At 41.1% G+C, this 72,089-nt stretch overlaps 1 protein-coding gene across 1 annotated transcript; it reads left to right on the forward strand.

The window, feature by feature from the left end:
- The first annotated feature begins 1,965 nt into the window (after positions 1 to 1,965).
- LOC127583018 (BMP and activin membrane-bound inhibitor homolog) lies at positions 1,966 to 41,317 on the forward strand. The gene is made up of 3 exons (XM_052038710.1): positions 1,966 to 2,369; positions 27,670 to 27,954; positions 40,154 to 41,317. The coding sequence occupies exons 1-3, from the start codon at positions 2,294 to 2,296 to the stop codon at positions 40,570 to 40,572; spliced, it is 780 nt and encodes a 259-aa protein (XP_051894670.1). The 5' UTR covers positions 1,966 to 2,293; the 3' UTR covers positions 40,573 to 41,317.
- Positions 41,318 to 72,089: the final 30,772 nt, after the last annotated feature.

Here is a 72,089-nt window from a genome sequence, read left to right on the forward strand (position 1 = left end):
ATTGTGCATGTAGCAATTTTAAAAAATGGACATCCTGTTAAAGGAAAGTCCATTGACCCCACAATATAATAATTTTTCACAACAGTTTCAAAGTGGGTGAAGTGGTTTCCCTCATGAGTCAGTATAGAGTTCTATAGCTTTACACAAACAGATTAGAACCTATGGTTTTTCCTTTTTCAGTTTTCTCATCCTTATCCTGTTTGAAGGGACTAGTTAGACAACCTCTCAGGGATCAGCTAATTCCAATTCTCATTTGTTGCCAACCTGTTTCATCATGGGCACCATTACATTTGAGTGTGAATCCTATTTTCAATTTGATATCCCTTCCATTGTTGGGGTATGGGGGAGGGGCAGCACAAGGGCTGACTTTGTAGAACTTTGTTTTTGAATTGGTTGAAGTTTACACTGAAAGGCATTTGGCCAGGCAAATGGGACTAGCTCAGTTAGGCAACTTGGTCGGCATCGACAAGTTGGGCTGAAGGGCCTGTTTTCCATGCTGTATACCTCTATGACTCTATCATTTGTGATTGATCTCAAACCAAAGGCTTTGTCTTCCTGTTCACACAATAGAGGGGACATATTTAAATAAAAACAAAGCAGAAAACACTGGAACCCCTGGCAAAATGTTAACTCTGCTTGTCTTTCCACTGATACTGCCTGACCTATTGGGTTTTTCCAGTATTTTCTGTTTTTATTTCAGATTTTCAGCATCTACAGTGTTTCTTTTATTTTCAGTGGTGATACATTGGCCAAGGGCCTTCAGTTAAATATGTCTCATTGCTGTCTTGCTTATATAACTGCCCCACTCAAATTAAAAAAAACTGCTGGAAGTGCTCAGCAGGACGAGCAGCATCAGTGGGGTGGGGGGGGAGGGGAGAATGCCTTATTTCAAGGATCTTTAGAAGTTAAAGATGAACAAGGTCACCACATGGAGAAAGGGGAGAGGGGAAAACTGAGGAAAAAGGAAGGTCTCAAGTGTAAGAGAGAGGAAATGCTTAACAAGGCAATGATATCAGGTATAGAACATAGGACACTACAGCACAGTACAGGCCCTTTGGCCCACAATGTTGTGCCAACATTTTATCCTGCTCTAAGGCCTATCGAACCCTTCTCTCCTACATAGCTCCCTATTTTTCTATCACCCATGTGTCTATCTAAGAGTCTCTTAAATGTCCCCAATGTATCTGCCCCCACAACCTCTGCAGGCAGTGCGTTCCACGCATCCACCACTCTGTGTAAAAAACTTACCCCTGACATCCCCCTTATACCTTCCTCCAATCACCTTAAAATTATATCCCCTCATGTTAGCCATTGTTGCCCTGGGAAAAAGTCTCTGACTGTCCACTCGATCTATGCCTCTTATCATCTTGTACACCTCTATCAAGTCACCTCTCATCCTCCTCCTCTCCAAAGAGAAAAGCCCTAGCTCGCTCAACCTATAAGATGGTGTAATGGTACAAGAAACCAGAGATGTTTCTGGAGGTAATAAACAAGATGCTGGAGGAACTTAGCGGGTCAGGCAGCATCTGTGTTGCGACCCTTCATCTGGATGGAGGAAAATTTCTTGAAAGTGGGGATACCTTGAAAAGACTTCACAGTGGAGTAGCGAAATGGAGACACAGGAGACTGTAGATGCTAGAATCAGAGGAAAACTTCTTCAAAGTGGGCATACCTTGAAGAGACTTTGTAGTACAGTAATAAAATGGAGATACAAGAGGCAGCAGATGTTGGAATCAAAGAGGTGTTGTAGGCATCACTTTCCCATTTGTCACTACCCCTCAGAATAATGCGTTGTCTTTGGAAGGGCTTTAGGGCCTCTTGAGGGTTGTGGAAAGCTCCTGATCAGCTGCCAACTCTACTCTGGGTCATGAACGCCGATATGTCAAGTTATCAGCTGCGCCGGGCTGTGAAGACAGAGGGCAGCAGCGAGCTTCAGTGTGAAAGCAGGAAGTTTCGGAGCGAGTCCACTCGCTGATGTTGCACAAGGACCGGGAAGATGGGCTATTTCTAGGTGAACTTCTCCCGACATCATCATTGTCATCACCCGTGGATCTGCTTTACTCACAATTTGCTTGTGACTGTTCTGGCGTGGCAATTAGCCAGACTTTCGCCGAAAGGAACAAAGAGATAATAGAGAGAGAGAGGGAAAAAAGTCGAGTGCTTTGGAGGAGGGGGAAAAAGTTCAAAATAAAAGTGGAGCCAGTGTTTACATGGGTTTCTTGCTGGGGACTGCGACGCTGCTCCGACGGGACAAAAGTGCAGTGAACTTGGGGGATATTGACAAACTTAGTCAATGGATCGACATCCAACCTTGATGGCTGTGTGGCTGCAGTTGGAATTGTGTGTCATCACCATCCTGTTTACCAAAGGCAAGTAGCGTACTGTCAAATAACAACCGGGGTAACATTGTAGAGAACAAACTTAGGGGACAAATAAGGGAGTCAACTTTTCTAATCTTTCTAAAGTTTAAAAAATAAGTTTCTGAATAGTTCTTGATTTATTTTTTTCCCCGATATTTGAATTTTTTAAATCGAAATTACTTCCAGATTGACTGTGGGAAGAGAATGCACATTGTTTGAGCAAACAGTGCTTATTTCCCATATTGTAAAATCTCCCTAACTGTACGCGAAGCTCTTTAGCTCCACTTTATCGTTGCCTGTACAAGGCTTGCGGTGTTATCTCGGGGTCCAGTGATTAAGGAGCAGAGGACGGAATGAGTTGTGACAGGGCTTCACAGTGGAAACTCACTAATGAATGTTGAGTGAGTTTCCTGGAGTGTGTAGCCAAAGAGAGACGATTAGATTATTGACCAAGAGGAGCTTGGGTTGACACTAATTGCATGAGAATATTTGTCAAAGGTTCTTGGGGCAAATTAGAACAAAAGACCCTTTTCAAAATCCTGGCGAAATATTTTATCCCTTTTTAAAAGTTCTGTTCCAAGTGTTGCTTTTTTGATGATTTTTACCCATTCAAACATGAAAGTGAAATCCACCTCTTGAAAATTTCATAATTTAGTTTATTAACTTCAACCGATTCTAAAGGAAATTTGAAAAGTCCTAATTTGTTACAGATGAAAGTCTCGGTAATTTAGGCTCCTTCCAGTGACCCAGCCAAGCCAGCCGGGCTGACAATGATCTGATGAAAGGGGTTGTTTAGGGGTCATTCATTGTTACAAACATTGTTTCAAGTTTACAAATTGTGTGGACAAAATTGGAATGAAGACATTAAACGTTAATGTTTCCTATTTCGGCTACTTCTACAGGGAATCCTCCTTATAATCGCCAATAACAGCCCAGCAATTACATGCTGCGATATTTGTGCACTAATGCTTAACACATTTATATGAAATTACTTTCTCCATATTAGTGGGAACACGGGGATGTTTATTTTTAAATAGCCCTGTTAAAATAGCAAAGTAACTTCAGAGGAACTTGTTGAGCCTTTGAGAACTAATAACACATAATGTAACCTTAATGTTAATAGCTAAATAGCAAGTAATTATTCTCTGTAAACCCCCTCGCTTCATGGGCAGGCACCTCCCTATCTTTATTGCCTTCCTGCCCTATAGACCTGAAACAAACCCTCATACCCACTCTTCCAAAGGGGTCCTTCTTTGAGTTACCACCAAGGCCTTAACCAACTAAAAAAATGTTGGCTCTTCCTGCACTTTTGGCTCCCATGCTCTTGAATTTTTTTCCCTATACCATCAGTTCCGCAACTTCTTAAAGCTTACATTTCTCGTTGGTGTCTGATCACACTCCAGTGGAGTGACATGGGCCATTTCCCTGTGTCAATGTGAGCAGTTGTTGTGCTTGTTGTACCAACACCTGCTGATGGCACTTGCCACATGCATGGAATAATCTGGTTGAAAATGAATTTGAGAATCCTGGTTGAAGACTCATTAAGGAAGCCAGATTCCCTTCCCAGAAAGGCATGAGGAAACCAGAGATGTTTTACTGTACAATCCACCAGTTTCCTATCGCTATCTCTTACCTGCAATCTACCTATCACCACCTTGTGCCCACCCCGCCTCCCCTCTTTTGTCCACCGATCACTGCTCTGTTTTCCCTCCTATATATTGGGCTTCCCCTTTTCCTATCTTCAGTCCTGAAGAAGGATTCTGACCTGAAAAGTTAACCGCCTGCTTTTCTCCACGGATACTTCCTGGCCTGCTGAGTTTCTCCAGCAGCATCGTGTTTTTTCATCTGGATTCCAGCATCTGCAGTCCCTTGTTTCTTTAGTTTCCTGGTTACTGTTACTGATAACAACTTTTTATTGTAGATTTATTTAATTACTTACATTTAAATTCCTCAGCTACCATAGTCAGATTCTTACTCATGTCTTTGGATCAATTGTCTAGGCCTCTGGATGTTCGTTAAGTAGATGAACTATCATGCATTGACACGAACCCTGAGACATCTCCATGTCTCCCCCATACCTTTAAATAGGGCTGTTTAATTCAGAGCAACAACATTAAAAGGTGTGCTCCATTTCAGTACAGGAACAGCAGGCCATACTGCTGCCTCACAACTCCAGGGTAATTGAATTAAAATGTTATCCCTTTTTCTCTTTTCACATTTTATTCAATACTGGCAAAAATACCACAGTTAATTTTCCTTAAAAAAACTTGGACTTCCTGAAAAAAAGATGAAAATTGAGTGTCAGTATTTCAAGAGGTAGTTTGATACCTTGTGTTGAACACTTGACTCCCAACCAGAAAGCTGCTGATCCTGACTCCCAGAACTATTAGGATTTCTCTATGCTTGTGTGGTCTGGCAACTGTGAAAATAATAGTCTTGCTTCACAATGGCCCGTATTGTCCAGTTCCTGAAGCACACCCCCAGTCTCTGACTGCATTGGGAATTACAAAGGTTTAAAGCCATCCTCATGTCGTGAAAGGGGCTCTCATTCTATGCAGTGGCCAACACGGGCTTGAAAGTTAACCTGCGGCCCATTCAACTGTTGCAACGTTCTGTACAGCTGAGTGCTGGGACCAGAGTATAAAGTGCCCATTAAGAAACAACAGTTTGTCAGCAAACTGGATTCTCATCAGGAACCATTTATCTGCACAGATTTTGGTCTGCCCATTTACCTCTGTGCAATATTCCCCTGCCTTCCTTCCCCACCTCCCCTACTGTTCCACAAGTATTTCCAAGATGGCTGGTAGAGCTGCTGCCTCACAGCTCCAGTGGCCCACTTTCGATCCTGACCTCTGGTGCTGTCTGTGTAGAGTGTACGTATTCTCCCTGTGGCCACAGGGGCTTCCCCCAGGTGTTCTGCCTTCTTCCCACATCCCAAAGATGTGTGGGTTGGTGGGTTAATTGCTCCTTGCTTGTAGGTGAGTGGTAGAATCTGGAGGAAATGTTGGAGAATAAAAATGGGATTAAGTCTAGGATTTGTGCCTGATGGTGCCTGATGGTCAGTGTGGGCTCATTGGACTTTTTCTACACGGTATGACTATGACTCTCTGACTCTAATTCACAAACTGTAATATTCCACACAAGATTCGATTGATGTGACCTGCTTGTGATTAACCATAATACTTGTAAGTAATTATATAACAACAATAAAAATAAATATTATATTATAATAATAGTACTTTTATGGTTGGAAGTATACAAGATTATGAGGGGACTAGATAAGGCAGATAGTCAAAATCTTTTTCTATCGTTGGGGTATCAAAAACAAGAAGGCATAGGTTTGAGGTGAGAGGAAGGAGTCTTAAAGAGGATTTGAAGGGAAAGTTTTTTCACAGAGAGTGGTTGATATCTGGAACTCACTGCCAGAGGAGGTGGTGGAGTCAGATACATTTAGGAGGTATTTAGGCAGATACTTAAATTGGCAAGGCATAGAAGGATAGATTGTTCTCATTCCTAATTATAGATTTTATCCAGTTTTTTCAAAGATGTTTAAGCAACATTTACCACTTTAACTAACAGTCCATTGCTCATCCCTGCAGGACAGCTGATCCTCCTACTCACTGGTCTCACTTGAGGTTGATTAATATTGTGCGCCTGCCTCCCTGTTCTGTTGCCACAGTCCAAGATAAAGAATCTGATTGTGATCACATTATCAGCATTTTAAAAGTTGGCCTCACTTTCTTTTTGAGATTGACCACACATTGAGGTCTCAGCCTCAACCATGGTGGGGCATGGAAGGAACTGGGGAGGTGAAGTGGGATGACGTAAGGGTATCATGGCCACATTATATAGGCGGCAAGGGCGCTCATATACACACCTGATGGTAGAGGAACACAGAGCTACATCATAAAAAATTGTATACCTATCCCTTAGCGGAATATAGCATAAGATAGTAACAGAGCACCAAATGTTGTTTGGAAAGTAATATTGTAGGAAGTAATAGAGCACCAGATTATTATGTACTCGTGTATCAGTGTGAAAGGGTAGCAGTGAATGAGGGTAATAGTTTAGTTGGCACTGTGCATAAAACCCAAAGGACAAAACTAGAACAAAATATAAACCAGCTGTACACTAACTGTACTCTCTGTGCCAGAAAGTGCAATTAACAAGGAAATATTGGGATTAAAATATTTCCATGTTTAAAGCTCTTATGTGGGGGAGTTCAGTGGAAAATAACTTTAATTTGCCCTCATCTCATTAACTTGCTTATGGAAATAAATGTCAAGTTTGCACACTCAGGGTGGAATTTCTCTTTTAATAAACAGGAGGATGTTTTTCTTCATAATTATTAAACCACTTATCAAATTGCAGCATTATACACTTCTGAAATGGATGATTTATGAGAAAGAGATCTAACTAGTGAGCCACAATCTATGATGGAATAAAAACACTGTGTGAGTATTTCCTCAGAACTATTCCTGCTCTGTACTGGAATAGTGTCAAGTACCAGTGAGGAATCTCCCGGCCATAGTCCTAACATCAGGTGCACTCCACATTCTCCAGTTACTCCTATGAAGTTCTGAAAATAGGCACTACCAGTGTAAAGACTGTCAAGCAGAGGAAGAAGCCCTAGATTTTGTCCTGAGTCTGAGCTTGAGGGGTCTGTGGTGAGGATCTCATACCTGGTTCAAGTGCAGTTGTGCCAGAGAGAGATGACCAACGATATGACCGCTGGTCGGCATCCAGTGATTTCTGCTGTGCTATGGATTTTTGGTGGGCTCCTTTAGTTGAGCACCTACCAAATCTCACTGTGTAGATTAATTCATGAGCATTTTACTACTTGGGTGAAGAGTTGATGACCAAGGAGCTATGCTCATATAAGTGTCTGAACATTCAGGGGAGGAGGAAAACACTAAAAATAAAAAGTCATATTGGTACTTCAAGGCAGAGGACCAAGAGCCGATGTGTTCCAGAACTGCCCCCACAATTTCTCTGCTTGTTGGAGCTCCTGATCTTTGTAACTATCCAACAGGAATGGTATGTGAAAAACTTATGCACCTGGAGATGGCAAACTTAGATGACACCCCCACAGATTGGAGAGACCTGCGCGATAGAAAGATGAGTACTCACACACCCTTTCAGGACATTCTAAGCACTTTACAGGCACTGAAATACTCTACATGTAGTCACTGTTGTAATGTAGGAAATATGGTAGCCACTGTGTGCATAGCAAGATCCCAGAAGAAACTGAAGGATAATAACCTGGGAGATGACAGCCTCTCCAAAAGAACAGCACTCACTCGCTATCACATGGGCTATTGACCTAGATTTTGTACTCCTGTCTCGGAGTTGAGGCAGAATCTGATCCCACACCATTCTGAGTGCCATCCACTGAACCACAGTAGACATCAGGAGTCAGTTGTAGCAAATGTACAGTTCTGTAGCTTTGGTGCTTACTGTCGATTCGTCAAGCAGTATTTTGTTCCCATTGTTTGATTCTGACCCAAATCAGACTGGTGATATGGGGATAGTCATTTAACTGCTCTGGGTTCTCTGTTGTATAGGAGACTGACCAAGGGATGTCTGGAGTCCATTTAGCTTGCTCCTGGCAACATTTCCCCAGCTTTATTGCCAAGTTACTAGATTGAGCAGGAAGTTTGGAATGCTTCGTTGTTCAAATGTCAGGAGAATCTGTTAAAGATACTAACCTGGACCCCATTAGGATCTTTTGAGTGAGATGACCTAAACTCTCTTTACTCAGGATGCTTGGGGCTGTCAGAAAGAGAGCTGATATCCATCGAGGATGGAATTATACTCCAGTCCCAGAGGTGAAAGGCAAGTGACCTGATTACATTGGCCCACCCATTACCCTTTATAAACATACTGGGAATAGAAAACATCTTTCAAAGGGCTTTACCGAATAACACAGGAATGTTCATTGCTCAGTCTCAGGATTGTGCCTTTATGACTTTACGTGATGAGATATGCGGGAGTATAAGATTCAAAATTATATTTTTTGCAGAGCTGAACCAAGTGATAATTGTTGTGATAAAATAATCTTTGGCGTTTCTAAAGGAACTGCAAAATGCCACACAGAACTAAGCCTCAGCTCACATGGATTAAATGTCCTCTGTTGACATGGTTGAATGTTGACCACTCAATTAGAAAATCCATCACTGGCTGTTTCGCTTTGTGATGTTGTCAATGGCTTTCTGGTGGAATTGGGTTGGAATGACTGCCTGAAGTGCTTGTAAACTGCTTCATCATGTCACGACAGTTCGGTCAATAAGATAATTAGTTAATCATTGAATCCATTTCTGGGTTCCATTCATTTCGTGGCACTCTCCTGCATATTTGGATGTGTGATGGTTAGAGTTAACTACACGGTGGTGAAAATGCCAGAATTTGCACCGCCCAGTGCATGCAGGATTGCTTAACTTAAACATCATCACAAACGGCTTATCCCTAATTTTAAGATAATGTTGTATTCTAGATTTCCTCATAAGAGGAAAAGCCTTCCACAATCTAGAGTCTTAGAGAGTATTACAGCACAGAAACAGACTCTTTAGCCCATCTAGTCCACGCCGACCTGATCTTCAGCCAAGTCCCATTGACCTGTACCCGGACCATATCCCTCCAAACCCCTCCCATCCACGTACCTATCCAAACCTCTCTTAAATGTTACAGTTGAACCCGCATCTACCACTTCTGCTGGCAGCTCATTCCAGACTTGCACCGCCTCTGAGTGAAGAAGTTTCCCCTCAGATTCCTGTTATATAAGATAAGATCTTTATTGGTCACTTGTACATCGAAACACAGAGTGCAATGCATCTTTTTGCATAGAGTGTTCTGGGGGCAGCCCACAAGGGTTGCCACACTTCCGGCGCCAACGTAGCATGCCCACAACTTCCTAATCTATACGTCTTTGGAATGTGGGGAAACCGGAGCACCCGGAGGAAACCCATGCAGACACAGGGAGAACGTACAAACTCCTTACAGACAGTGGCCGGAATTGAACCCGGATCACTGGCGCTGTAATAGCATTACACTAACCGGTACACAACCGTGCCTGCCCTTAACACAACCGTGCCTGCCCTTTTCACCTTTTACCCTAAACCTGTGTCCTCTAGTTCTAGTCTCACCCAACCTTATGGGAAAAAGCCCACATGCATTCACCCTATGTATAGCTCTCATAATTTTGTATACCTCTATAATAGATAATAATAATCTTCCCTGTGCCATAATCTACTTTATTATAATAATAATCTAACCTAATAATCCCTTGAACCATTTTAAGCACCACAGTGCTTAAGACCTTACACTAAGGTTTGATATGGAGGAGACTGTAAAGCTAAAGTACAAAACCTTTTCCTCATAATTTAACCCATTAAGCACTGACATTATTCAATTCATTCTGTGTAGTATGGCCTCCAGTGCTGATGTAGCCTTCTGAAGCACCAGGAAGAATTGTTGCCCCAGCTGGGATCTTGGTTAGACCTGGCATCAGACCTGGATCTCTCCAGGACCCCTTGGGTAACTTACAGATGGTGCATTGCTAACTTGGCTATCAGGAGCTAAAGGTGTATGGATAAGGCTCCAGCTTGTCAGACAGTACAGCTGAAGTCAGCATGAGATACTTTAGGAACTTCAGAAGATTTCTGTAGCTGTCACTTTCCGTTTCTGTAAGAAACATTCGACAAGAAGCAGGAAATAACATTCCCAGGGCTTCTTTCAAATATAAAAGTGGTTTTCCTTTGAGAAACAGTTACTCTGCAGGAACGTCAGATTACAGGAAGTTGGACAGTTTTTACAGTGATTCCTCTCCCCATCTTGTGGTGCCCTTGATTACACTCCCTAATGAAGAATGGCTGTGTGAGCAGTGCGGTGATGATTAGAATGAAGTCATGCTGTGTGATATTGGTAACAGATGCATTAATGCATTGGTACGAAATTCCACTATTTTAACAAAGGCATTTTAAATCAGTTAACACTTCTATTAAGCAGCAGACAGCAGAATTTCATGTCAACTGGTTAACCCATTGGTGACTGATACCGCAACACAAATTCAAATGCAAAATTCATGCGTAGGTTTTCTTTAAAACAATGGCAGTAAAAGGTTGATCAGAGCTAACTAGCCTTTAGAAGGAGAAACAGTAAGTATAAAGAACCTCTGTAGTGAGATGTCAAATTCAATGAATGTTTATGGTCTATGCCTTTGCCAAGGATTTGTTAGAAAATGTGGTGAAAATCAAAAGAGAAAATAATCTAATTTCTATGTTCCTTTATATAGCTCCTTATTTATCTCATTTGCTCAGTGAAGTGCTTGCATTCTGCGGATTGGATGAGAACATATGTGTTCCTATTTCTAGTTTCCATGTAATTGGTCAATTTTTAAGTCAATCATTGGAAATCTCTCATCCCTTCAGTTAGTCCCCTGCATCTTGCCGTAAGAGAAGAATAGAGTGAAGGAGGGAAGCCAACAGAAAGATACAGGCTGTCTCAAACAAGTGGGCATAATGCATGAAAAATTCTTTTGGCTGTCATCATGAGAATTTTTCTGCTGCACTGTTTACAGGGAACGTGGTCAGGCTCAAAATGGGAACTGCCCAGGATGGTTCTGAGGTGAGTGATTATCACTCACAAGATTCATCTCTCCAGTTACCTTTTCTGCGTTGGGATCCCAGTAAAATTACTGGGAAACTTTTATCCAGTGTTTATAACAGCACCAGTTCTGTTACTGGCAATGGCTACACCAGGAATTACTGATCATCCTTGTTACTTGAGGGCAATAGGGGGCTCAATAGGGGTTACTGTGGGGCAAGAATCGCTTGCTGGCCGTATAGTGTAGAGATGCTCGGATCCCTTCCTGGAAGATGTGTGTGTAGCAACTGGGCTTTTCCCACAATACAACGCAACCAACAAATTTATCTATTCCACCGTTGGGCATGGATTTATTGAATTTAACTTGCTGTGGCCGCTAATAAACTCTCAGCCTCTGGGTAGCTAACCATAGCCCTCAGGCCTTTGTGTGGTCAGTTATGCCTCTCTGTGGCGGAAGTCATTGCATTTCTTGCATGCAGTGTTCCTTTTGAGTGAGGAGCTGGCTCTCAGCTCCTCCTTCTTCTCCTCCTCATTCCTGTCCCCACAGATGACATCATTCTCTTTAAATGCAAGTATTTCCATTTTAAAAGCAGGAATCTGAGCTGCAGACTTGGGAAAATCCTTCTTGCTTTTTTGAAGAATCAACTAAATTCAGCATATAAAGAAAGCAGCAGGGAATCCTTAACATCTGTTGGGAGGTGCATGTCCGTTTCATCTTTTATTAATGTGTCGTGTAAAGTATTGCTGCAGCCAGGATATTTGTAAATGCTTTAACCCAAGAAGTGCCTTGATGATTGGTGAATTTTTGGTTGGCGAGCTGTAAGGCAGCCAATTTGAGGGTTATAAACAGTTATCCAAACACCATCAGCCCGTTACTACAGCTGCACATTTTGGAAATGCTTCACTGCACCCCAAAGATAAAAATGAAAGCCTAGATTTTAACCTAATATGTTTAGCAATAAGAGCACAGAAAATGCTGGAAACACTCAGCAGGTCAGGAAACACCTGTGGAAAAAGAAGCAGAGTTGGAGACCATTTGTCAGGCTGTTCCAATGAAAGGTCTCTGTTCTGAAACGTTTACCACCCTTTCTCTCTCCACAGATGCTGCCTGACCTGCCGAGTGTTTCAAGCATTTTTGATTTCAGATTTCTAAATCTGCAAGTTTTTTTTTGATACTAGTACAGGTTGAGATTGGGCACACAATTTACACCTTGTGTTGTCTTAGAGTCCATTGAAACCAGTGCAAAATCAGCCAGAGACCCCATGGTTCTTGCTGGTTGTGTTTGATTAAAAATTTATGATTGTGGTCCATGCTGTTGTTGTGGCAATAGAATTGGCATCATTGCCCATAATGTGATGAAGGCAAAAAAAAAATCATTCAGAGTTGTCCATCCCTAATCTTATCCAATGACCCCTTATTGAAGATTCATGTTACATAGACATTATGGAGGCTATTGGCCCTATTATGTCCAATTAGCCTCATTTCCTCACTCTTCAAGTTTACTTCCCTCAGGGACCTCTCCAATTTTCTTTTGCTATCGTTGATGACCTCTGTTTCCACCTTCATTGAGAGAAAGCTGCAGGTCATTACCACTTGTTGGATGAAAATGTCCTTCCTCACATCCCAATCTCTTGCTCAAAACCTTAAATATGTGTCCCCTAGTCCTCACACAGTCAGCCAATGGGAGCAGCTTTTCTTTATCTACCTTTTCAAAACCTCTCATAATTTTGTGCACCACATGGAATCTCTGTCAACTTCCTTCATTCCTAGGAGAGCAACCCAGGTTCTCCAGTGTACTTTGTAGCTTAGATCCCTCATCCCCTGGAAGCTCCTGTACTGTCTCAAGGACCTTCACCTCCTTCCTAAAGTGTTGTGAGCAGAATTGGATGCACTCCTTTTGTTGTGGCCTAACCAGATTTTTAAGAAACTTCAGCAAAACTTCCCTACTTTTATACTCAATTCATGAAGTCTAGTATCCCTTACACTTTATTAATGATTCCCTCAATATCTTCTACCACTTCGGAAATCGATGCACATACATTCCAAGTCCCTCTGTTCCTGCACAATCTGTAGAACTGTGCCATAATTGCCACTTCTCATCCCTTCTGCCAAAATTCATCATTTGGCATTTCTCCATATTAAACTCCATCTGCCACTTGCCTGCCCGATTGCAACTAATTACATCATCATCAGTACTTGTTATAAATGGCAAATTTTGAAATTTTACTCTGTATTCCAATATCCAAGTCATTTCCAAGTGTTGACTCACTACTACTTCCCATCCTCCACTCTGAGAAACCATTTACCATGACTTGCTGTTTTCTGTCGAAATTTTTATCCAAGCCTCTTCCGCCAGATGTCCTGCCCATTGTGATGGGCCGGGCACATCTGGGTGCATTTTACATAGGGCAGCTGCTGTTTCTTTGGCATTATGAAGATAATAATGTCATCAACATGTGCAGTGCTCATTTTGCATTGAAGCAATAATGTGCAGCCTTTGTTTTAATTCACAGTAAAACAAGGAACAAACCCCTCGGCTCAGTACCGGAATTAAAAGGTCCTCAATGAGAGATCCATGTCTTGGCCATAGACTGCCACAATAGTTTCTCAGTACCCTACTTTTGCCTGCAGGCATCACTGACAAAGATCACAGCAAGATAGATGGCACAGTGGTGCAGCTAGTTGTGCTGCTGTCTTATGGCTCCTGTGTCCTGGGATTAATCATGACCTTTGGTGCTGTCTGTATGGAGTTTATACATTCTCTTTGTGGCCGTGTGGCTTTCCTCTGGGTGCTCTGGTTTCTGCCCACATCCCAAACACATGCAAGTTGGTAAGTTAATTGGCTGCTGTAAATTGCCCCTTGTGTGTAGGTGAAGGGTCGAATCTGAGGGGTGCAGGGGGAGTTGGAATTGATGGGAATGTGGGAAGAATAGGTCACAGGAAAAAAAATTAATGGAGCGGTATTTGTGAGCCAGCAGAGGTTTGATGGGCCAAATGGCCTCCTTCTCTGTCGTAAGGAAATCCGAAAATATCTGGGTATTGTGGAACTCTGCAAGATACCATAATCAGTAGTCCTTTAGTCACTCTGCATTTCCCAATAGCTCAATGCTATTCATGACACAGGGACCATCAGGCCTGGGGTATCTTCCTACACACTGAAGAGGACCCACCTTCCCATCCCCATTTTCCCCAACCTCCAGTCTTTATATTACTGTACTGTGTACTGCGGCTGTTGTGGAGAATGTACTGGAGGGACTTGACTCATGTGCCTGCAGTCAGCGTAGGAATGACGAGACAGCTGCAAGCTCAGCAGGCAGCTGGCATGGGGAAATAAATGCACAGCCGGAGTTTTAACCAATGAATGCGGGTGACAACCTCCCTAATGACTACTGCGTGTGGAACATTGGAGTATCTATATCATCTGCTGTTTCCTCACATCACAACAGTGACTCCGTTTTAGCAGGGATTCTCTTGCCCTGATGACTGTCCTGCTGTTGTGATCAGATGTCAATGGCAGGGAAAGCAAAAAGCACGGGTGACCCAGCAACAAGTAGTAGGATTAAGGATGTGCCCATATGTGATAATACGTAGGTTTTACATGTATGCCTTCAAAAGTAATTAAATTTACATTCACAGTGCATAAGAACAGCAGAAAGTAGGAACAGGAGTAGGCTACCTGGCCCCTCAAACCTGTCCCACCATTAAATATACCATGGCTGATCTACACTGGCCTCATCTCTTCTGTGCCAGTTCCCCATGGATTCAATTCCCTGATCTTTTAAAACATGTATCTACCTCCACCTTATATACATATATTGATTGACCCTCCACAAACCTTTAGGTTAGAGAATTCCAGAGACGCACCACTCTCTGCAAAAAGAAATTTCTACATACCTCGGTTTTAAATGACTGGCCCCTTTTCTTGTAGCTATTGCCCCTTGTTTAAGACTCTCCCACTGGTGCAGCAGGATTGTTTTAATGACTGACTTAAACCTTACCCTTCATTTAACCTGTGTGCCTGATGACACTAAAAAATTCCTTTCTGCATCCCTTAAAATACTGACACAAAGTAAATATAAAGTAAATGAACTCATTAGAAGATTAAAGTAATCTCTTAAAATAATGTTTTCAAAAAAATTACAGTTATATTAAAAGGAATATTGGAAGGTTGAGATGTGATATATCATATCTTAAATTTGTTAGGGAACATGTATAATGAAACCTCATTGAAAATTGCCAGTGAAAAACATTACTGCAAATTTGAAATACCATTTTCTGTAAACAACAGGGGATAAAATGTTCCAACAATTATCTCTCAAATGGCTCCGATAACAACCAGAATTTTTTGTTGAAAGAGGTTCAAACCAGCTCCTCTTCTTCCAACTTCTTCTTATCAATATTAGTCATTAAAAAAAATAGAAGTGTTGGAGCTGTGCAGGAGGTCAATAACTATTTGGAAAAGGCTTAGCATGATAATTTATAATTGATCATAACCAAAATTTTATCTGGTCCTCACTTACACAGAATTCATGTGAACTGCCAGCATTTTCTGTTCTTATCTCCAACAACTTTTGCTTTCCCTTCATTTTAGTTCGAAAGGGATGGAAATGTTGGAACCAACCCTTTCAAATTTGGTAAATTGGTAAATTGGTTTATTATTGTCTCATGTACTGAGGTACAATGAAAAACTTTGTTTTGCATGCCATCCATACAGATCATTTCATCAGATCAGTACATTGAGGTAGTACAAGGGAAAAACAATAACAGAATGAAGAATAAAGTGTTACAGTTGCAGAGAAAGTGGAGTGCAGGCAGACAATAAGATGCAAACTGATCCAACTGATTTCCCATTCTATGAGTATTGAACATAGGCTGTTTTAATTCAATGCGAATTCTATCTCAGCTTCTTTGTGAAAATTGAACTTTGAAGATAAATCTTTAACAGTTCGTTAGAGCGATCTGCTGATTGGGGAGGGGTGCGGGGTTTCCTCCTTTGGTTGAGTGTCAGTGAGAGAGGACTTCACCAAACTGGCAGTTGGCTGTACGAGATTTATCTGTGGAAATTCAGGTGCTATGGAATAAAAGGAGGTTTACAGCATCTGAGCAGGAAGGCTAGGTGCTTTCCTCAAAAAGAGGTGCCTGTCTGTGGTTCACCTTATTTGAACTGGTTTAGCTCCAGTGAGAAGGCTTTGACCATCCAATACAAGAATGGATGGTCAAAGCCTTCTCACCCAGGAGATGAGGTGTGACAAAAGCAACATATTCTCTCAAACAAAATAAAGGTAAAATAATTCTTTGCTTCAAGAATATCTTGCAAATATTATGTTTGTTTTTATCTCCGATACTGAGTTGAAGAAGGGTTAAAATAAGTGGGTTTTTCTAATATAATAAAATTAAAAGAGAAACAGTCCTGTCATCTCACAAGCTCTGGATATAAAATAAAAACATAATTTGAAGTGAGTTTTGAGTATCCGTTCCCTCTTGTAAAAATGAGTCTCAGGAAATTCCATTTAGATTACATAGAATTACACAGAATGTACATGCAGAAACAGGTCCAACTAGTACAAGCTGGTATTTACACTATACATGAACCTTCCCTCATCTTACTTCATCTACCTATCTCAGCATATCCTTCTATTCCTTTCTTCCTCATATGCCTTTAACTTCCTCCTAAATGCCTCAATTACTCCATGTGGTACCAAGTTCCGCATTCTAGTGCACATGAATGTCTTTTATTCCTCTTTTTCACTTGATGTTCTGTTTTATTTGTATATTCCAGTATCCCATTGAGAAGTCCATTCCTCACATCTCTTCCAACTGAAAATCATATTTTACGTCCTTAACCAGCACCAGAACACACAGATAAGGTTTAGTAATTCCAGCCATTTAGTTTTTTAACTGAAAACTTTCGAAAAACTACATGCTCTTTCTTCTTGACTCTTACTACCCATTTTCCGAATGGGTTGAGCCATGCAAATTTCTCAAGGTGGTGGACATCACAATATTTATTGAATTGCCTCTTTAGCTGAAGGCCACCTAGCAGTACAAAAGGTGAAAGGAGATGCTATAACACCAGTAACCCAATGGTGATTGGCAGTGCTGTGAGAAAAGGGCCTAATATGGAAGTAATAAGCTCTCCCACTATGATTGGAACATCTTGTGCTTCCAGGCTTGCCTGTGAGCCTTGGCCTGGCTGGTGACCACAGAAGATGGTGAAGGCCAAGTACCTGAATATATTTAAGAAGGAGGTAGATGGATTTCTAGACATAAGAGACATCAAGGGATGTGGAGAGAGAACAGGAACATGCATAGAGGGTGAGGATCAAGCACTGAATGGTGGAGCAGGCTTGGAGGTCAAAATGGCCTATTCCTGCTCCTCTTTCCGATGTTTCCATATTTCTATTTGACTACACTGGCAGTGGCTCAGCTGAGTGGATGTAGACATGAACTTCCCAGCTATCCAGGGGAATGCTGAATCTCTTGAGACCTTGCTTGACCTTGTCACTGTGTTGGAGTTCGGGCAATGCCCTGTGTTGCAAGCAACTCCTGGGATGACCATTTGGAAACCCTTCAGCAGGTGGCCTCGAGGATTGTTTTCCGCACTTCTCAGCCAGTGCAATCCACACTGGCTTTTATCAGGGTCTCTCGGGACCTCGTTGTTGATGTCCTATTGGCCCCAAGAAATTCAGTACATAGGGCAGAAATCTCTCTGTGCTTATTTTACATAAATCTCTAATGTATATCAGTTTCCTTTATCTAACATTTTAACGGAGGTTAATTCTCTTCCGTGTTTTGTAATAGATATTGGATGCTAACCTTTCTCATGATCAAGAAATTCCAAGTACAGGACTTTTATTTTGACTGCGCACCCCATGAATCTAGGCAAGAAAGATTCACAGAAGTCAGGACAATAGTGGGCACATCATCTGAAGGTATTTCCAGCTCCCGTGCAAATGTGGTGCCCTCCACTGAGCCTGCAGTCCTTGGCATCACCAGTCTTTGAGGTCACCTTGGGTTTGACTCTGTGTCACCAGTCTGTGAGCTTTCAATCCATCAGTGATCATTTCCAAGTAAATTCTAATGGTGACTTTTGTCCTTTAACATAAATGGCACATTTATATATAAATGTTTCTTGGTTTTGGATTACTTTCTATCTTTGGACAAAGTGAGATTCTTTATCTAAAGTTGTTTCTCATCCTGCATTTATTTTACAGTCTTCCTCCTGTAACTTCACTTCATTGAAAGGAAGGCTGGCTGCACCAGCTCTGGACCGATCCCAGTGTTTGCCAGGACCTCAGTCTTTGAGGACCTCCTTTGGCATCCTTCAACTGTCCTCCCTGCTACAATTTGTGTGCTTTTAAAAGTCCAATATCATGCCATGCAATTTCTACTTCTTCATTTACGCTTTATTTTCTTGTGCTCCACAATTGCATGATATATTTTCATCTGATATAAAGGAGGCTGTTCAGCCCATCAAGTCTATTCCAGCTCTCAGAGCATTTTTCTCAATCCCATTCTCTCTCTTTTTACCCTATACCTTATTCTCTCTCGTATCGAACATTGAACAGCACAGCAGAGGAACAGGCCCTTGGGCCTACAATGTCTGTGCCAAACATGATGCCAAACTAAAGTAAATCTCTTCTGCTGCCACATGCTCCATATCTCCCCATTCCCTGAATATTCATGTGTCGATCTGAAAGCCTCTTAAACGCCACTCTCGTATCTGCTTCCACCACTACCCCTGGCCTGCTCCAGGTATCGACCATTCTCTGTGCAACCTGTGTAAAAAAACTTGCCTGCACATCTCCTTTAAACTTTCTTGCCTCACCTTAAATATTTGTCATCTAGTATGACCATCAACTTCGCCTGATTCCCCAACTGCCCACCTACAATGCCTTATTAACCTACCAGCCAGCATGTCTTTGGGATGTAGGAGAAAACTGGAACATTTGGGGGTGGAGGGGTTGGGGAAGCTCATGCAGTCACAGGGAGAAGCTGCAAATTCTACACAAACAGCATAGAGACATTGTGCCTCTCATTAACTTTTCTGACACATTGCATCAATTGTAAAGATTTTCATCTTTACAAGGCAGTTGAGTTCATGGTTGTACTTTACTGAGAGCATTCAATGTGCTCTAAGTGATCAAGTCTGTAGTAGGGAGCACATTTTCTTTTCTACAGCAATCACAGTCCTGCTGGGGTGCCAACTCTCAGATACTTCCCTTGGATAAATGGTCCGTTCTCACAATGTGACTGTGTTCCTTAACACAAAGCTCAAGAGGAATTCTGAGATCTAGTGTTAGCCAGAAAGGATCATCATGGAGGAAGGGTTAAAAATGAAGGAAAGGAGAACACAGCTATAAATACATTGTCAATGGATTTGTAAAGCGTGCTTCAACTGCCATTAATCTTGATTAATTCTTTGAACATGCTTTCATAAGAGTCAAGCCATGTGATTTGTTGTGGACAACAGAGCTCCATCAGATTTAGTCACAGATGGGGATCCAAGGGTATGGAAAACATTGCTGCTGTTTTAACATCTTTAAACTTGAATGATACTACAGAAAGAGAAAGTACAAAGACAACGAAATTCTGAACATATATGAAACAAAACCATAGCCGCAACAGTTTAACAGATCAAGGAGGACCAAAGTGATATATTGCTTATCAGGTGGTTCTTTTTACATTACTGAACCGTTGGTCGACCCTCTCTGCACACTGATCTCTCAATCCCTTTATCATATTTACTTCTCCAAGCTCTGATCTGCAGTGCCCTTTTAGTCCTGATCCACGACTGGTTTGGACCCTGAAAGTATAGAAAGGAAGTGTGTATCCACTAGTCAATGGAACCTGAACCCTTAGGCATCAGGCAGTACTGAATTTTAAGTGACAGGCATCTATCCACACCTTAAAGGGACCAGTGGACTGGTTCTTGATTAGGGCAGAGGCTGGATTATGTGGAAGATCAGGAGCTTCATGGATATATTCTGTGTAATCTCTTAGATTGGTTTCAGCTGCTAATGGGAGTCAGAGAGAAAGGTTGCAGAGTAAATACCTCCCGTTGTCCCTGTTTTTACCTTGTTTTTTTTGGCCATAAAAGATTATGGCCTGAAGGTTCATGTGTTTAGTGTTTCATTTTGGAGCTCTTCACAAATGAAATTTGTGCTTTCCGGTGTGAAAAGCAATTGCAATCATTTCCAGGTTGAATGACATGCTGAAGAAATTCTAAGTGCACTATTTGTTTTGACTGTGTGCTCCATGATGTTAGGAAGCAAGGTTCACCGAAGGCAATCTCACACTTTAGCAGCCAGGTTGAAAGAGTGTACATTGCATGAACTGTGCCAATAGCATGTTTCCCCCATCAACATGCACCTAACCATGTCGTTCCCCTTTGTAACTCTCCTTTGTAATGTTGTGAAGGAATTGAGGTGCCAAGATGCTGAGACATGCCTGTCATTCAGCACTATCAGAACAACAAGTGTCTCATCAAACTTCTTGAGGCACTTCAGTGTGATTGGAAGGGTGCCACCCTAATCAGGCCCCATCAGGCACTGGAAATCCGACTCCCTTTGGTTTCTTTGAAACCAACTACTTCCTCGTGGTCCCATGGAGCCCTAGCCCTCCCCCATTTACTGTGCCCCAGTACCCTAGTTTATGACCACTGGCCAACCTTCTCCATATACTGATCTCTCAAACCCCTTTAGCGTACTTATCTCTCCAATTTCTGATCCACAGTCCCCCCTCGTCCTGATCTATGACCACTTCAGACCTTGAAAGTATAGAAAGAAGGTACGTTTCCACTAGTCAATGGAACCTGAAGCCTCAGGCATCAGGCACTGCTGAATTTTAAGTGGCATTCCCATGGTTAAAACGGTTCCTGACATGCCAAGTAACAACAGATTAACTTGTCCCTCTGGGCACTGAAGAATTTCTAGGGCTGCATGTCTGAAGGGCTGAGATGGTGATAAGGAATTGTCTAGCTACCAAGAGTGTCTGGAATACTTGATGCTGGATTGCTTGCGTGTCTTTCATATGATATCAGAAAATTGTGACTTTTTTCAGATTTTCAAAATAATACTTTGCAGAAGAATTTGAGAAATGTACATAAACAAATCTGATGTAGATATTCATGGACTAAAAGGAGATCAAAATCAGTAACTTTCCTCATTTTTGATTGTTGTATTGCATTCCCCCAAGGTTTATCATGCAGGGCTCCACAACATTTCATGAACACACCATCTGCTATGAATGTTCAAAGACAGGCTAGTTGAGGCTGGATGCCCTCTCTGTGCAATGCTCTTATCGGAACAAGTTTCATAATAACAAGATAATTTCAGGGCACCAGCAACAGTCATAACACCAACAGAAATGAAAAGCCACACACATCTGTATGCAATGAATTTTTATTTCTTTATTTTGATATGTGTTATCAAAGTGGTAAATCAAAGCCAATTAAATTAGAGGCTGAGTAAGTGTTCTTTTCTCTAGTAAGATGACAAATAGTTTGTTTCCCTTCATGGAAACTGAAATTATATCATGGGCTATATTTTCTGCATTTATCCAGATCTCTGATCCACCAGTGTTAACCCATTTAGTTTAGTAGCTTTGATGCTTGTACAATGAGAAATACTTTATGTAGCTCGCCAAGTGCTCATGTAGCAGCACACTAGGGTGCAATGTTAATAATGTTCATAACAATCCCTCTGAGTAGAATTCATTGTTCAATACAGATATTAACCAACTTATTTCATTTCTGAATAATAACATGAGTAGGAGTAGCCCATTTGGCTCTTGAACCTGTAACCCCTTCATTATACTTAGAATAATACAGAAGGAAGCCAATCAGCCCATCAGATCCATGCTACCTATCCCATTAGTCCCACCCATTTCATCCCCAAATTTCCCTGCACTTTACAACTTATTCTATCTCACAAATGCTCATTAACTCCCCTTTGATTCTTTTTGCCATTAAGCTATACTGAGGGCTAATTTAGAGTAACACTTCTTTGTGACATGTGAATAAACGGAATACCCGAAGGAAACCCACATAGAGAACATGCAAACTCCACACCAAGAGCATTGGAAGCCAGGATCGAATCCAGGTCACTAGAGCTATGAGGCAGCAGTTCTAATAACTGTGCCACCATACCACTAAGATCGTGGCTGATCTGATTTTGGCTTCAGTTCCAGTCTCCTGCCTGAATCCCATCACATGTGCAGAGATACAATTTGCCATGTGGATCCCTCCCAGCATATTTCCTGACACACCAAATAATGGCCCCCACCTCTAGCTAACTGAGGCCACTTGTAATGTCCCCAGATGGTGGATCCTCTGACACCCTATAGTTCCAAATAGATGACTGACCAAACCTTAGATTTTCCGACTTCAAGTCATTCAACTGATATAACAGGGAACCCCCTGGCTTTACTGGAACTTGAGCTCCCTTTTCACCCCCTCTGTAATCTAGGCAGAACACAATTCTCCTCCCAATTGGGGTTATTAATTAGCTTGTGCACCACTGCCAATATTACTGCTCCCTGGCTGCCAGATGGTGCCTAATGGGAGGAAGAAGTCTTGGTCCATTTTCCCTTTCTGACAAAGCAGCACAATGTGTCTATCCAGCTCCTTATTGCAGTAACAAAACTGCCCCCTCCCCCCGTCCCGTCCCGTACACTGTCAAGGGCAGTGAAATTAGTGCTGACCCCATCCCAACAAAAGAATAGATCAAAATAAGCCATGTGGAAGAACAGCTGCAAGGTACATGAGACCACATTGTGGCAATGTATGTAGAACACTGGTCATTAGTTAGGTTTTTAAAAAATCAGTGCAAGGCAGAATGTTCAAAGGGCAGCCAAATTGAGTGTAACCTTTAATTGAAGCTCAGTAAAGCAATATGTAATCATATACTTAAGTGGTTCAGCATGAATTCATTTGGAAGGGTCAACAATTTGATAAAAGAGGTTCATGATTTATAATTGACCTGAAGGCTAGGTGTGAGGTGAAGTGGTCTGAGACGATCTCTGGAAATCACTCACCTGAGTTGTGTGATGTTATTCACAGAGATACAAAGCCAAAACCACTTTCCTTTAAAGTAAATAATGCGGTATGACTGGGTTATTGGTTAAAGCAAATCACTAAATAAGCTATTTGAAACTTAATTGTTTAAATCTGTTACACATTTCAGCACAGGTGTAAAGCTGTAATTTTTCACAATAGTAAATTTGCACGTTCAGTATTTTCCAAACTATTTAAGGAACTACTTAGGATTCCAAAGCTCCAGCCATAAATGTACTGACACTTTTTGTTTAAATATAAGGTGGCAGACTAAGATTCAGCAACAGATCTGAAACACATATGTTCTAACATTGCTGAATATTGTCTCTGGCCTGGTTCCCAACCCATTCAGATATAGAAATGCACAGCAATTATAAAAATACTGAAACTGTCAAACTTATATTAAAATATATTCAGATTTCTACTTGAACTATTTGGCACTGTATTCCAAACTGTCTGGATTATGAACAAGTGATTATTCCATCCCGAACACTGAAGAGGTTGCTTATTAGTCCTCATAGATTTGAGGAAATTAAAGATGTTGCAAAGGGATATCCGAATTTAGTTAGAATAACATTGGAATTGCAGTGTGGAACAAGTCACTTTAGCTGGTCTACTTTGGCATTTGCGCTTTGGGTAAACTTTCCTCCAGCTAACCTCCTTGTCATAACCACCTACTCCTTCTGCCCTTCATGTTTATCGAGCTTCCCCTAAAATGCATTCTTATATTCAGGGAAGGGCATGATCCAGTGTGCTACTGCACCATGGAGAGCAGAAAAGACCCAAGGTCCAATCTCTGCTGGCTGAGCTGATCCTTGCCCTGATGGATAGTGGGAGCGTTAATGTTGTGCTGAGTAGTCTTGTTTACTGTTTACTGAGTTCTGGATTCACATAGCTATTCTTATAGAAAAATGCATGCATTGACAGTGGGTGAGGATAGGATGAAGTTTGGTTGGGAGCTCCTTATGATCATGTAACCTGTCAACATCCACAATGACGACCTTTTGGCTGCATCATCAGAAATCCAACATGAATCACTGACTTCGGGGATAGCCACTTGGCTACACAGTCCTTCCTAGTTCAATAATGATGTTACTAGTTAATTTGCATTGTGAGTGACTGCCCTTTGCATCTTAATTCATTGTCCATGAACATAACCTTCTTGCTTTGAAGCTGAAAAGTTTAGGGAATTGGAGACAGAGAACCAATATAATTGGCATGCCCGCAAATTTTGGCAGTTTTTGTCTGGTAGTATCCCTTGGAACCTGCACTGTGTGTCAGCTTTATGCTGTTGTTATAAATGATTAGACGGAAGAAATAGGGAATATATAGCCAAGTTTGTTGATATTACACGTTTAGGTGGCATAATAAGTGATGTGGATGGTAGCAGAATGTGGCAAAGGGCCTTCGATAGATTAAGTGAGTGGAGAAAAATGTGGGAGATTGAGAACAAAATGGGAAAGAAAAATCAGAATATTTTCTGAATGATGGGAGTCCAGAAGCTATGAAGAAGCGGAATACTTAAGGATTGAACTACAGATATTGGTAAAAAATACTGGATAGACTCAGGTTAAAGTAGCCAATTGAATTTTGGTCATTATCTTAATGGTGCTGTGATACAACGGGATGCCAGTTCGATTGAAGCTGTACACCATCTGGAATACTGCATGTGAAGAATAAGAGGATGACTAGAGTGAGGGTAGGACTGATCAGGGATAAAAGAGGAAACGTGCCTGGAGTCGGAAGAGGTAGGGGACGTCCTTAATGAATACTTTGCTTCAGTATTCACCAGTGAGAGAGACCTTGACGTTTGTGAGGATGGCATATGACAGGCTGATACACTAGGACATGTTGATGTGAGGAAAGAGGATGTGCTGAAACTATTGAAAAACATTAGGATAGATAAGTCACCGGGGCCGGATGGGATATATCGAAGGTTATTACGGGAAGCGAGGGAAGAGATTGCTGCGGCTTTGGCGACGATCTTTACGTTCTCACTGGCCACAGGGTAGTGCCAGATGATTGGAGGGTGGCAAATATTGTTCCTTTGTTTACGAAAGGGAGTAGGGATAACCCTGGGAATTACAGACCAGTGAGTCTTACTTCAGTGGTGGGCAAATTACTGGAGAAGATTCTTAGAGACAGGACTTATGGGCATTTAGAGAAGCTTAGGCTGATTAAGGACAGTCAGCATGGCTTTGTGAGGGGCAGGTCGTGCCTCATGAGCCTGATTGAATTCTTTGAGGATGTGACAAAGCACATTGATGAAGGTAGAGCAATGGATGTGGTGTACATGGATTTTAGTAAGGCGTTTGATAAGGTTCCTCATGGAAGGCTTATTCAGAAAGTCAGGAGGCATAGGATCCAGGGAAACGTGGCTGTGTGGATTCAGAATTGGCTCGCCCATAGAAGACAGAGGGTGGTGGTAGATGGAGCATATTCTGCCTGGAGGTCGGTGGCCAGTGGTGTTCCACAGGGACCTGTTCTGGGACCCCTGCTCTTTGTGATTTTTATAAATAGCTTGGATGAGGATGTGGAAGGGTGGGTTAGTAAGTTCGCTGATGATACAAAGGTTGGTGGATAGTGTAGAAGGATGCTGTAGATTACAACAGGATATTAATAGAATGCAGAGCTGGGCTGAGAAGTGGCAGATGGAGTTCAACCCAGATAAGTGTGAAGTGATACACTTTGGGAGATCGAATTTGAAGGCAGAATACAAGGTTAATGGCAGGACTCTTAGCAGTGTGGAAGAACAAAGGGATCTCGGGGTCCACGTCCATAGATCCCTCAAGATAGCCACGCGGGTCGATAGGGTTGTTAAGAAGGTGTATGGAGCGTTGGCCTTCATTAGTCAGGGTACTGAGTTCAAAAGCTGCGAGGTGATGTTGCAGCTCTATAGAACTCTGGTTAGATCACACTTGGAGTATTGTGTTCAGTTCTGGTCGCCTCATTATAGGAAGGATGTGGAAGCTTTCGAGAGGGTGCAGAGGAGATTTACCAGGATGTTGCCTGGATTGGAGAGCATGTCTTATGAGGATAGGTTGAGCGAGCTAGGGCTTTTCTCTGTGGAGAGAAGGAGGATGAGAGGTGACTTGATAGAGGTGTACAAGATGATAAGAGGCATAGATCGAGTGGACAGTCAGAGACTTTTTCCCAGTGCGACAATGGCTAACATGAGGGGACATAATTTTAAGGTGATTGGAGGAAAGTATAAGGGGGATGTCAGGCGTAAGTTTTTTACACAGAGAGTGGTGGGTGCGTGGAATGCACTGTTGGCAGAGGTTGTGGGGGCAGATACATTAGGGACATTTAAGAGACTCTTAGAAAGACACATGAATGATAGAAAAATAGGGGGCTATGTGGGAGGGAAGGGTTAGATAGATCTTAGAGCAGGATAAAATGTCAGCACAACATTGTGGGCCGAAGGGCCTGTACTGTGCTGTAGTGTTCAATGTTCTATGTTCTAGTTCTAGATACTGCATGTCAGGAAAGTGTTGGCCTTGGAGGTGAGCACAGACTCACCAGAATAAAACTAGAATTACAAGGACAAGTTGTAGAGTTTGGGTTTTCATCCTCTGGAATATAAAATCTTAAACAGTGATCTGATTGAGATTTCTGAGGCGATTAAAGGATTTAATAGGCTGGATAGGGACAAACTATTTCCTTATTAAATCTCACTCAGTTAAGGAGACAGGTCCTTAAAATTAGAGCTGGACTATTCAGGGTGATGTCATAATGTGTGTTTTCACATGACACATTACAAAAATCTGAACTCTTCCACCAAAGTCCGAAAAATTTCAAACTTGGATTGAAAATTTTTGGTATAGAGGTTACAGAATCAAGATGGAAAATTGAAATTAAGGCACAGGTCAGTCAAAATCTAACTGAGCAGCATTACTCATCCAAGCAACCCAATAGCTGATCTAGATTACTGTTGTGGCATTTTACTTTGTCAAAAAGTAGTAATAACAAGCTTTTCCTCATTTCCTTTTCTGTGTTGCCAATCTTACCCTTACTTTTATCTTTGTTTGTTCACTCATGAGATGTGCACAACATTACCAATGTCAGCATTTATTATCCATCCTTAATTGTCCCTGATTGGAGGAGCTAGTTAAGAATCAACCATATTGATGGGTCTGGAGTCACATATGGGCTGGATTGGGTAAGTGACAGACTTCCTTCCCTGAAGGACATTAGAGGCCTCTGCTGTTTCCTTCGGGCCAGAGTACAAACTGGTTTGGGATGCCCTAATTAGCCGTTGTAAATTACCCCTTAAGATTGGAAAGTGACAAAAGGATGAAAGAGGAGTTATGGGCATGTGTGAGCCAATCATTTAGGATTACAGGGAAATAAGGAGAAGGGGTCTGTGGGAATGATGGAATTAATGGCAGGTTCAATACCTATCACAGCAACTGCCAAAGCAGGAATATATAATATCATATGGGAATTATTAATATTTCACCTTCCTTCAAGAGCTAGCAATAATAATCAAATTTAACTGAAAATATTATTCAATAGTTCTGCACCTTAAAGTAACTTTGAACCTGAACCAATATTATTGGTAATAGATTGTTCCAACTTATTGCTTGACTGTGGGTCTCCATTTTCCTCAATAAATCTTCCTATTCATTAAAACTTCTTGTCTTTTTCAGGTGAAATCAGATGTTACTGTGATGGGCCACAGTGTGTAGCAACAGGCTACATGTGCAAGTCCCAGCTCTCTGCCTGCTTTACCAGACTACTGGACCCTCAGAATGCCAATTCTCCCTTACTACATGGCTGTACAGACACTTTCTCAAATACAACGGAGATCTGCCATGCACAAAATTATAACCACCACAAAGGACACTGGTCACTCTTGGAATGTTGCTGGGAAGATATGTGTAATTATAAAGGGTTACAGGAAGTTTTGCTGCATTCTGGGAGTAGCATGTCAGGTAATAAATCTTAGAGTATTAGTTGTGCATGATGCATTTGAGAGTCGCTTCATACAAAGAGTGAATATGGGATCACTATCTAATGGTCTAACACATGCGACAGAGGTGCAAAGCATTGGGACACCAAATTTTTCAAACATACCCTAGTCTTTTTCAACTTGTTCTTGTCTTAAATCTCATGTTATCCTTTGCTCCCCGAGCCCCAAGTAATTCTATCATATAGTCTGAAAAATGTCAATATCAAAACCAGTAGAGAGTATTCTAATCCAAAGAAGTTTTTGTAATTTATTCGCTGCTGCATTAATTGTTCCTGTCGGACTGTCTCCCAGTAATGCACGTTGATATGATTAATATGGTCAAATTGGAATAATATTGGTACCCTTTTCAATGAGGCAGGGGATTGAGCTGGGAAAAAAGATGACAAATGGTCTTTAGATTTTTCAGCATAATTGTTTTAGTTTTTGCCTCATTTTTTATTATTATGCCTTCTTTTTTACCTTTAAACAAATTTAAAATATAATTATTTAAGAATCTAAAGAAAGTTAAAAGCTTTAAGGAACGTTTGGTATTTCAGAGCAAGTTCAAGGTCTTTCATTTACAGTTTTAAAAGTATAAGGAAGTAGGGATGGGTTCAGGATATTTTACCCCTTTGATTTGTCCAATCTCTCAGGTTCTGTCCATGATCCAGTTAGTCCATTTGTTATCTTTATTCTTAATTATCATTTATTATCTTTGTTTCCTCCTTAATCCTATAGATACCATTGAAAGAGAAATTGAAATAATTCCATTTTGGCGATTTCAGTTTGCTTGCTTGCAGTATTTGAAGCCAGTTCTATGATCAGTCATTGCAGTTGTGAAGAAGTCACACTATTTTCTTACAACTTTTCTCTATCAGAATGCTGCCTACTGACTTATTGCTGATGTGTTTCAGAAGCAAAGATGCAATTATTGAGGGGAGGCAATGAGGAAAGTTAAGGGTGTATTTTCCTTTGAATGTTTGGACACTGCTTGTGACTCCCTCTTCCACTTGCTGCAAATTGATCTGATGTAGTTTTGCAACACACCATCAATTCATTTCATTATGTTAAAGTCTAGCATTTTCTCTCCCAGTAGGATATATTTTCTGATGAGAACAGACATGATTTCTTTAGTTTATCATCGTAGCTCAATGACCTAATCTGGGAATTATTGGTATAATTTCTAAATCCCTTCCCCTGCTTCTATATCCTTGTGTAAGTACAGTGACCACAGATGTACACAATTCTCCCTGTGTGGTCTTGCTAATGCTTCGTAAAATCCCTTAACCTCAAGCGCTGTACCTCCGGCACATGATTGACGTTCTGTAGTTCCCACAGTTAAGTGGGGAGGGTTGAAACAATTACTGTTGTCATTTTCACTTGTGTTCTGCATGCATCTTCATGGAGGAAGCAAGCATGAATTCATTAGATCATATTCAAAAGATGGAGACAAACCTTTCTTAGTGGCTTGCTAATATTTCTAATTTTTTATTATGTCATAGATGGAGGCCATTTGGCCCATTGAGCCTATGCTGGTTCTTGCAGCAATCTCATTTCCCCACATTTTCCCTGCATTCTATTCTCTCTCATGTGCACAAGTCCATCGACTGGTTCTACTGCCTCTGTGAGGTTATTCACAGCAGCCAATGAACCTACCAACCATGGGAGCTGGCTGCCTTTTAGTTTCATATGTCTGGCTTATTGGAACTTTCCATTGCCATCAGAGAAGGTCCACAACCACCTACAAGAAAATCATGATTTATACAATGTCTTTCATTGCTTTAATTTTTCTATGGTATTCATTACTGTAATGTAAGAAACTCAACCAATTTGCACAAGGCAGGATCTCACAAACAGCAACATGGCAATGATCAGACAATCTATGTTAGTGCCATTGCATGAGGAATAAATATTGACCAATAGACAACGATATCTCCCCTATCCGTCTTCAAAATCGTCCCATGGTATCATGATGGCCCCTTTTTTTTCTCTTTCCAAAGGTGCTTTGTTCAGTGATTGCAGCATCACGTTAATACAATATTACAGTACTTCATGATACACACTATTTTTACAGTTTCAAATTATAACACGGTCATCACTATCCAGAATGCACTCGAGCCCCCGTGGCGCCCACCAGTCCCAGAAACCCCCTATTGTATCAGTGGATACCACATGCTCCTTCTCCAGGGGCACATGGGCACAGACGTAACCCCAAAAGAGGGGTGGGCAATCAGCTCGGGCAGAGCCCTCAACTGCCTGCTACCTAGACAGATGGTCCCTTGGGTTAACATCATGTTTAAAATGCAGCAGCTCTGAGGGTCCTTGACAGGGTAGATGTTAAGATGTTTTCCCAAGTGGGAGAATCATGAGCAAGGGGACGCAGGTACAAAATAAAGGGCCGGTCATTTAAAACTGAGGTGTGTAGAAATTTCTTCTCTCAGAGAGTAGTGAATCTCTGGAATTCTCTGCCTGTGATAGTGGTGGAGACCAGATCATTTGATGTATTTAAGGTGGATAAATATTTGAAAGATTGAGGAATTAAGGATTACAGGGAACTGGCACAGAAGAGGATTTGAGACCAGCATAGATCAAGAATGATCATATTGAATGGTGGGGCAGCTTGAAGGGCCTGATAGCCTAATTATGCTCCAATTATCTTGTGTTCTGTTCTCAGTATTGACTGAAGTGATCATTTTAGTTTTTTTTTAATTAACATGTCTTGATTGGGACTTGAATCCACAGCTACTGGGACAGAAACTAGAGTGCACTTACTACACAGTTAAACAATTCAGAATGCATTGCAACCCTTGAAGAACAGAGCAAGTTTTACTATCTAGTATGTCCTTCTGCATGTCACTGCAACATCCTTGTGTCCTCCAGGAAGTAAGTTGCGTTAAAATCAGGTGACTCACGTTCTTTGATATATTGGTGAAATACTTCACTTTGCTGCTCAGAACCTCCTGATCAAATGCCCCAGTCACTGGTCGGAGTGATGTTAGATGACTGTGTTTGCATTATAAACTGAAGTCATAAACAAGGTAAATCCCTGTATTACAGCATTTCCCAGAGGTAAAAGCAGCAGGAACAGCACACTTTCATATATTTAGGTAGAGAGCCAGAGTGCATTTTGTCTTCAATCACAGCCTGACTGATATATAAATAAAAATGAGCCAGTCAACCAAATATTGACATGAATATCTCTGTACCCAAGACAAAGTAGAAAAGTAAATATACTTAAAAAAAAAGCTGGAAACAGAGCTATGTTACTAGTTGGTGAATGTATTACAAAATGGAGTTAAAAAATGGAAGATCTACCTAATAAAATTGGAAGAAATACTTAGCAGCAAAAAGGGAGAAACGCTGAGGAAAAATTGCCAATTTCCATGCTGGCTTATTTTTCAAAGCAGTTCTGCTTGCCCTTTCTGAATCTCTGTGCTGTTCCTCACAGAAGGAAGCAACTAAATCTCTCGGTGTTTGGAAACACATGGGCATTGCCTTAAGGTGAGGTGGGAAGGTTTAAAGGAAACTTGCGAGGCAAGTTTTTCACACAGAGCAGTAGGAATGTGCAGCCAGGGGCGTTTGTGGAAGCAGGCATGATAGTGGCGTTTAAGAGGCATTTAGACAGGCACATGAACATGCAGGGAATGGAGAGAAATGGGTCATGTGCAGGCAGATGGAATTAGTTTAATGTGGCATCATGGTCGGTACATTGTGGAACAAAGGGCCTGTTCCTGGGTTGTACTGTTCTATGTTCGATGTGCAAGTGTTGCATCTGTGGCCTCCCCACAATGGACTTTGGAAAATTACTGTTGCTACAGGATTAATCAACATTACAAACAGGCAAGGAAACTGTGTCTTGTTCAGTGTATGCATTTGCTTTTCAAACACTTTGAAAACTTTTAATAATCATTAATATAGGTAGAAAGTTTTAGCCAGTCCATCAGCCTCTGAAAGAAAAGGGCAAGTTTGTGCTTTGCAATAATAATGCTTCATCAGAACAGTGATTTAATTGGTTAAGTTGATACATTTTTGCCTTTCATAAAATATGACACTGAGGATACATTGGCTCAGGTCTTCATTTGAAACCTACGTTCCTCTGCCCCCTTACTCCTTCCCAACTAGCTTCTCAGATCCCAGACAATCAACAATTTAGACTCTCAACATCAGCATCAAATCTTTACATGGCACAGTTCCTTCCAATATCCATGATATTATGTGGTCCTGTAACACTGGGCACATTGGCCGAATAACTGGCTTCTCCATCCTTCATCCTCCTCCATTTGTGCTCCTCCATTGTGTGAAGAAGACTCTTGGCACATTGGCCTTCAGCAGTCAGGGCACTGAGTATAAAAGTTGGGTGGTTATGTTGCAGTTGTACAAGACGCTGGTGAGGCCACACTTGGAGTCTGGTGTTCAGTTTTGGTTACCCTGTCATAGGAAAGATGTAGTAAACTGGGCAGAGTGCAGAAAAGCTTTACAAGGATATTGCCGGGACTCAAGAGACTGAGTTATAAGGAGAGGCTGGACAAGCTGGGACTTTTTACCTTGAAGCGTAGGAGACTGAGAGGTGATCTTATGGAGGTGTATAAAATCATGAGGGGCATAGATAGGGTGCAAGCACCCTATTTTTCCCAGGGTTGGGGAATCAAGAACTAGAGGGCAAAGGTTTAAGGTGAGAGGGGGATGATTGAAGAGGAACTTGAGGGGCAACTTTTTTACACTGAGAGTGGTAAGTATAGGGAATGAGCTGCCAGAGGAAATGTTTGAGGCAGGCTCAATAACAACTTTTAAAAGACAGTTGGACAGGTACATGGATTGGAAAGGTTTAAAAGGATATGGGCTAAACAGGGGCAAATGGGATTAGCTTGGATGGGCATCTTGGTCGGCAAGGACTAGTTGGGCGAAGAGCCTGTTTCATGCTGTATGACTTTATGCTCTGTTCCTTCAGCCACTGAGCTTACATTTTCTATGTCTCCATCACCACTACCCCTGCCTAGCTGATTCACTGCACATGAGTCACCAGTAGGATAGGATAGGATAGGATTGGATAAGGTATCTTTATTAGTCACATGCACATCAAAACACACAGTGAAATACATCTTTTGCGTAGAGTGTTCTGGCAGCAGCCCACAAGTGTCGCCATGCTTCCGGCGCCAACATAGCATGCCCACAACTTCCTAACCCGTATGTCTTTGGAATGTGGGAGGAAACCGGAGCACCCGGAGGAATCCCATGCAGACACAGGGAGAACGTTCAAACTCCTTACAGACAGTGGATGGAATTGAACCCCAGGTCGCTGGCGCTGTAATAGCATTAGGCTAACCGCTGTGCTACTGTGCCTGCCCAACCAGTAGGGTTCCTAACTCTGCTTGAACATAATCCTGAACATTTCATCACAGCCTCTTGTCCACTATCACTTCACCCTGACACTCCTGACTTCCCACAGCCATGCAGAGAGCAAATGGACTCTTCAGTACCAAGTGGCTGATTCTTGATTGCCAGTCAACGAGCCCTGTTCTTATGACTGATATTTTAATAATCATTAAACGTTGCCCACTCCTTGGGTCACGGGCTGCCCACAGATGATCTACCTTTGGAGTCTGTGGGGCAATCCTGGAATTCTAGTAATAGCAGTGTCTTAATTTATATTTCCATTGACAAAGATTGCCCGAGATGAGAAGCAGATACCTAAGTCAAAATTTCCATCTATAAATGCAAACCCCATCACTTATCTCAAACAAAATGTTGTTGCCATAAAAACAAAGTAATAATTCTTTCAGTTGTGGAACATCAAGTCAATTCATTCTCGATCCTCTATGTTCTGTATAATGTGAATAGTGGTGGCTGGTTGTGGCAATGAAAGTGGATGTCATGTACAAGGCCTAATTCACTCTCAATGTCTGTAATGGGAATTCTTGTCAGTGATCCTGCCCTTTGAGTTGGGGTCCTGTGTTCTGAAGGAGCATTGAAGGAACAGCGATAACAGTTGAGTGCAATAAAGCAGAGCCACTACATTTTATTTTAGATTTGTACCATGTAGAATCCCACTCCTGACTTAAATGTTCTTGTACAGTTCTCAGGATCTGCAACTTTTAAAAGTCTGATATTGAAATCTTCAGCATGAGATGAAAGTCCAGAGCCCTAAAGGTGCTTCAATGTGGAAATGAAGCAGTGCTTCCAGGGACTGATGCCAGTTTAGTGCGAGCTCTCAAGGGATAGATATCCCATTTTACATGACCGAAAAGGCATTAGAATTGGAAGTTTCAGGCTTGTGCAGGCAGACCATGCAATGGGCTCACCTTTGTGATCTCTCACTGTGACGAGGTTTCTTACAGAGGAGCACAGCTTTAATGGCTTTGTACTCATTGGAGCAGATTCATCTTTGAGCAGGAGAGGGTGATATGGGCAACATGCCACTGATGGCTGACAGAGACACGGGCACATGGAGCAGGGGCAATGATGGCCGGTGCTCCCAGGAAACAGGGCAAAATAAGAAAACAGGAACTTATGTGAAGGAAGAATATCCTATTCTAGTAGGTTTCTTGGCACCAGCTATGTAGGTTCAGATCCTTTAGCTAATACAGGTGCAGGTCTTCATTGAAGGCATAGGCCAGCTTCAACATTCTTACTGTAGAAAATTGCAAGAGTAATACCAACTGACATTAATCAAAAGCACCCTCTGGCTTCTTTGCATAAGGCAAGCTGATAATACACATGGGAGGCAGTGATTGAATATCCAGACATAAATCATGTTTTGCAATTAGGTTTTAGATTGCATTTAATGGTATCTCATTTAAACTTTGCACTGCACAATGGTATGTTCACTCTGCTAACATCAACAAAAAAATGTAGTAGACATACAGAGTGTGCATATGGGTAGTGGCAGATTACAGTTGTAAACTAGCCACTGCTTACAATATAAGTCTTGCCAACTGCTTCTTTCACTCTACAACTACTGCTTGAATAGAACGTTAGTGCAGATTTGAGAATAGGAAGCAGTCTAATGAATCATGATTTCAGCTCTGTCAGTCTGCTTATCATGGTGTGCTTGTGTAAATGTATGCATTATACATACATTTATTTAAATATATGTAGTTGTATGTGCAATACTCATAACATTCAACGTTAGATATTTATATAGATCCATAGTGATACCATCTGAAATCATTATCCCCTGTCAATTGTAAAGTAAAGAGGGTTCAGCACAGAGAAGGTTAATGTGTTGCAAATAATTTAAGTTAGATAGTTGATGTTGAACACAAACATCCTGTCATTTTTATTTTGAATTGTAAGCTTTCTGTTTCTGAAGAAACACATAATTTTGCAAATATAAATCTTTGAAAATGGAATTTGTTTAGGAAAATGAATAGCAGCAACTCGACATCAACTTAAACAGTCACAGTTCAAAATCATTGATTTATTGGCCATGGCGAACCATTTATAGTCCTTTAATTATTTTACCCTGATCCTCCTCCTGTTTAAAAGATCTTTATCAGCATAGCAAAGCCTTTACTAATTTATCCACATCTTGTCCTGTTTTTAAAATGACCCTCCTACACTCAGTGGGGTGACACAGCCAGTAGAGCTGCTGTCTCACAGCTCCAGAGACCCGAGTTTGATCCTAACCCAGGGTGCTGTCTGTGAGGAGTTTGCAAGTTCTCCCTGTGACCATATGGATTTCCTCCAGCTGCTCTGGTTTCCTTCCACATCCCAAAGGTATGCAGCTCTGTAGGTTAATTGGCTACTGTAAATTGCCCTTAGTGTACAGGGTACAGGAGAGTGGTGGAACCTGGGAGACCAGGGGTGGTGGTGGTTGTGGGGGGGTGTGGAATGTTAATGGGAATGCGGAGAGAATAAAAATTGGGAATAGTACAGGATCTTTGCAAATGGATGGTTGATGGATGATGCAGACTACGTGTGCTGAAGGACCTGATTCCATGCTGTATGACTCTATAACTCCAATACGCCACAGCCTGGCATGGCTGCCTCTGGATCCCTCAAAGTGACTGATTGATCCTTAGCTAAACTGTTCTTAGGTAAAGGGAAAGAGTGAGTATAAAATAGGCAATTATATAAAGAAAGAGTAAAAATTAGAAATGTAGTTATTTCAGTCTTTTGGGACCTGATCTCAGTTGTTAGCTCAGCAAGAGAGACCTTCATTATAAATGTAGTCTGCACCCTTTCATTTGGAATTGACAACTATCCCGAGGGCACCTAAGATAAATTAGGAGGGAAAGAGGAATAAAAACAACATAAAGGTCATCTTTAGTTTGAAACTTAGACAAGTCGTATCTGATAGAGGTCTTGGATGGCTGACCAATGGAGCGTGATTACTGGCTGCCTTCTAGTTCTAACCTTGTTAATACCGACTAGTCGGGCTGTGAATAAAAGACAAACGTCTTGCTGTAGCTGACCAGCTGTGGGCCCAGTGTGTGTGAGGTCAGGTTTGCGGACAGATAATCCAGTGCACACATCAGTGTGGTGAATCATGTCTAGATCACCTACAGGAGTTTCTGGGCTGGCTGGATGAACAACCAAAGCCAGCAGAGTGTGCATACACATACACATATAGAAATAAGGTCAGTCTCATTAACAGTATGAAATCCTACTTTGCAATTGGAAGTGTCCACAGTCACGTCAATGCTCTTGTTATTGAGAAATCAGTCCTGGGGAAGACAGAGACCAGAAAATCAGGGTGTTCAGTCATTCCCCACTGTTTTCAGATTACCACCCTGTTTCCTCAAACTCTGTCCCACAGCTTGCAACCTTCTTTGTGTTTCTTTTCCTAATTTTCTCTTGTGAGGGTGGGACTCTTGTTGTGGTTTGCATCACTAAATGTTGGCAGCTATTTGGTGCCTGGTTCACTGCCCAAAGAGGCAGTCATCATATGTGAACCTAGACAATCTATGCTGGCAGGCAAGTGCACTGGAGGGTGGGGAAGAAATCACAGCCAAGCTCTGACCAGATCCAGCACACTTTCCAGAAGATCAAGAGCAGAACATTTGCATGAAATTTTCCCTGGCTGAAACTTATTTTAGTAAGCCCAATTGTAATTTCTCCCTCTTGCCATTAAAGCAGAGATGAGCCAACTTATCAAGCCAGGAATCAAAACTAAGTTATTTCTAATTAGTGCCTCCCTACGGCCTCATTCATTCACTGTGATGCTGGACGATAGCTGGCTATTTGAACTAACAACAGTATTTTTCATATCTCTACCATGTGCCTTTTATCACACAGGCAGGCAACTTCTTCACAGAGGCAGACTCTCGAGAACACAGCACCCTAAACATTGTTGCAATACATACACAGATAGCAAATGGCCGTGTGGTACAATTCTAAAAAAGTACCAACCATTATTACATATACCACATGTTACTCTCAATACTAAACCGAACAACAGATGGACATTAGAAGGAAGCTCATTTATTGTTACTAGGTTCTGTTACCTCACACTGATCTAGTATCTCAACAATAAATTTCAGTCCAGAGTAATATTGTTAAAAAACAACTTCCATTAGTCCAATGGTGTGTAATATTGAATAACATCATTAGATCTGTGTCAGGCATGCAAGTGTGATTCTCACTGGGAATTTTCATTATCCACTGATGTAGTATCTGTGTACTCATGAGTTTGGCCATGTTGTACTGGGAGGTCAGTAAACATTGCACAGAGCCCTCTTGTATCCGTTTGTTAGGGCAATTCTGCCTTAACCTTACTGTAAACATGACCATGTATCCAGCCTCTCCCTAGTTACATGGAGTGGGAGCAGGGCTGAGCACTGACTGAGGCCTGGAAATCCTGCTGGTCTCACTGGCTTCAGACAAAGCAAAGCCACAGAACCAAAAGTAAAATAAAGCAGTAATTTGTCACCAGTACGTTAGGCCTTTGGGGTTTGAGAGGCTTCTAATTTACAGAGATCATAAGGATGAAGGTTGCTGTGGGGATGAGAGGGAAACTCAGCAAGGCAAACTCAGACTACCGCCTCCAAAGGATGTCTAAAGCTGCTTAAGCTGTGATTGAGAAACAGGACAAGACCACTCATGTTGGTGCTTTTACACTGGAGAGGACCTTAGTGTATCTGCATTTTTATTATCCACGGAGAATCTGTGCCCCATCCCTCACAGATAATGTCATTACTGAATTTCACACCAGTGAAAGTCCTTTTTAATTGAGGAGCACTGCAATAAACGCTGCTAGCTGGGTTATTAAAGCTCTCTTGACCATAGCAAAGTTTCCAGCTAGCAGAGAACACAAGTTGATGATTAGAACCATAAGACACAGAGGTAAGGTCACCTCTGAAACAGAAAAAAAATCAAATGGAGAGAGTGGGAATAGAGAGATGAGGTCAGAGGATTAACAATGGGTTAATTTATTAACAAAGAATAGCTTTGTTGAACTGCTGACTTATTCCTGTGTCTAGCTATTCCTATATTGGTTCCAGTACTGAGTTCAGCATCAGTGTTAGGAACTGAATGTTAGTACCAAGTTAACCTGCTCTGACTGCTTGGTGTTTGTTTATAACTATTCCTAATCTCCAAGTAGTTGTGTGACTACACATTACTATTGTGTAGGAATATCGCTGTGTGAATTGGTGGGAAAACACTTGTTTATGAATAGGACTGTTTTAATTAGTTTTTTAACATGTATAGTGTTTAATACACCTCAAGTGGCTGCACAAGGAATGGCCACTTCCTAGCTTATTGGTTCATCCATCAGGTGAATATGTGTTTTCTCATTGGTTGGTTTGGCCACAGGTATCTCATAGGTTTCCTGATTGGACTATTGTTAGCTAAGGAGTACCTCTTATCTCAGGTATAAAAGGTGTCGTTTTTAGTTAACCACTCTCTTGCTCTCTCTCCACGCCCCCCCCCCCACACTTCCCCCCCACACTTCCCCCCCACCCCGCCACCGGCCCTAGCTCATCTTTTGTCTATTTTCTCATTTTGTCTCAGCTCATCTCCTAGTAGTAAAGCTAGTGCCATGTGCTCTGTGACCTTTTCTTTGTTTTAAACTTTTCCAATAAAACCTTGTGAAGCACCAAGTTGTTTTCAACTCATTCTTGGACTCCTGAAAGAAGCTGCGGGTCCGAAAATCAGCAGATCCGACAGAACATCAAATGAAAGCATAGAAATATATGAAAAGTACCTATTCCCCTTTCAGAGACAGACCAAGTACTAGTAATAGGAAAATTAACTGTGCCATACTCCATTAAGTAATAAATGTAATGACATGTGAGTTTATGATTCACACTTGGTATCCAAAATATGTACCAGGAATTTTACAATAGTTTCACAGATTTCAGTGTAAGAGAATTCATGTCAAGAGTTGTGCATTACGTTAGCTGTTGCTTTGAGCAATACTCCCCAGGAGCTCCAGTTCAGTCTGAAGGAACCAACACAACCAACCATTTTACACCACAAGAGCATGAGTCGGGGACATGCATTGTTCTTGACAGACCACTTGCTGTTTTGGCCAGTGAGACCCAAGGAGATTCTGACAACCTTTGCACTTCAGGGGAGAGTCATGTGATTGGTCTCTTAGGCCAGTGGATTAATCCATGAGGAGAAATTGGAGAAAATAGACTCCAGCCTTGATAGGATGTGGTGAATTAACAGGGGACTTCATTGTATTATAATCAGCAATTTGTATTTCAAATTTGAGTATGTAAATTCAGAATATCATTCCAATTTAAACCACAGAAATAAGCCTCCACACAAAGAGAGAACATATAGGACTGACACTATGAAGAAAGCAAAAACTTGGGAATTTTTTGAATTACGTGGCATGCAAATCAGGCAGTTTTATCAAATATGGTCTTCCACACGCTCAGATTACAGTGCAAACAATGAAAGCACAAGTATGTCCCGGTATAGAAAATATACTATCAAAATTTAGTTGAAATGCTTTTTGAGAGATGCAGCAGAATATGGAGTGAAAATCTTCATGCCTTCAAGTTCAGCTGCAAGTTTAGTATTGTCATAGGCATACTGTACACACACAGGGTATAAGTGCCATGAAGATTAGCTTTTTGCAGCAGCACAGTACATTACAAGCATTTTACAAAAGATGACTTTTCATATATATGAAGTATAGTCTCTGTGATGGTCAATTCCATCACCTGAATCCTCGGGAAGAGGTAATTGCAGTCTGTTGCTAACAGCGGTTCTTGATCTGATTTCAGACCGAGGAGCCAAGAAACAGCGGAACTCAGGGAACAGGAACCTGGCCTACCAGCAGAAAGCCAATGCCAAGGAGATCTGGTTCAGGGCAGCGGTGATAGCCGTGTGCATTGCGGGCGCGTTCATCTTGGTGTTGCTGGTGGTGCTGGCCCTCCGGATGCTGCGCAGTGAGAACAGGCGGCTGCAGCGGCAACATGAGCAGATGATCTCACGGCTGCACTACAGCTTCCAGGAGCCTCCCACAGAAAAAGTCCTGGTGGGAAACTATGACTTTGAGCCCACAGCAACAATTGCCAGAGACCATGAAAACTGCTGCATGGTGCATAATCAGCAACAGCACTTGGACCCTTATAGTGAGAAGCTTGGCTCATTTTTTCCTTGGGATGTATACAGTGGGCACAAGAAGCCAACCCTGGTGTGATTATGGGCATTCCTACTTAACCATTAACTTCCCTGGTAAATCCCAATTAACCATGCAAGTTAAAAATTGGCCTCTTATTTCAATTAAAGTGCAGTAATGATTAATAAGGAAATAATTGGCAACACTGTTTGTAGATTATGACTTGTTTTGGTGCCAGTTTCTGTTGCTTTTGGTACCTGGCACGGTATTACTTGGCAGTGTTCAACTTGTATGAACCCTTGGCGGGGTGTAGAGTGCAATGCTTTTCTCTGATGTAACTGCCAGACTGTAAGCTCCAACGAGACCCTGCTGAACAACAATTTCTATACTGATGGATGATGCATGTCAGGCTTATTTACAGATAAACACATTCTGAATGATAATTGTAATGTAACATACAATCTAATTACAAATTTGATAACACACTGCAAACTTTTGGTACTTTTATCTGATGCCATTTGATGCTTTCTGCCTGTGTGGCAACTTTCACCTCACTCCTGTTGATTAAACGTCATGAAGTACTGAAGAACTATGCCTCATAGCAACGATGCTCTGGAGAACAGAACAGATGATGTGGCAGTGCCATCAAAGGAAGATATGAACCCATATAGTGAAATACAATTGTGAAGTTGCATGTAGGCATAGGAGATGTCAGACTAAAACAAGCAGAGGTCTGTGTAGATAACTTTCTATCGTCCAGCTGTTTAGAATATAATGATTACAGAGCTGATACAAAATAAAGCTCTCTGTGCTCTTCCTAAACTGTTTGCCTGAACTCTAATTTTAACCATTTGTCCTGACAACATCCGTGCAGCAACTACCTTGGTAAATGGTTCTGGGCCCTGACATGTGACATTCTCAGTTTAATGACGTTAGGGGTGGTTTTGTGTGATTGGCTCATGCCCACTCGGATATCAGTAAGACAGTCTGAACTTGTTTTTTCCCTCTTACAACTCTTAAATCTACCGACGAAATGATATTTCAGCCCTTTCACCTTTTGATTTGAGCTTGATTCAAGATGCAATCTCTGAATTGAAAGCCTACTAGGCCAGAGATTGTCCTGGATGAAAAAAATGGGCATTAAAAAGGCTCTGCATTGAATGAGGGGTGCACACTTGATTGGGTGAAGCCACAAGTAGTGGTATTCTGAAGCATCACTTGTCAGAGAATGAAGCTTAAATGAGAAATCTCCCACAAAGGCCTTTCCTCCACAATCTTCCATCTTTGTGGAGAATGGAGCTGGTGGAGGAAGTGTGTCGGAGATCAGAAGGGGTCAGATGATTGTGAGGAGAAAGGTGGAAGGGTGGGAAGTGGATCAAATAGATAGATTGCAGAGGGAGGTTGGAGAATAGTATGAAGAGAAGATAGTGGATCCTCTGGGAGGCAAATTAACATTTGGAATTGGTGTTGTTTTGGGAGGTGGACTGGGTGGACACCTGTGAACATTAGAAGGGAAGGGGCTGAGATAACCACTCAACATTAAAAAGCTGCCTGGAAGAAGATGGAAACCTTGGTCTCCCAGGCAACAGCCTGCGTACAGACAGGTCTTTTAACTAACACTATACACTCAATTTTCTAGTTTTGCTTCAGTCTGCTGGAGGCCTTGTACACATGGTCAAATTTCATGTTGAACTATGTTTTGTACCCTGTTTAATCACATGCCCAACAGCTTCCATGCATTTGTTTTGGACCAGATCAAAACTCTGTGCTATTGGTGGATAAAGTACCACACCTATCTGAATTCTTAAACAAAAATATGCAAAATTATGCAAAAACTCCTTTGCACAATTCTGGAAAAAAGTGTGAAAATTGGCCTTTTTGAGTGTCCTAGCACCCTTCAGGAAATTTAAGTCCTGACTTCTCAAGTGGATTTTCATTTATCCTCTTCCAATATAAAACATTCCCATTTGACGTCAACAGCTGCGCAAAGTCCAAAATTCCTCTTCATTGTGATTTTCAGCCTTATTGGTCTGGAAAATGGTCATTAGTCATAGAGTCATGCAGTCATACAGCACAGAAACCGACCTCTTTGCCCATCCACATTGATCCCATTTTCTGGCAAAAGAAGGTACCCTTCCATGCCTTGCCGATGTAAGTGTCTATCTAAATGCCTCTTAAATATAATAATTGTATCTGATTCCACCACATCCCTTGAGGATTGAAACTTATGCAATTCTCTAGATGTGGCCTCACCAGTACCCTGTACAAATGTAACAATTCTTCTCTATTTCTAAACTCCAATCCTCTTGCAATAAAGGCCAATATGTCATTTGCCATCCTGACCACTTGCTGTACTTCCCTGCTAACTCATGCACAAGAACACCTAGATCCCTCTGTACTTTGCTCATCTGCAGTCTTTCTTCACTTAGATAATAATCTGCCTTTAGATTCCAGTTACTGAAGGGTATGACCTCACACTCTCCTACATTAAACTCCAGCTGCCAAGCTTTCGCCCACTCACCCAACCTATGCATATTCTGTTGCCAAGTCCAAATATCCTCAATACAACATACCCTCCCACCTACTTTCATATCATTGAATCTCTACCCTGAAGTTATGTCCATAAAATTCACGTTGACCGAATGCCATTAACAAAGCCAACCCATGGGAAGACCAGCTAATACTCAAAAGCAATGAATCACACAAATTATTGCATAAAATATAGTTATTAAGTTCACTGCACCGAACCAGTGGGTGGTTCTTTCATCAGGACTATCCAATCCCATAACAATGTTCTTTTTCCATATATCATTATATTCACTTTCAATACTCCCAAATTCACAATCTCCATTCTGGACAAGAGGGACAAAGGCAGTGCAAGACCATCAAGTTCCTCCCTAAATCACAACACCATCCTGACCTGGATCAAAATACTTCGACACCTGATACAAGGTTGCAGTTGATGCTTCTTGGCCAATGCACCATATTCAGAAAGACAACTTACACTTTTAAAAAGGTCAGTCTCTTTACCACTGAACATGAAGCCAATATATCTCAAAGAGTCACAGACCTGGTTTCTTTGGGAGATCTTCCCTCCACAGCTTCCAGCCTTGCAATCTCCCAGATCTGCTCAGCCTACTTCTACATCCTGCTCAAGATCCACAAACAGGACTGCCTGGGCAAACCCATTGTTTCCTCCTGCTTTTGACCCACCAAGCTTATTTCTTCCTACTTTGACTCCATCCTTTCTCCCCTGGTCCAGTTCCTTACCATTTACATCCACGACACTTCTGATGACAGTTTCCAACTCCTGGTCTCAAACAGGTTATCTTTATCACGGATGTACAATCCCTTTACACTTCTATCCCACATCAGGGTGGACTCAGGGCCCTTCACTTCCTTCTGGAATAGAGACCCAACTAGTTCCCCTCCACTAGCACACTCAGTCACCTGGCTAATCTGTTCTCACATTGGACAATTTCTCCTGCAATGCTACTCATCTCTAGATGAGAAATTGTGGGAATTAGCATAGGTCCAAGCAATGGCAGTATTTTTGTGGGATATATAGAATAGTCTTTGTTTCCGTCCTGCTTAAGTGCCTCCCTCGACATATTTCCTAGGGTGCCGATGACATTATTGGTGCTGCTTCCTGCAATCATACCAAACTCAGAAGTTTCATTACTTGTGCTGCTAACTTCCACCATGGTCTCACTGTTAGATGGTCCATCTCTGACTCTTCTCTTTCTGTCTCAGTCCCAAGGGATAATTTAGTGACAAACATCCATTTCAAACCTACAGACTCCCACAGCTACCTCGACTATATAAGGGTTCCCTTCTGTTCTCCCAGTTCCTTAAATATCTGTCATTGTTCTTCACTGACCTTTAGACTACGAAAATAGCCTAAATGAAAGGTCAGCAGATGATCAGTGGTAGTTATCTAAGCAGCTTTCTCAGAATGCAAATATTTATCCCAGTAAGAAATGAGAATTCAGTGAGAAAGGGGAATCTTTCTCCAGGTTATTAACCAAAGAAAATTTTAAATCAGAAACTAGGACAAACAAAGTGGGAAAAACTAGTGATTGGAAGACAGGGAATTTTACAGGAACCAGCAGTATAGACCAAATAACGAATAAGGAGTGAGAAAATGGACAAGTAATAACAAAACAAACAGCAAGTGCTTCAGCAGATAGGTAACAAAGCAGAGGGAAGCTATGGTAAGTGAGGGACCCTTAGAGAATGAGAATAGGGAATTAATAATGGCGGACGACACCGCAAAAACCCCAGAGGTAACATAACATTAAAGGACTTGCCACAACCCCTATCACAAGGGACAAGGTATTCAAAAAACTAACAAGATTAATGATCAGAACCCAATAGCCAGCACCTAAGGTTTTAAAAGGAAGTGGCTGCAGTGATAATGGAGCCATTGGTTGAAATGCTCAACATTTACTAAGTTCCAGGAGGATACCAGTCAAAAAACTGCAAATGTGGCCCCATTGTTCAAGGAGGGAAACAAAAAGCAGGAAACTATAGGCCAATTAGCTTAACATCTGTTGAAGGCAAGAAGCTAGAGTCTATAATCAACAAAGAAATAGCTGGTCACTTTGAGAAGCTAATGCAATCAAATCAAATCAACATGATTTATGAAAGGTAAATGCTGTTTGACAAATTTGCTTCAATTCTTTGGGAATGTAATGAGCAGAATCAATAAAGGAAGACTGTAAATGTGGATTTACAGAAGGCACCACATAAAAGCTGCCACACAAAGGGCTGGTGTACTAAATACGAGCTTGTGGTATTGGGGGAAGTGAGTTGGGATTGAAGACTGGTTATCACAGAAAACAGAGAATAAGAATGAACGGGTCTTTTTCAGGCTGAAAGGATATAACTAGTGGGGTGCCCCAAGTTCTTGGTCCTCCATTATTTACTATCTACATTAATTACCTGGAGGAGGCAGAGTGTAAGGTATCCAAATTTGTCAATGACATGAAAATAGGTGGAGGGACATGCTGTGATGAGGATATTGGAACTCTGCAACAAGATATAGATAGATTGAGTAAGTAGACAAAAATCTGGCAATGGGGTTTGATGTGGGAAAATGTAAGATCATACATTTCAATAAGAGGAATAAAAGATAGACTGTTTTCTTATGTTCTTTTCTTTGTCTCTTTTGTATTTGCTCTGATAATGAGGCTTACCACACAAATGCCTCTGAGGCGTCTTCCTTCTTTTTGAACCTTGGCTTCCTTTCTGTCATGGTTGGTTTCATCTCATCTATTTTCTGCACCTCTGCTGTCATCCCTTAACTTCCTGGGCACATCAAGGAGAGAGTTCCCCGTGGTCCTCACTTTTCACCCTACCAGCCTCTGCTTTCAAAGGATCAGTTTTTTGCCACTTTCTTTGAGGTTTCACCACCAGACACACCTTCCCCTCTCCCCTCCTGTAATTATGAAGGGACCGTTCACCTTGTGACTCCCTGGTCCACTCTTCTGCCTCCAACTACACTACTTGGCACTTTTCCATACAACACCCATCCTTTTACCTCCTCCCCTCCCAGAATCCAAAAAGAAACAGTCCTTCAGGGTGAAGCAGCAGTTCATTTGGACACCTCACCATCTAGTACACTGCATTCAGCGAAGTGAAGAAGCTAAACACAGTTTGGGTGACTGCTTTGTGTGGCACCTACAGTCAGTCCATAGAGGCAACCTGAGTTTCTTATTTCCTGCCATTTTGAGTCTCCATTCCATTCCCACTCTGACCTATCTGTCAGTGGCTCCTGCACTGTTATAATAGGACTGTTATAAGCTTGAGGAATGGCAACTCCTCTTCCCTCTGGGCATGTAGCAGCCTTCTGGATTCAATATCAAATTCTACAGGTAACTTGCTTTCTCTGTTTGTATCAGGACTGCTGAATCTGCTGTAGGTCGTCCATCTGTAATATTGGCTATTCCTCCTGCTGGGCATTTCCTACAGCTTTGCATTTTTCAGCTTTTACATTCTTTTGTTTGTATTCTGTGTCTCTGTCTCTGTCTCTGTCTGTCTGTCTGTCTCTCTCTCACTAACTGCTTTCATTTCACAACTTTTATGTTCTTTTCTTCATGGTCTCTTTCTCTCTGATAATCTCATTAACCTATCAATCAGATGACTTTATCTACAGTTTATCACCTTGGCAAACCTGGTCTCGCTGTCCAACCCTTTGCATATCCATACCTCACCCACCTTCCCTGCTATTTAAAACAAACTTGTTTTCTCTTGTTCCCAATTCTGATGAAGGATATTTAACTAATTTGATTCTTACTTCACAGATACAACCTGACCTGATGAGTGTTTCCAGCAATTTCTATTTTATTTCGGATTTCCAGCATTTTGATTTTCTTGCATTTTTTAAATACAACTTTAGGACATTCCAAAGCCCTTTGGAGTCAAGGAAGAGTTTGACTGGAGAAATATTGGGAAAGGGACAGTCAGTTGTGTATTCTCCCACAAAAAGCTCTCCAGTCATGATGAGATAATCTGATTACTGGTGATGCTGACAGAAGAATCTATACTGGCCTGGGCCAGAGATAGCTTCCCTGCTCTTCCTTGGAATAATATCATGGAATCTATTTTGAGAGTAAAATGAGCCTTGGTTTAGCATCTCATCCAAAAGATCACATCTCTGACAATGTGGCTTTCCCTCAGATATGCACAGTCAAGTTGCATTGTTGAACTGGGCTGGGACTTGAATTCATTGCATTCCAGTTTAGAGGGAAGATTGCAACCATCTGGGCCACATCTAGAAGGCCTGGCATATCTTTTGGAAGGTACCATGGAGCTTGTAATAAATGCTGATTCTAACAGTGATGGCTGGATTGTAAGAATGACCAAAAACCCTCCAATTCCCTTTAAAGTAATATTGCATTATCTGTCTCAAGGGTTGCTGTGTTCAAGTATTCTATTATCGCATCAACCTCTGTATAAAACTGTGCTTGCCTGACATCCCACTCCTAAATACATTAAGAGGGAGAGCAGAAGTTTGCTAGGATTTCATCCAGTGGTTAACAGAAAATAGCTCATCTGTTTGTTTTGAAGTTGAATCTATATTTTTAGCAGAGTTAAGACAGAACCGCCTATCAATCAGCCATTGCACTCTTTCAGGATTTAATGAGAGGAGAGTGTGGATCCTGACCCTGCCTCAATATTGCAACTGAATACACTTCTGAGGGTGGAGATAATGTTACAAGAAAGATCATTGGGGTTGTCAGGTCAATATTCAGAATCTGATCTGTCTCAGCTAGGTGTCTATGAGACAATGATGAAGAAGAGAAGTGACTGGGGTCTTTCAGAACAAATGCACAGAATCACTGAAAATATTCTCAAAAATACTAAGAACAGTCTGATAAATATGCAAACAAAAGATGAATTGAAGCGAGTTCTCCTTGGTTCTAAGATTCTGTCAGCAAGGAGAGGTGTAGTGCTTTGTTCATCCATGAAGGGCGTTTAGAACTCAATTACAAAACCAGCAGGGAGTAGTGGAAAGTGGATTGGTATCTGGTTGTTATGTTGTTATTTTAAATATTAATACATGCATGGTTTACTGTAAGATTATGAATAATTATCTACAGTCAAACTAAAAATCTCCCTTGTCAATTTTTTTACTGTTAATGAAACAGCTGTAAAATGACATGCACTGTTTGCAGGTGGTTCTAACACCTTTGCAAAGCATATAAAATCCAACATGTTGTGTGACAAATTATATTTGGGAACCGACAAGGTGCAAAGCTGCATTTGAATTAAGCTGCAACACTCTATCAATTTTGCATGGTTAGCATTGGAAGGAGTGTAAAGTACTCTCAGACACTGAGCTAACAGGAATAACTGCAGAAAAAGGTCAACACTGGAGAGTCAAGCCAGTAAGGAATGGGGAATGTAAATAGTTTGCACTTGACATGGCTGAACACTATAGGTACGTGAGGAAGTTCGATTACTGGGAGATAGCTTCTTCTTAGGCTGTCCTCAGGACTGAGGAAGTGATATAAACAGCCTGCCAACAGTGCACTGTGTGGTAGCTGCACACACATATCCCGATAATGACCAGGAGACATGAAAGTTCTTTACTGACTGAATTTTATCAGATATACAGTACAAGGGCAAAGAGAAAGCAAAGCTCCAGCACCTGTCTTGAGAACTCTTTCGAGCGGAACTTGTAGCCCATTCTTTCCAACATGGTTCCTAACCTGCTACCAGAAGCTATCCAGTTTAGCTTCCAAAATCTGTTACTATCTCCCTACCCAGTGAAATGTGTGAGCAATGAATAACTCCATTAAATTAAACTCATAAGCACTGCTCTTAATCCATTTACAATGAATTGGCACTGAAGATTTATCTACTGCAAAGAATATCTATTAACCAAATGCAGCATGGCCATGTTATGTGGGAGTATCTAATTTGTAGCTTTGTGGCGTATGTATGCATCCATTAAACTGAACATCAATATTCGCTCAGAAATTGAAAGCACCTGTTTGAGGAGGTTAGACAGTCAGTGTGTAGCAAGTCAATGAATGCATTGCTCATGGCCCTGCAGCTGGGAAACGAAGAAGTACGCAAGGCCTAAAGTGCATTGGGCAACCGTATTAGAAACGTGCTATTGAAGGCCTTGCCATTGTGGAAGGAAATCAGGTAATTCTGGGGCCAGGGTTGAGCATGGGAAGTTGCAGGTGATTGAAATTTGGATCTGGCAATGGGAAAGTCCAGTGCATGATGGAAGGGATGGGGAAAGGGCTAGGATCAGTAAAGGAGTGGACCAGATGGAGGGGTTGAGTGCTGGGATTGGTGTGATGGGAATCAGTAGTCAAGGTGATGAGGGCATGGTCAATAGTGGGTGGTGGGTATGAAGTAAGGACCATTAGCTTTGAGAAGGAGTGGGTTCATTACTGGGGTGTGGAAGGGGGCAGGCTCAGAGACTGAGAAAGCACGGGGTAAGTACTTTCCTTAAAGGGGACCAACTGAGGTAGATTCTGGGAGCAACTCAGCCAGGTCATCTTTAAGCTGTGTTGGAAAAGGCCTCTCAGTAGTCTTGTTTCTTAATGAAAGGTTTATAACAAAAACTCAAAGAGGCATTGGATGCATGTCTGGGCTTCTACATGCTATAGTGCATCAGACACAAGGCAGATCTAGAAGGAAAATCACAACTCGCAGGAAGTCACCAACTTTCCATTATGTTTTAATTTCATTGAAATTGAACATATGTGGCAATGTAAAATCCAATTCTAGGAAACGAGTCTGGGTTTCACAGCTCCCTGGCACATGTCTGGCACGTTTGAATAAAACTTCACTCTGTTTTGTGTTACAATGGAAAATGGTGATTTCTCATCTACAAAATAGCCCAGGGGATGGCAAGAGCCCAAGATCCAGGCTAGAACTTTGTATCAGAACTGGCAACTGGAGCTGAAACACATTCATCCTGCAGCAAATGAACAAAAATACACCCCACTGACTCTAAGGTAATAGAACAGTTTTACCAAAAGTCAGCAAAGATCCATTTATTGTAGCATTCTCCGGGCAATATGGATCAGAGATGGCTACGGTCATTTTACCAGTGTTTTTGCTGAGAATGATGAAATTAGGAATTAGTGAAACAGTAAATTATTATCATTTTTACTTTGCTAATCAGGCACAGCAAGAGTTCCATATTTAAACATAGGTCACTCAATGCAATTTGCGAAGCAATGCCTCAAGAGAGAATTGCACTAATTGTTACAGAGACAATCTGCACAAGGTATGACAACTGATCAATCTTCTTTGATGACGTTGACTGAACAGCTGAAGAACTCCCTGCTCTTCTTCAAAGATTGCCATAGAATACTTAGCATCCTTCTCAACAGTAGTTGAGTATCTTTTTCAAAGAATAGCACATGCAACAAAACAGCACTCTCTCAATCACACATGGCGGAGCTACTTTCTGATTTAGAGCTGAAAGCGTCTCATAAAGGTTTCTTTTTATTTTTTGTAACAAGATTGAATAAATCTTAGGATTTAATCCTCTTGAAACAAGGCATTGTGTGAACGTGCTATGTTTTGGAAATTCTTATATGATTAACAAGCCTTAGTTGCAAATCACACAATTTTCCATTTATTTAATCTTAAAACTTTTTTTTCTGCAAATCCTACTGTCTAGTGTCACCTTGGAATAAAGATAGGCACAATTTAACAGTTTTAAACATATAACATTTTGATTGCCAAGTAGAAAATGTTTTCACATTTTCAGGACAAGATGTTGTTGGCTTTATTATCCTTCCCAGCTGCCTTTGAGGAGAAGGTACTGAGCTGCCTTCTTATAGCATTGCTGTCTGTTTGGTGACAATGGAAGGGAAGCATGGTTGCTGAAGCTGGCTGACTACACAAGTAGTGGCTGCCGGTTGCACTTGTCTCCACTGAGGTCGCTGGAACTGAAGGGCAGAATAGAGCTCACGCAGTGGCCAATACTCCCACGTGTTTAGTGCTGCTGGCCAATGATGAATTTCTCACCCTACTGTGAGTTAAGCACCTGCAGCAGGTTTTGGTGACAGTCCAGATAATGCACCCAGGCCTCAGAACGAGCCACACTTTCTGGAATCAGACGTGAGATTGCTCCACCAAGCCAGGCCAAGAGCAATAAACCCATCTCTGTATGGATAAGAAGTTAACACCCTTCAGTGAGCAACTGATGACAGTAAAAGAGAGAGTACCAGAAATGGGCAAAGCATTTTCCAATTTAAAGTATGTTGCATTAAGAATATGCTGCCTGAACATTCTTTATTTGCATATTTTTAGAGAGAATGGTTTCATCTGAGCAGTAGCTGTATTAACATGGAGATATATGAGCCTGGCTCTACTCACCAGGTATACTGTATATGCACATAACTGTCCTGGAAGGAGGGGAGGTCCACTGATTCTTCAGAAGGACAACCAGGAGCACAGTAAGTTATTTTGTGAAGCCAAGGGTAATGAATGAAGTACAGGAAATACTTATTGCGTCCTTATCAGTCACAGCTACATCATAACAATGTACACAAGGAGGCTGTTGATAAGCATTGAGAGAACTGTGCCTTCACAAAGGTTTCTGCATAATACGTAACAGCTTCACTCTGCCAACATCAGCATGGCATTCAAAGACCACATCCTGGTTGTGTGAGCCAGGCCAGCTATCAACAGGTATATGAAAGAACTCACCGAGTCCAGCCAGGCCAGTGAGGTTCTTCTGTCTGCCACTGACAACAGCAGCAGAACAATGAGGTACAATTGTTTGTTTTATTGAAGTTTATGGGGTAGTAAGCAAAGTACAGCTGGGTGCTTTAGCACAATACATATTTTTAATGGATTCTCAGGTTGTGGGTGTCACTGACAAGACCAGTATTTAACCCTAATTACATTTGAGAAGTGGTGGGTCACCCTCTGGGACCACTGTGAGTTTGCATTGATGGTCCTCCCTCTGGGCTGTTAGTTTGGAAGATGCTCCCATGGCGATGACTTGGCAATATATTTCCGAGTCAGTATTTTGTGTGAGCTGGAAGGGAAACTGCAGATGTTGGCATTCACATATACTTACTGTCTTTGTCTTCTAGGTGGTGGAGCTCGTGGCTCTCAGAGATGCTACCAAAGAAGCCCTCGTTAGTGTTTTGTATGTGGTGATGGATTAAAATTCAACTTGTTTGCCAATTGACCTACCAGCACATTTGTGAGATGTGGGAAGAAACCAGAACACTCAAAGGAAAACCAGACAAACCTGCAAGCTCTGACAGACAGTAACCAAGGACTGAAGCTGGGTCTCTGGAGCTGTGGGACATCACACCACTGTCACACACCAATCGGCAGCATTTACTTCTGGCACACACCCAGCTATTGTATGCTGCTCCAAGGCTCAAAACAACAGGGCCTCGGAGTTCAAGCTCCAAGGGACCCTGTCTGAGATCTCCATCGCTGACTAGTTCTAAGGGTAAAGCCACGTTTTAGGTCTTTGATGAGTTGGGAAAGTAACATATTCAAGTCCGCGTGACTTCAAGATGCAGGTGTGTGTTAATCCCAGCAGCACTCTCCATTCATCCTAGTCAATGAGGTGTATGTGTCCAACACCTGTGAGACCAGCTGTGCCCATTCCATTGTTGGTACCTACCCCAGCTGAGCGCCCTTCGGTTTGCAGCCTGAGGAACATTCATAGACTCTACCCCAACTAGGCTGTTGAGGAAACACTGACAGAAGGCAGGCACCCATTTGTCAGGTGCTCCTTTGGCTTCCGGACAAAATTGTTGATATTTTCAGGCCCCTAAAATCATCTTCATTCTCATATATTTTTATGACATAGAAGGAGGCCATTTGGCCCATTGGATCTTTGCTGGTTCTCAGAGAGCCATCCAGTCAATCCCATTCCCCCACTTATTTCCCCGTAACCTTTTCTCTCTCACGTGCCCATCATCCTCACCCTGATTCTCCTATCACATACCCACACTAGGGCGATTTACAGGAACTGACTAATCTACCAGCACGTCGATGGGATGTGGGGGGATGTGGGAGGAAGTGGGAGTACCTGAAGGAAACACATGTCTTCATAGGGATAATGTACAAACTCCACACAGACAGCATCCGAAGTCTGGATTGAACTGAACTCTCTTGAGCTGTGAGGCATCAGCACTACCTGCCGCACCACCGCATTGCCCTTTATGATTGGTTAGGCCACTGTAGAGGGAAGAATTTCGACACTGTAGCTTATTGATTGCAAACAGTAAAACTTTAGAAGACTAAATCCAGTTAAAAAAATGTTCCCAGTTAATCCTCTAATAAGATAGATAAGATCTTTATTAGTCACATGTATATTGAAACACATAGTGAAATGCATCATTTTGTACTGAGTGTTCTGGGGGGCAGCCCACAAGCGTCGCAACGCTTCTGGTGCCGACATAGCACGCCCATAACTTCCTATCCCGCATGTCTTTGGAATGTGGGAGGAAACCGGAGCACCCGGAGGAAACCCACGCAGACACAGGGAGAACGTACAAACACCTTACAGACAGCAGCCAGAATTGAACCCAGGTCGCTGGTGCTGTAATAGCATGATGCTAACCGCTACACCACCATGCAACACAGATGCAGGCATTTCCAAGGCGATAATTCAACCAGGATGTGCAATGTAGGAAATGCAGGTATTGGGGTACAGTTGGAGATGACCATCTGAAGATACAGGAGAGAAGGGGGAGCTTCATCTTGCATCAAAGCCCCAGTGGATTACTTATTGCTGACACTGTTAACCACGCGATAAGGAACATTAACAACGCACCTGATCCTGCTGCACCAATGTAAATTTTATATGAAAATAAAACAATCACCCAATGTTTACAGGATGATTTTCCGTCTCTTTCATCTTATCAGAACACTTTCTGGAATACTGTTGGCAGGGTAAACAAAAGTTAAAAAGCTGTCACCTTTTATTTGCATCAAACCACAATATGATTACAACATTGTAGTTTATTTTTAAAAAAAGCTGAGATCAGCCAATAGAAATAAACGTCTCCCAGCAAATCCTGTAACATAATCCGAGGTCAATCTGACAATATTTGGGGAGATGATGAGGTTGGTTCTCACCAAACCTCTGATAATCCTACATTTTCAAAGTAAGGCTCACAAGTTCTAAAGACTCTACTAAAGAGTTTGATTCAGTTATGTGACAGTCACAGGGCAATTCATAACATTTATAAACATGGATGAGATCCAGGGAGAAGAGTTCATCAATGGCAGAAAGGAGCAACAAATGGGCAGCAGTGCTCCATTAAGCACTTCAACCAATTTTCCTTCCTTGTGTCTAGGGTGAGACAAAATTCAGGAAGTGAAGACAATGGAAGGTTAATCTAACATCTCTATTTGGCACCCCCACTTTCAGCTCCCTGATGCCACCTGACACCCATTGTGTGCTGTAAGTCACCATAGCAAGACAGAGGCAAGTTGGGCAAGGTCATCACCCCTGTACCTAGCCTACTGCATGCATTTATAAGCAGTCAGCAAGGTCCTGAGTGGTTTAGCAAGTTTTTTTTTAACCAGAGCCTGCTTGCAGTTCTTGCCAGAAGAAGTCCACAGACAGTGGACATTTGAACAAGGCTCTGGGAGGTGACCAGTGATGGGCTCCAGTATTGTATCAGGCTCTGGAAAGATCATAATAATAAGTACTTTTAAAATGATTCCCAGTCACCTCAAAATACCTGCTAATCATTTCTTGACTTACAACATCAAGAGAATTGTGAACATTGTGTGCTTGCAGTAAGCATTGTAAACTAGATTTTCTGATTAATTTTATTTTGATGCCAATGTAGCCGTCTGAAATGTGGACTGTTATGTCTTCAGAGTATTGGTGAGATCAAAAATCTACTCCCAGGAACATTCACACACCCACACACATATTGAAATCACATGTAATGTATACAGAATTTGACTTATGCAATCAGTATCAATCAGTGGTTCTGATAAGTACTCATCATGTGACCAAATACAGAGCATTGTCTAAGACTGGTGATCTTGGATATCTGAACATTTTGCTGACAATCCTTCAATTGTTGAAACAGACTGTCCTGATTACGATCATTATAACGTTGGTTGCTTTTAATGTAGGGATTGGTAGCGTGAGAATAAAAAGCTGAAATATCTGTTCATTTCACAATTAACAGTGAATTACATGGTACTGGGTGTGTCTTTTTATACTTAAGCTCAAATGTACAAAAATATCTGTGTGTGCTTGTGTGTCAAGATTTCAGTAATCCTAGGCTTTAAGAGATGGTCTTTAATTTGATGGCAGTTTAATAGTCTACTAAAATGGTCAGTAAGGAATCTGAGTGAGTGGACAAACACTTGTTAAATGTAAACAGCTGCAGTCTGATTCTTTGAAAATATTGAGGGTTAAAATACACCACATAAAATTTCAATTTGCAAATCCTCCAGATAACCAGGAAGGAGACAGGATGTCCATTTCTTCATAAATCACACTGACATGTTTCTCCTTTAAGGCATTTCACAATAATAAAAAAGCACATTCCCCATTGAGAGAGAAAGAAAATTTAGTTCGCAGCTTGATTGATTCATGCTAAAGTTTAATGTTTCAGCATTTGAACAGAATAATAATAATAACAATAATAATAAAGACTGTAACCAGGGGTCTGAGAGTCACAGATAATTAAACAGCACCTTTTCAATTTTGGGAACTGGATTTGAACCATTTCCCACTGTCTGACCCTTTTGAATTCCCAGAGTGAATGTAGCTGGAACTGTACCTCCTGGTGGTCCTAATTAAATGAGAGTCCCTGAGATCGTGATCCCATTTGGCTTCTGTTGATAGGTGCTTTTCAAACAAAAAGTTGAAGCAGAAGAGGAGAGGGTTTTGGTGAGAGACTGGAATGAAGGGGCTGAAAGTGAGGAAGAGGGTGAAATAAATGGACATAAGAGTGATGAAAAGCAAGTGATTGGAGTGGGAGTGAGGGCAGTTAAGTTCTGGGAAGAAGGGGGGAATGAAAAGGTCAGGAAAGTGGGAGGGAGAACTGGGGATTACAGGGAGATGTCCAGGTGAGGAAGGATATCTGAGTCATGAACAAAATCCTTCCTTAAAACCTGTTTTTTTATATATTACCAGACCATGTCGGTATCTCCTGAATGACTTTTAGATTACCCTACTCCCCGAAGGGAAACAGTTTAAGTAATAATCGCTCTTGATGTGTGAAGTGCTTGATTGCACAAGTCTTGAACTTGGTTTCGCCTAGTTTCTCTTACACAACATGATGTTCAAGGTTAATCATTTCTTTCCCATCTAATCTTTTCAGTAGTTCTATTAGACCCCTTTTACAGAAAGATAATCCAAGGAGCTCAAGAGTTTTTGGACATTTCTCCACTTCACAATCCCATGACAATAATTCTCAGTCTTGTTGTTCCTCTCTGCACAATTACCAGCGATCGGCTGAAAGAAAATTTCCCTGTGTGAACCATTGCATTCTGGATTGTGAAGGTGAATACTTGTCCTTGATCTTTTAAGTTGTGTTTGGTTTCACAATACTGTGCAAGGAGAATATTTGTTAGCTCTTAACAGCCCCATGAAATGGCAATCTTGCATCTTCCATATAAACATGACTGACACTTTGTCTCAAATTCAGCCAGATTGGACCTGTTTGAAAGGTGGTAAAGTGCAATCTTACACTGTACTATGAGCAGATGCACTGCAACGTTCAAAGCTCCAAACCTGACAAAAATAAGTAAATTTGCTGATTTTGCTCTAAACCGTATTTCTGATACAAATGCCAACCCAAATCTGATCTTCCCATGTGTCGTCAATTGAAAAATGTAAATGTTAAAGTAGATAACAATCTCAATGTAGCTTCTAGTAGGGCTGGGAACAGAACACAATTAACTTGCAATTGCAGTCACAACTCAGATAGGCCACTCAGGGTTAATTAACAAAATATATTAAACTCTGCCGAAACAGGGCTGGTAAGATGTGTTAGCATTAGGTGAGGTGAAGATTTGCTCCATTTGATATTTTTTCTCCTCATCTGGTGAGTTTCAAATTGAACAGCTTTTGTGAGCCTTGGTTGGTATTGTGCTCAAACAGGGGAAATTATACTATTTTGTTTAGCTTAAGTGCATTTAATACATCACTATATGTAATGACCAGAGCACTTCTTATTCTATGTTTTTATTACTTAACAACTGTCCTGTCAATAGCAAACTACAAAAAAAGTCATGCTTCGGACTCTAAAAGGTGATACATTGTATTTCTGCTGATGCTAATGATTCCATAATCCTCGAGCATGGAAGGATTTATCTTGACTGTTTCAGGAACTCTGTGCCAGAAGACTGAAACTTAACAATAATGAATATCTCTTAAGAGCAAAATCCATCATATCAGGAATCAATCAAATGGGATTGGAATTGGAATTGGTTTATTATTGTCACATGTACCGAGGTACAGTAAAAAGCTTGTCTTGCATACCATTCGTACAGATCAATTTATTACACAGTGCATTGAGGTAGTACAAGGTAAATGTACACTGAATGTACACAGACGAATGTACACTGCAATGACTTCATGGCAACCTTATAGATTTCATGAAGATTTTTATTCGGGAATTAACCTGAACATTACAGATGAGTTGAATTCAATTTCATAACTTGGCATGTTAATGGAGGTTGCGGATCTCACCTCAGGATCAGGAAGTTGTGTGTTCAAGTCCCTCTCCTATGATTTGAGTGGGTAATCTACACTGACACTTCAGTGGAATACTGAGGTCATGCTGCACTGTCACATATGTAGCTTTCTGTATTGACGATTATATTATTTATTGCCTGACACCCCAGGATGATTTCATTTGATGAAGAAATTTGGATTTAGTGCAAATATTTAAACATCAAACCATAGCTCTTAAACAAATCAGTTGGTCATTATCTCACTGTGTGCAGGTTGGCTGCAATGCTTCCCTACAGGGACAATACCTGAAGAGTCATTCTTTGGCTGGGAAGCAGCTTGGGATTTCTTAAGCTATTTAAGTATTTGTTTTTTCTTCTGGTGCAATAATACAGCCAGTGCATAGAGTCATGGAGTAATACAGCAGGGAAAAAGGCCCTTTGGCCCAACTCACCCATGCGGACCAAGATGCTCATCTAGGCTGGTCCCATTTGCCCATATCTGACCCATTCCCCTCTAAACCTTTCCTATCCATGTACTTATACAAATGTCATTGAAATTTTGCTTTTGTACCTGCCTCAACCACTTTCACAACCTCAAGCAGCAGCTCATGCCATATATGCACCACCCTCTGTGTGAAGAAGTTATCTCTCAGGTCTCTTTTAAATCTTTCCCCTCTCACCTTAAACCCATACTCTCTAGATTTGGATTCCCTTTCCCTGGGAAAAAACATGACCAGACATGCTGAGTGATCCCATACTAATATCCTACATACCCCTCCAAGTGTAATAAAACCGTCATTTCAATATAAGCAATGACTAGATGAAATTTCCACAGACCCATCTATAATGATGATCCTCAAAATACTTGGACAAAAATCTCATAATTAAGAAAAAAACAATTTTCTGAGACTTAAAGCAATTACGAACCTGAGCCCATCAGATAAGCAATTTATTCCCAATCATGTTAAATGGCATGCTATTGAAACATGTTTGTGAATGTTTGGTGAACTTTTAAAGCTGTATAAGATGAAAGCCTGAGGCATCATAACAGTTAAAATCAATGCTTCCTGTGCAAATATTGCTCTTCTATTTGTTTAAAACTAGGCAGACATGTAATAAATAGAAATGACAGCATGACCCAGGAATGCTGACTTTTATTTAATTTGGGGAAAGATTGGTATAATTTACTCTTGATACTGTTTTTCCTGCAAATTCCATCACTGACTATGCATTACATCCCTCCCTCAGACCTCATCCCCATAAACACTATAACCAGCTTGCACCAGCAACTGATGGGGCCAACCCATTTAATATTAGAGTTACTGAGGTTATTGAAGTCCTAATTTTATGTACCTACTTTAATACTTTTCTCAGCTGAAATATTTTACTCCTTCTAATCCTCATCCTTCTATTTTTCCTATTCTGTTTCTATTCTGCTGTTTCTATACCTGTTTCTATTCTGCTATTTCCTGGTGCCATTTCACATACCTACATCAAGGAAATGTCTGTAGGTGTTTGTGGGCCACCCCCAAATGAACAATATTGAACTGCTGATCATTAAGTGCTGGTCCAATTATTCTCTGCAGTGAAGTTAATAGAAGGCTAAAATCAGATAGATAGTATTACGAATAATCAGATTAAAAGCAATGCCATTTTACACGATTGCCCAAAGTTAAAATTACTCACAAAGAACACAAAACACAGAGGCAATGTAAAATTTGCATAAAGTCTTGATTAGGCTGCAGTAGGATTACTGTGGAAGTTTCTGCTAGGTCATGCAATTATTTCAAATGCACGTTACCTTCAAATCAAATCAAGCTTCCCTGATCTTGTGCGCAGTTTTAAAAGATGTTGATCTAGAAGTTGCAAAATAATTACCAATGCGAGCTTCTGCTAATTGTAGACTTTGGTGGAGGCTCTGAAAATTAAACTTTACTTTAGGCACAAGTACACTCATAAGCACATATTAAAATGATTTTAAATGAAAAAAATTAATTTACCAAGAATCTAATTACTGTTCACTCAGCACAGTTGCTAAAAGCATTATTTAAAATCAGATTACTCATGGATGCTGGACTAGACACTCAGTAAAAATGGTTATTTTGTGATAAACATTTTCAGTTGTAATAAATCCATGACAAATGTCACTCTTAAATATATCGAGGAATAATATTTCAACATCTCAAAAAGAACTACATTCTTATGCACTGGTTCATGGAAGATCTTACATTTGTGATAATGCTGAGCCTGGAATCATAAACTGTAATTTTGAATGCAGTTTGCATACTGATTATCCCTAAGATACTATACCCCTCTACATATAGATTTGGGAACCTTACTCTAAGGAGAATACAAACATAATGACAAATATTCAATGTAGATTCATTGAGAGGTCAGCTGGAATGAGTAACTAGAGTCATGAAGAAAGCTCTGAAAAGTTAGCAGTAGTTTTCTGTGATATAGAGCAATCTAATGAGCACACCAATAGTGGTCGTCAAGAATATGATTGATCCCAGGAGTTGACTCCCCTTGGGGTTCAGGAGAAAGGCCAGGAACCCAGTCCACTGGGCCATTTCCTGGTGATGAAGGAGGGTAAGGACCCATATCTTGATCAAGGCTGCGTCTTGAGGTACTTAGGGCAACCCTGAATGAGTGATATTGAACTGATGACCATTATCCACAAGTTCAATTGTTCCTTGCACTGAAGTTAACAGAAGGGTAAAATCAGGTAACTAAAGTAAACTTATCCACAAGTTCAATTGTTCCTTGCACTGAAGTTAACAGAAGGGTAAAATCAGGTAACTAAAGTAAACTTGTACGGAGAGGATGCAAGAAAAGGAATTGTGGAGAAGGTGTGAAAAACATGCTTTGCCAAGAGGGTGGTTAGAGTACGAAATTATGTTTTACTACCAACTGTGTTCAAAAGGGATCATAAATCTTGTCAAAGGGAAATAAAGGCTGGTTCATAAAGGAAGAATATGAAATAGCTTGTCAGACAGTAGGTGAGTAGAGCTAAACAAAATGGTCACTTTAATTCTCCATCCCACTTGCACTCTGATCAATGTGTCTGTGGCCTGTACTGTTATAATGAAGTGCAAATTGAGGAACGATGCCTATCTTTTGCCTGGGCAAGCTGCAGCCTTCTAAACGCAATATCAAATTCTGCAGCTTCAAGTAGCTTACTTTGTCTGTGTCGTCGTAGCTGTGAAGCACCCATCAGCGATATTAGCTCAGTTTTTCTCTCTCCTTTAGCACAACTGATCTGCTGGGCATGTCCAACAACCCTGCATTTCTCAAGTATTTATACTCTATTCCTACTCTTTATACTGGTCCCATGAATCCATTGACCAGGTGACCTTGACAACCAATGCCCACAACAAACCTGACCTCAGCGCATCAGAGATATTCTCTTTGTCCTATCCATCTCCCTTGACCTTCTCTGCAACTTAACACTAACTTGTCTTCCAGTTCTGATGAACAGCCTTTGGCCTGAAACACGAACTCTTTTTCTCTTCCACACAATACTGCCTGATCTGTTGATTATTTCCAGCATTTTCTATTATTATTTCAGACAAAATGGTTAATTAGATATAACACCAGTGCAGATGAATTAAACGACTTCCACCTATGCTGCAACATGCTAAAATTCTAAAATACTATAATCGCATTAAACATTAAGAAATTAAGAGATAAAATAAGATAAGATATCTTTGTTAGTCACATGTACATCGAAATACACAGTGAAAAGCATCTTTTGAGTAGAGTGTTCTGGGGCAGCCCGCAAGTGTTGCCACGTTTCCGGCGCCAACATAGCGTGCCCACAACTTCCTAACCTGTAAGTCTTTGGAATGTGAGAGGAAACTGGAGCACCCGGAGGAAACCCACGCAGACACGGGGAAAACGTACAAACTCCTTACAAACAGTGGCTGGAATTGAACCCAGGTTGCTGGCGCTGTAATAACGTTACGCTAACCACTACACTACCGTGTCTGCAAGCCCTGTCTCCTCTCGTATCTTTTTTGTTCATTCACAGCTGTGGATGTCACTGACAATGTCAACATTTCTTGTCCTGAACCGAGTACGCAGTCAGGAGTCATGCACATCGGGGAAATAAAAACAGAAAGTACTGGAAATACTGTTTCTGGAAAAACATCCAGCAGCTCAGGCAGCATCTATGGAGAAACAAAGTTAGCGCTTCAGATGGATGGTTATTTATTAGTTGCTTTGGAATCACACAAAGGCCAGTACAGAAAGATATGGCAGATTTCTTTTCTTGAAAAGCAGTAGGTGTGAATCAGGTAAATTTTACATTGATCATTGGTTTCACTGTTACTACCACTGAGACTCAATTTTTTTTTAGAAAAGCTTCCAGACTTATTTAAATAGTTGAATTTATATCCCCAGTTGCCGTGGTGGAATTTGAAATCCTATCCATGACTCAATGGTCCAGAACTCTACTGTTAGCCCAGTAACTTAACCACAAAACTACTATATCCCTCTATAGGATGGAGCCAGAAAGTGACACGTGACAGAATAGTTTTCAACTGACGTGCTCAAAATATTTGATAAAGTGTTTACATAGCAAGTGTGTTGGGAGGCACAAACAGGCAATCAGCTGCTTTTACATTTCTGCTGATGAAAATCAATATGTTTATCAGATCTGTTATATACTCTCTTCCCATATCAAAAGTCGGCTGGCCATAATTTACCTTGACCTCTATTTCCATCTGTCTTTTGGTGGTATTCTGTTCAATTGAACCTTTGCAGTTCCTTCTGGTTGCAATCCTTATGGGACAAGGCCTGCTGTAAAATTCAATTGACTGAGACTCATTAAAGGGTGTTAGATACTACAAGTGGAACATTGTGTACTGGACTGTATCACTGACAGGATGCATTACAGCAACCTGCTGAGGCTCCTTTAGCTGCACTTCCCAAACCCACAACCTCCACCCTCTTTAAGGCAAGGCCTGAAGGTGGCTGGGAAGATCACCACCTCCAAGTACCCTCTAAAACCCTCAAAGTTTGCACCCTCTTGACTTTGTTGTTGAAGGTTATTCTTTCATCATCGGTGGTCAAAATCCCAGAATTCACTGCACCATGAATGTGCACAGGTACAGCAGAGATCACTGTGGTTCAAAAGGGAGGGTCACTCTACCATTGCATGTCTTCTCAGGGACCAGTTGGAATGGACCATGAAGAGGAGCTGGAGAATAGAATGGAATGGTTATTGGGTTGACATAGAATACATCAGCATATTGAAAAGGAAGTCTAAAATCAAACAACCGTTATAAAAATGCTTTTCTTCATCTGCCAATTTTCTCAGACACTTTTTTCCTGTGTATTCCACATATGGTCCATATAATCAAGACGTATTTGTTGTGCATCAGCCCTGACACTGTAAACCCACCATGTATTTGACTGCTGAGTTGGGAAGGGAGGAGGTGATGAATAATGCTGACCTTCAACTCCAGAATGAATGTGCGCTAGATGATTCCCATTAAGTTTTCCCTCTTGCAGCCTCCATTCTCCCACAAAATGCCAGGATGCCTCCTGTTACTATCCATGTGTCTGGCTGTGCCTGTGGACAAAAGAACTCAAGGAATAGGAGCAGGAGTTGGCCGCCCACTTCTTCAAGTCTACTCTACCAATCATTAAGATCTTAGCTGATCTTCTACCTCCAGCAATATCCTACTTCCTTAATGTTCAGATTTCCATATATCTCTATTTTGAATGAACCCAATGACTGAGCTTCCAAAGTCAATGAACATCAAAAAAACTGCAGATATTATAAATCAGAAATAAAAACAGAAAATGCTGGATGGATTCAGCAGAGGAGACAGCATGTGTGGAAAAAGAACCTGAATAAATTTATCAAGTTGAAGACCTTTTGTAAGTTCTGACCATCTGAGCATTTCCAGCATTTTCTGTTCTATTTGGGCACCACAGACATCCAGGATAGAGCACGTCCAAAGTTCACAACCCTCGGAGTGAAGAAATTTCTCCTCACTTCAGTCCTGGTTGTCTTACTCCATATCCTGAGATTGTGACCATTCATTCTAGAACCTGGAGCCAGGGGAAGCATCCTCCCCATATCCATCCAGACTAGCCTTGTCAGGAGTGAAGTTACTTGAAGCGGACCATTACAGAACTTTGTGATTCTTGCACGTGTTATAAATTTCAACTTGTCCCAGTAATGTCTCATTCACCATTCAACTAATTAGAAAATGAAATATTTGCAATCTTCTTGTGATGTGCCATATAGGCTAATAATTTAATTATTAGTTTTGTCTCCTCCACATTTGCTTTCTCCTATGGTAATTGTTACTTCAAAAGTTTGCTCCTTTACCTTTATGAAATTCCTTTGGTCTTTCTTTTCAAAATCTTGAATCTGGACTCAACCTATTGTAGTTATTGGCTTTATACTAACTACATTGACAGGCCCATGGGAAACATACAGGAAGTACAGCCTAGTTGGAGAATGTTTCGTGGACTCCAAGCATACCAGCAATCTATCATTAAATTCAATAGATATTTAAAGAATAAACATTTCATTCCGATATGTATTTATAAAAATGTTTAACTTTGTTCAGATTGCTTAAAATTTCTTTCTGTAATCTGAACTTTCCTTGTTCCTCTTGAGAGATCTTCTTCCTCCTTGTCCTGTGTCCTTCTTGTGTCCTTGTTTTATTTTCTCCCTATATTCCCAATGTCTCCCCCCTCTCTCCAACCCTCAACACTCTCATATGCTGCCTAGTTGCTCCTCCCCACCTCCTCAAATCCCCTGGCCTAGGCATGATTCCAGCAATATAATAATATGAACTCAAGTATGTTGGATGATATTTCTTTAGCTGCTGCTTTAACACAGGCAATATGTTTTTCACCTTAAAAAGTATGTTAAATCCAGGGGTAGAGCAAGGTATACGAAGGAACTGCTTATATGACAAGCTGTTCCTAATCTTTTTATTAAATATATATTTTCTATGTCTGCATAATTTTCCTTCTTTGGTATCTTTTCAATTTAATTTCTGGTAAATTCTTTCTGGACTATTTCTCTAAATAAAGGGGTCTGAGTTGATCTGGATTCAGCCAGCCACCTGGGTTCACTACCCCAGACTCCCCTCACACTTCCCCACAATTACCTAGAATGGAGGAAGAGCATCAGTTGAGCTGACCCTCTGCAGAAGGTGTCCAAATGAGGTGTAGTGAGATGGATGCAGTGATGATGTTTTCTTTGGTTGGGGTGGCAAAAGCCAAGGGCCACAGTCTCAAAATAAGGGATTAGTCATTCAGGACAAAGATGGGAAGACATTTTTTCATCCCGGAGAATAGTGAATCTTTGGAATTCTCTCCTCAAGAGGGCTGTTGAGGCTCAGACACTGAATATATTCAAGACAAAGATCAATGCACTTTCAGATACAAAAGCCTGAAAGCACATACCACCAGGCTCAAGGAAAGCTTTTATCCCATGGTTATAAGATTGTTGAATGGACCTCTTGTAAGATAAGATGGACTCTTGAGCTCACTATCTACCTCGTCATGGCCCTTGCACCTTATTGTCTGCCTGCACTGCACTTTCTCTGTAACTGAAACAATTTATTCTCAGAATCAGAATCAAGTTTATTATCACTACATATGTTGTGAAAATTGTTGTTTTGCAACAGTAGTACAGTGCAAGACATAAAAATTACTATAAGTTACAAAAATAAATAAATAGTGCAAAAAGAGGAGCTTTTCCTTTGTGCTATTTCAATGTACTGATGAGATGAAATTATCTCTATGGATGACATGCAAAACAAAGTTTTTCTCTGTACCTTGGTACAAGTGACAATAATAAACCAATTTACCAAGTTGGATACTGAGGGAATAAAGGGAAAATGGTCCTGAGGTAAAAGATCAGCTTTCAATTACTGTATATCAATGAATGGCAGAGCAGAAAAAGGGGGTGAATGGTCTATTCCTGCTCTTTATGGAAAGGTCTTATACTGTGTACTGCTGAGGCCCCACCATGGAGTGCCCTGATGGCCTTTAGCGGGACAGGAGGCTGGGGGAAGAGGCCTGGCTCTTGTCAAAGCTTTCAAGGCTTTATAACAGTCTTTAAATGATTTAACTAACTTAGAAGATATTATGTATAAAGATAAATAACATCAATTAAAACACACTGAACATTAAGAATGAATTTAAAATAAATTAAGAATTTACCTTTCTCTTCCCAATCTCCAGGCTGGGAGTCCTCACCTAAGGAAGTGGGAACTTCACTTTGTTATGAGGTTGTATTGGCATAGAAAGGGAGAGGCAGTTCCCTAGTGCTGAGAAATGCAGCAGGATAGGACTCTACTACTGGGTTCCACATGGAGTGCAGCAATGCAATGGTTGAGAGGTGCACCGTGCGTTCAGGACTTATGCTGGAGTGGCTGAACTGGTGGTTACACCAGAACAGTTCAGTCCATTTCGGAGACTCCACGCTTTTTCCATGTTTTTATTGAAATCTGAATCTGGCTTGGATCTGATTTTAGAAATCCGTGGATAGAATAAGACAGGGCTGGATTAGGTGCCATTTTCATATTTTTTCATCAAGTCCTCCCCTGAAGCTGAACTTACACTGATAGCCATTCCAAGCATATCAGAAGGTTATTTGACCATCATTTCCAAGCCTGATTCTGCTTTTAATTGATGCTTGGTAGGGACTTTCATAAAAAATAGCCACTACTTTTACCGCTACTTGCAGATAGACATGAAAGAGCAATTGGCAGTATCTCATTCTTCACCTCTGCTGAGAAGGTCAGATTTGACTTACAAAAAGGGTTCAATCTCAGCCACTTCTATCCTCTTTGGCAATGGGGAAGTCCATTATGAGCATCTGAAGAGTTAAACCTTCCTTTAAAACACATAACAGACAGCAGCTCCACCTGTGTAGTGCCTCTCACTACTACATGGAACCGTCAGCCAAGATGATTAGCTCTAGAGTAGGAACTGAACTCATGACTATTGGACTTCAAGGCAAGAGTATTGTCAACTGCGACCAATACTATAAAAGGTATGTGCTGTCATCATATGTGTCCAGACTGAAAAGGGACCCAATGTTGAAAAATAATCAGTAGTGTAAAGAATCTTCTGTGGATGCCAGGAAACAGAATGATAAATGACAGATCAGACAACAGTGCTCAATTTCTCTAGTCAGCTTTGTCTTCATTTTAAAGACTTTTGGCCGTAATGTTGTAGACTGTGTTGAAATACAGTGAATGGAAATAATTTTTTACAGCTTGAGCAGAGGTCGGTATCAAGCAAGTAACCTTCAGCTGCCCTCCTGATTGGGAGCATTTAGGCAAGACAGTTTGACACACCCTGCTACTGGGTAGAGCTACCACTGAATAAAATGAAAAGGAAGCTCTCTGGAATTGGGAGTAACCTTTATAATATTCCAAGACAGTCAATTGAATCAAGGATTCTGGCTTGCTTTAGTTTTTGTGCAGTGCTACTGCTGAGAGCAAAGTTTCAGAAAACAATACATTTCTCTGCCATGTTGCGTGTAAGTTCAATCCTAAATCTAATTACCATTGGGTGCCTGTCAGACATTTTTTCTGTCTGAGGGAATCATGGAATCCTGGAATCTCTGGCTGCCTATAACTTAATAAATGTCTTGGAAATATAATTAATCTTCCCTGGAGCACCTTTCTGGAAAATCAGCAGTAACGTCTGGTGCAAGAATCAGAAAACACTGGAAGCTAGATCAGAGCATTCAGTACCTGCTGGCAACAGAGATAAACATTTTGGAAGTAGAATCATAGAAACATACAGCACAGAAATGAGCCCTTACTGCCCACCCTGATGCCTATCTACGATAGTGCCATGTGCTCACATTAGGCCCCTGTCCCTCTACTCCTTTCCTATCCAAGTACCTGTCAAAATGCCTTTTAAACATTGTAATTATATCTGCCTCCACCACCTCCTCTGGCAGCTCGTTCCAGATAACCACCACCCGCTGTGTGAAAAACTCACCCCTCAGATCCCCTTTAAATTTCTCTCATCTTAAAACTGAGTCCTCCAGATCTAGAGTCCACTGCCCTGGGGAAAATATTCTGACTGTCTATCCTACTTATGCTCTTCATAATTTTGTAAACTTCCTTAAGGTTTATAAACCTCAACCTTAAATGCTCCAGTGAGAATGAACCAAGCCTATCCAATCTCTCCTTATAACTATATCCCTCCATTCCAGGCCACATCCTGGTGAATCTCTTCTGCACTCTTTCTGTTGCTACCACATCCTTCCTTTGACGTGGCAATCAGAACTGCATATAATATTTGAAGTGCAGTCTAACAGATGTTTTGTACAACTGCAACAAGACGTCCTAACTTTTATACTCATTGGCTCGGCCTATGAAAGCAAGCATACCAAATGACTTTTTCACTACTCTATCTACGTGTGTGGTTTCTTTCAGGGAACTCTGGATTTGCACCTCAAGGCCTGTCTTGTACATCAGTGCTCCTAAGGTCCCTGCCAATTTCTCTATGTGCCCTAACAGAACTTGACCTCCCAACATTCATTACCTCACACCTCTCTGGATTAAGTTCTATCCAACTTTCCACCTGACTTATGTCTCAGTGTATTTTTAAACAACCTGCTTTGTTATTTACGACTCCACCAATTTTTGTGTAATCTTCAAACTTACTGATCATATTCCCTATATTCTCATCTTAGTAATTTATATATAATACAACAACAAAAGGTCACAGCACCGATCCCTCCAGCACACCAGTCAGAAAAAACACCCATCCACCACTACCCTTCGTTTCCTATCCCCCAGCCCATCTGGTCTCTCCTTATAGCTCAAACCCTCCAGTCCCAGTAACATCCTTGTGAAACTTTCCTGCATCCTTTCCAGCTTAATGACATCCATTCTATACCCAGGTGATCAGAACTGCACACAGTATTCCAAATGAGGTCTCACCAGTTTCTTGTGGTGGTTTACCTCCACCTTCTCATGGGCAGTTAGGGATGGGTAATAAATGCTGGCTTTGCAAGTGATGCCCATGTTCCAAAATGTGCTTTAGAAATAACAAGGGATTCAGTTACAAGCTCTGTAGAACCTACACTGCTTTTCAGTCAATAGAAGCTCTCTTTGAACTATTACTCTTATTGCCTGCACTGGGCCATTTACATATTTGACTTGCTCTTTTCTCTCGATCCTATGAAATTCTACATTGCTGATCAGTTTGCCATGAGGAATCTTGTCAAATTTCATGCTATAATCCACTTGCACTGCAACAAATGGTCTACACTCATCAACCTTCTGGTGATCTTCTCAAAAACTTAATAAATTCATACAGAATATCTTTGATAAATTATTGCATTTTTAATACTGTCCCTCGGGATTGTTTCCAGTAATTTGTCCTTCACTGGCATTAGGCTGTTTTGCCTGTCTTTTGATTTTTCTAATTTTACACAATGGTACATTGTTAGCTCTTCTGCATTGTTAGCATCCCTGCAGCCATTGTTACTCTTTTCTTAATACAATGAATTACCTTTCAACCAGGTATAGAATTTATCTTAAGTATTCTAAACCTCTTAATAATTCCTCTCTCATGATCTTTACTCATGCAATCTTCTTCCTTCTTAACTGTAATTTCTACAGTGCCCCTTGCTTTCCCGAAGGCAGAGTCAAAGAATTCATTTGATGCAGGCTCATAACATTCACCTCCATGCACACCATATCTTTCTAGTCCCGAGTAGATCCATGTCTTCCCTGCTTACCCTCTGGAACTTTATGCATTTATACAAACTTTGGGCGATCCTTGATTTTATCTGCCAGTATTTTATAAAGGATCATCTATTCTCCCCTAAACCTATACACTACTTGATTTCCATGGGGTTCTAAATTTGGAACTCTCACATATTTTCTTTCAGGGAACATACTTTTCTGTGACTCCCTGCCTGTCTCCTTCTTGCATGCTTGGAACTGCAGTGAAGCTGATTTACATTGAATCATTTGTTTCCAATTCACGTTTTTCAGAATCACATCATAGTCTGGTAAAGCTGAACATCCCCAAATGAGATGGCCAACCTTTATTTATTTCCGCTGCCATGCTAAATCTAATAGAATTATGATTACCACCCTCTGAATGCCTGCCCAATACCAACCCTTAAAACTTCCTTCCATAAAGCCATACCTAGAACTGCCTCCTCTCTTTTTGGACTGGGTAAAATGTTCTCTTGAATGCAATTCAAAAATTCTGCTCCTTCTAAACTTTCTACACTGATTTTATCCCAGTTGGGATGGTTGAAACCCCTCATTAACACTCTCCTATTATTTTTTGCTTAACATAAATTTGTCCATATATTCGGTCTTCTGATTCTCTCTGACTATAGCTTCCTCCCAGACTGTCTTCTTTTGTTCATCTATTCAACTATATAGTCTGATTTGATTATCCTTTCAACATACCATCACAGCTGTAATTGTTGCTTTAATCTGTTTTTTAAATTCACTCCTTCCTTTTTTATTCCTGCCTCCATCTCTTCTGAAAGCTCCACAACTGAGAACTCTGAGCTGCCATTTCTGCTTTCCTTTCATCCTATTTCAATAGCAGTTTTGAAATCAGACTTTTCAGTGTCTGTCTGTGCTCTCGGATTGACTGCCATCATCATCAGAATTACACTGCAGCGGGCACTGCCAAACTCCTTGGTCGAAAACTTTCTAGCCTTTAGTTTATGTGTTCCAAAATCATAAATCAATTCAACGAATTTGTTGTTCTCCTTTGAAATCTATGTGTAGCTTTTTCACCTACTTCCAGACATGTCCAACACCTCCCCAACTGACCTTTGCTGTTGTTTGTCACTTGTTCTCAAGTAAGACCAGGACATCTAGTCAACGGTGTTGCGATGTGTTCGGAGATGGCTGATTAGACCAAACTGGGCTCGAAAATTCCTTTCACACAGGTGACGGGGTGAAGGGATCTGCAGCATCAATAGATCTAGCAAATATGCCAGTGACAACACTAGTCCTGGTCCTGTTGAAGTCCAACCTGTCCAGCTTTTACTCGTTCCATTCTCCTTGGAAATAGTTACATTGTCCCCCAATCTAATTGCCTCCATCCAGCCTTCCCTCTACAAAGTCTTTTTCCATTTTATGTGCTATAAAGTGTGTACCATGGGTAGTACAGAGTGTAATAATTCACTAGCTCTCTCAAGTCCACATGTAGTAACATTTTTCCTAATCTGCCCCTATCATTGGTATTTAGTTAGACTACAACTTTTGGCAGTTCATCCTTCCTCTCACAACACTCTTCAGCCTCTTTGTAACATCCTTGAACAAGAAGCGTGCTAAAATGATGGCATTTTGATGGAACAGTTATTTTTCTTCTTTCTCGATGGCAGAGTAATTTGAAACTAAGAAGTGAGAGACTGCAGTGAACACAGACTCTGATAAAGGCTCCTGCACTGGGATAACTGAAGATAGTTTTGTTCCACAGCTATCCTGTCGAGTTCACTCTCTTCACTGGAGGCCTTTATCAGTTCTCCTGGCACTCTTCCAGGAATGCTGAACTGTGATTCAGGCAGATCCCAGGGTCTTGAGAGAGGGAGGCAGAGCTCCAGGTCGGCCTGGCATTCTTTCCACAATTGTCTAATCGGAATAGAGGAACGGTTTAGTCTAAGACTACTAAACAGATTAGAATGTGACTGGATAGAGATAAATAACTGAAAGAATAAGCAGTCAAAATACCATTAACATTTGCTGTACTTCAGTGCTACATAAGAGCCAACTGTAATGATATCAGTACGATTAACTTCAAAGGTAAATGTATTGCTGCATGAGTGCTATAACCCATTAAGTACTCAGAATGTATGACACTTAGAAGCATGACACATTCTCTATCTAACCTGGTTATTTTTATACTAAAGTTATAAATAACATATTCAAACTTTTTCAATATGCTTATTTACTAATTTCACATCCTCCTGCTTACTCTCCTGCCAAGACCCTTGTTGTCACTTGTGAGTTAAATATTGGGCATATCCTTGGGAGATATCACTGCTGTCCTAGACTTAAATTATACATGAAGTTTCTGTTTGCTTTGAGAAGCCTTCTTGTTTCCTCTTGAGATCATGTTAATTTTTCTTTCTGTCTCTTAACCAAGCCGCTCCAACCCTCATGTTCAGCCCATGGAGGGATTGCATAACAACTTCAATTGGTCAGCAAGATGAACCAGTCAATAGCCACATGAAACCTAAATGTTCCCAGATGCTTTTGTCTCAAACACAACAGAAAATCCTGTAAAGACTCAGCATGTCAGGCAGCACACACTGGGGGAGAAACAGTGTGAATATTTTAGGTTAGCAGTCTTTCACTAAACTGTTCTTTCTCTATTATGGTGCAGGAGAATATGATGATAAGATTGGAACTTGCAATGTTTAATTCTAAAAATTAAACTCTCCAAAA

The sequence above is a fragment of the Pristis pectinata genome, chromosome 25 (genome assembly GCF_009764475.1).
Source record: "Pristis pectinata isolate sPriPec2 chromosome 25, sPriPec2.1.pri, whole genome shotgun sequence".
Classification (NCBI taxonomy): Eukaryota; Metazoa; Chordata; class Chondrichthyes; order Rhinopristiformes; family Pristidae; genus Pristis; species Pristis pectinata.

What these genes read in the sequence shown, in the direction of transcription:
- LOC127583018 (XM_052038710.1), top strand. Translation starts at nt 2,294, where the DNA reads ATGGATCGACATCCAACCTTGATGGCTGTGTGGCTGCAGTTGGAATTG. An exon ending in CACCATCCTGTTTACCAAAG is followed by an intron (nt 2,370 to 27,669) that starts GCAAGTAGCGTA and finishes TGTCTTTTTCAG; the next exon opens with GTGAAATCAGATGTTACTGT. An exon ending in TTCTGGGAGTAGCATGTCAG is followed by an intron (nt 27,955 to 40,153) that starts GTAATAAATCTT and finishes ATCTGATTTCAG; the next exon opens with ACCGAGGAGCCAAGAAACAG.